Source organism: Cryptomeria japonica, chromosome 11 (genome assembly GCF_030272615.1).
Source record: "Cryptomeria japonica chromosome 11, Sugi_1.0, whole genome shotgun sequence".
Taxonomy (NCBI): Eukaryota; Viridiplantae; Streptophyta; class Pinopsida; order Cupressales; family Cupressaceae; genus Cryptomeria; species Cryptomeria japonica.
This window is the reverse complement of record NC_081415.1, coordinates 450,566,695-450,638,783: the sequence shown is the minus strand read 5'-3', so window position 1 is coordinate 450,638,783 and position 72,089 is coordinate 450,566,695. Positions and strand designations below refer to the sequence as shown.

Sequence of the window (72,089 nt, the reverse complement as noted above, 5' to 3'; positions counted from 1 at the left end):
AGAAGCTTTTAGAAGTTGAAGCTTTCTAACCTGACTTAGAAGAACACCTTTCCACCCAGCAAGCTTTCTTTGAAATTTGTCCACCAGAGAACTCCAAAAGGAATCAGGTGGAGCAATGCCCAAGGGGAGACCAAGATAAGTGGCAGGAAGATCAGCAATTTGACATTCCAGAATTCTGCTAATTCTATGATCTCTTCTCTCAGGAGTGTTGATGAAAAACACTTCACTTTTAACCCAGTTGATAAGAGGTCGGACGCAAAAGCGAACCTACAAAGGGTGTTCTTCACAATTCTGGCTTCGGAAATGCTTGAGTCCCCCATGATAATGGTGTCATCCATAAACTGTTGGTGGGAGCAAATATGATCAGTTGAGGAAGTTTGAAGTCCCTTAAAAGTTCCTCTCATCACCATACTTTCCATAGACCTACCAAAACATTCAGCCATGATAATGAAGAGGGTTGGAGAAATGGGATCCCCTTGTCACAGTCCTCTAGAAGCTTGAAAGAAGGAAGAGGGAGACCCATTGACAAGGACAGCAAATGAGGCAGAGGTGATGAGCTTCTTGAAGAGGTCCACACATTTGATAGAGAAGCCATAAGCAAAAAGGACCTTCATGAGGAAAGACCAATCAACCCGGTCGTAGGCCTTAGAGAGATCAAGCTTAAGGATGAAACCCTGCTTCTTAGCCATAACAAGAGAATGAATATTCTCATGGACTGTTATAATAGAATCAAGAATTTGTCTTCCTGGCACAAAACCATTTTGTTGATGATTAATCAGAGAAGGAAGGACAGTCAGGAGCCTGGAAGTAAGGACCTTTGAGATTATCTTATAAAAAGAATTGCATAAGCTAATTGGCCTGAACTTATCCATGGAGTCAGCAACTTGAATTTTGGGGATAAAAGCCATTAATCTCTTTCATAAGTCTTCTAGCCCCAAAAAATTCTTTAACCCCATCGAAAACATCTTTCCCAACAATATCCCAAAATTCTTGGAAGAGGAACATGGTGAAGTCATCGGGTCTAGGGGCTTTGTTACCATCAAAAGAAAAGACAACATTTCTGATCTCCAAGTTCGAAGGTATAGAAGTAAGGGAGGCATTCTTCTGCTCATCAATGATGCAAGGAATATTCTGAAGGAAAGAACTTTGAGCATTAACATCCAGCCTTTGATCCCTACAAAGAAGATCAGAGAAGAATCTTTTGGCCTCATCTCTTATCTCATCCTCCTTAACCAGCTCCCCGTTGTACACTACCAATTTTTTGATCATGTTTGTCGCTTTATGTTTGATAGTCGACATATGAAATAATCTAATGTTCTTATCTCCTTCCTTTAGCCATATACATCTAGATCTCTGCTTCCAAAAAGTTTCTTCTTTAGAAATGATTTCTTGGTATTTCTTAAGATTCTCATTTTCTTCAACAATAGACACAGTAGAGAAACCATCCTTCTGAATTTGGACCTGTATTTTATTGAGGTCTTCTTGGATTTTACCTTTGGCCTCAAAAATATTCCCGAAGCTGGATTTGTACCAAGACCTTATATTATCTTTGATGCTTTTGAGTTTCTTCACAACTCTATACATGGCAGTGCCCTCAACTTGAATGTTCCACCAATCCTGAATTTTATGGGTGAGATCTGGATGAAGAGTCCACATTTTTTCAAAGCTAAAAGGAAAATGCCTTCTTCCATTTATGGGGTCAACAAAAAAAGTTATATGATAATGGTTAGACCCAACCCGAATGTGAGCAGACAGAGAACAGAAATAATGTATTTACCATTCATCAGAAATTAGATCCCTGTCAAGGCGAACTTGAATAAGGTCATTTCCAGTCCTCCTGTTAGTCCAAGTGTAATTGCATCCCTGTATCTCCACATCATTAAGAGCCAGAGTGTTTATAAAATCCATGAGGGCCAGTGTACTTTCCAACTGAGAGGGGCTTCCACCAAATTTTTCCTCCTCTCTCAAAGGGGTGTTGAAGTCTCCCATGACCAGCCAGCTAAGGTTCTTGAAGATGTCCCTTATTTCCATTAGTTTTTTCCAAAAAATGCTTCTAGCTTTCAAGGTATTAGGAACATATATATTAGTGAGGACCCATGATGTTCCATCTTTTAAGTGCTTAAATTTAATGCAAGAGAAAAAAATTTCTTGAATAAGAACATGACCTTTAACATTATTGAGATTCCAAATAGTTGCAATGCCTCCAGAGGCACCTTCCGAGCTACCACCACTAATACTCCCAAATCTAAAGAATTTCAAAGATTCAACCTTTTTTCTACTCATCTTAGTTTCTTGAATAAGAAAAATATCAGGTTTTCTATCCCTTATCATATTCCTAATAATATCGTGCTTGTGGGGATTATTTAGTCCTCTAATGTTCCAAGAGATAATCTTCATAGTTACTTACCAATTCCTAACTCCTTCAGAGTCTTCTGAGTCCCATCTGCTATGTTCTTGTTGGCCTCCTTGTCTCTGACTTTGTGGTTAGAAGGTCATCCTGGGGATGAGGAGACATACCCAACATCAACTTGAGCAATTCTACTAGACTTCCTTATGGGAAGCCGAGGGAGTGGATCCTTTTTTATTCCTATATTTTGGAATTTTCCAATCAGCTTCTTTCTCAAGAACTGCTTCAAGGTTGCTGAGAATTATAGAAATTTATTCTTCATTACCCCAGTTAGGAGATCTGGAGTCATGTGAAGAACTATTGACTGTTTTAGTGGTTTGGTTTGAATCCGACAGGTTCATACCCAATATGGCACATTTTTGGGCTTCTTGCATTTCAAACCTTATCATAAGTGGGGAAGAGTCATCTTTTTCTTCTTGAGAGCCAACAATCTCCCCTTCCTTAGGTTGTTCAACATCCTTAGTATACTCATCCTTTTGATCCTCTACATTAGGTGTTTCCTTACTGACCAAAGTGTCAGCAATTACCTTCTCGGTGTTTTCTTTTGAATATTCAGACTGTTCTTTTAATTCCTCTATTCGGATCTGCCCTACCAGGGGGTTGTCTACATTCATTTGATCCTTCCTCGGTGCTTCTTGGGTGGGGAGATTAGAGATAGAGGTTGAGGAGACCACTTCCTTATTTTCCCCCAAGGGTCCAAAGCAGTTGGTATCAACAAAGTCAGTTTCCTTATTTTCCGAGTTTTTGACTTGCCATGCCTTTTTCTCTGTAGCCTTTTTACTTTCAACTGAAGGTTTGGCTTGCTTGTACTCCCCTTTAGGCTTGAGAGGACAAAGTTTAGCCCAGTGACCTGCTTTTTTGCAGTGAAAGCAAGCAAAGGGGATGGATTCATATTCAATCTTTTGTTTCCACATTCCCAACTTTGACACTATGTCTATCTGTTCCAGCATATCTACATCATGAGTTATCCCTACACAAAATTTGGCATGAGTGAGCCTTCTTCTTGAAGCTGTGATTGGGTCTATTGAGAGGAGCTCACCAAAATAGCTTTCTATTCCTGAAAAAATGCTTTCTGCCCAATACTCAAGAGGCAGACCTGGTAACTTAACCCAAACTGGGACTTGCTCAAGAAGTGAGTCAGTCATGTTTAGATTCAGGTGCCATTTCCGAAGGACCAGAGCTGTCCTTCCAACCATCCAAGGACTACCATAGAGGATCCTTGTTTTATCTTCTTCATATGAAAAAGCAAAGGTGAGGAGGCCTTTGGGCAGTGCCGAAATTTCAACATTACCTTTCAAATCCCATTTTCGTTTGACATAAGTCCTTACAACTTTGATATTTGGGCGTGGTCCCATAAATTTACCTACCAGGGAGTTCAACATACTTCTTATATTATGTTCCAGAACCAAATCAGGGATAAAAATAGCGAACTGACCACTAGTAGGGTCTGATATATTCTTGACAGGAGGTAAAGAGGATTTTCCAAATGGTCTAGTTCCAAAGAGGGATGACCACTTTCTAGATTCTTTTCCATTCTCCAAGACCTCTTCATGTGGGTTGGACCCCCCCACGGTGTTTCCACAATCCACATTCTTCTCTGGCAGAGTACCATCAGCCTGCAGAATATCATCAGCCTACGAAATATCCGGATGCTTATCCTTCTCCCCCATAGGACCAGCTCCATCGTTCTGACCACTCCCACCATTGGAACCAGAGTTCTCGCCTTGCAGAGAATTTGAAATTTGAATTCTTCCATTGTCGCTAACTCCACCTCCACGCGAGCTTTCCATCTTCGTTTTTCTTTACGAAGGCCTCGTTGCTCCTTCTTTCTCCTCTAATCATGCTTCTGCAATCTCTTGTTATAACATATATATGCTTTGATTTCATTATAATAATCAATAAATATGCCTTCATCACATCTAGGATCAAATTTCCCAATAGTATCATCTCTCCTAATATAACATTTACTACCAAAAATTCTGAAATACTTAACTATAGGTGTATTGCCAAACCATAATTCATAAGGTGTCTTACCGGTTTCCCCTTTGATATGTACTATGTTGAAGGGATAAACCACTGTACTCACTGCTTCTCTCTAGTAGATATGAGGTAGATTAGCTTCCATCATCATTGTTCTAGCAACATCCAAGATAGTTCTATTCATTCTTTCCACAACTCCATTCTGTTGAGGTGTTTGGGGAGCAGAAAATTATCTTCTTATACCATGCTTATCACAAAAGTTATTAAACTCACTGGATGTGAATTCTCTACCATGATCTGATCTCAAACATTTAATCTTCAATCCTGTCTCAGTTTCCACTTTAGCCTTAAAGATTTTAAACTTTTCAAATGCTTCAGATTTTTCTCTCAAAAAAGTAACCCACATCATTCTAGAATAATCATCAATGATTAGCATGAAATATCTATCACCATGAAAACTTTAAACTCTAGCAGGGCCACACAAATCAGTATGAATAATATCAAGAACATCATTTGATTTATCTTGTATACTCCTAAAAGAGGTTCTGACCTGTTTACCCATTTGACATTCTTTACATACTGGATTATAGGGCTTCATAATCTTAGGTATGTCCCTAACAGCCTTAGTTCAACTAATCTTCACAATGCAATCAAAATTCACATGACACAACATTTTATGCCATAGCCAACTCTCATCAATCTATGTAATCAAACATGTCTTCTCACCGGAGTTCAAATGAAATATATTACCTTTTGTCTGTGTACCGGTTGCAATCTGCAAGTCAAATCTGTTAATGATTTTCCTTGAACTGTAATTGAAATCCCTTATCTACCAGTTGTCCTACACTCAAAAGATTATGCTTCAAACCTTCAACATAATAAACATTGTCAGCATTGTTCTTACCATCCAATGATATAGTTCCTTTTCCTTTGATCATACATGCCTTGTCATCTCCAAATCTAACTAGTCCACCATCAAATTCTTGCAAAGACGGAAACTTCCCTTTATCTCCAGTCATATGATGTGAACAACCACTATCAATTACCCATTCATCCTTGTCCTCAATTTTAGCAGCAAGTGCCTTCTCTTCAAGTACATTCTCTTTCAGTGTTGGATCATCTTCCTTGATAGTCAGGAATATTCATTCCTTCCCATTGTCAGATCCACTAGCAGAGTCTTTTTCCGGTTCATCATCTATATCAGTAATGCCTTCCTCATCCGCTATGTAGAATGATTTGTCTCTATTTTTCTTGTATTTGTATTTGTTCTGATATCGAGGGTTAGGCTTAAATGATCTTTTAACTCTTTCTTCAAATCTTGAATTCCTTTCAGGACATCTAGATGCAAAATAACCAATCTTATTACATGCAAAACATTTAAAAGGTGCTTTTCCTTCATACTTACTTCCTACCAGTCCTTTCGGTACTCTTCTAGCAAATAGTGCTTCAAGTTGCTCAGACTCATCATCTTCTCTTTTCATATCTTCTAACTCATTTGCATATAAAGCTTTCCAGTTTTGCTTACCGATTTCAAATGTAGATGCATGAAAAGCAGGTTCAGTCTTCACAGCTCCAGAAGGTCCAAATTCCTCAAGCTCAAAAGCAGATAATTTCCCAACCAAAGTATCTATGTTGACAGATGTATTAGCCATTGTTCTCAACTCATTAATAGTAGTAGCCTTCATTTTTTAAGTTGGTGGTAGGGCTCTCAGGACTTTAGAAACAATTTCATCTTCACTCAGAGTTCCACCACAACATTGAATTCCTATAACAATCTCATTTACCCTTTCCATGAATGCAGTAATCCTTTCATCTTCTTCCATCTTCAGGTTTTCATATCTCACCCGTTAACCATCAAGTTTAGCAATCTTCACTGTAGGGTCACCTTCATTAAGAGTCTCCAACTTATCCCATATAGCCTTTCCAGATGATTTGTCTGTTAATCCCATTATTTGTTGATTAGATAGTGCACACAAGAGGGCTTCTCTTGCTCTACAATCATTTTCAAGCTCCTTGTCCAGGTTAGCCGGAGGAGGATTGTCAGATACCAGATTATAGGGTGTGACACCATTCTGTGTGATCTCCCAAATCTCCTTGCCAAGACATCTCAGATGAGTCTCCATCTGAATCTTCCATACTATGTAATTTGGTCCATCAAGCCTTGGAATATCCCTTAGAAAGATAGCTCCAAAAGAACTGAATGAACTTGAACTTTTAGTCGCCATAGGATCTTCCTCAAGCGGTTAAGCTTTCTACAGAGAGGACCAAAGCTCTGATACCAATTGTTAGACAGTCTAGATAACTGAAAGACAACTAAGAAGGGGGGGGGGGTGTGAATCAGTTGTCATAGATTATAGGAACATTCAGTAATTAAAACTTTAATACCGGAACCCAAAACATTAATACTGAAATGGCAATTAATCAATTAGGCATAAACAATAATCACATAATAAAAGCCATCCACACAACACCAAGATTTGTACGTGGAAAACCCGGTAAAGGGAAAACCCACGGTGGGAAGCCTACCCATAATCAAATAATACTTCTGCAGTAAGTATGTGAATTACAATGAAGGGGGCCTGCACTTGCAGGAAGGCCAACAGCCTAGAGCACACTGCTCATCACAAAAGGAGCCTTAGTGACTACATATAAATCCATACTACAATTCGAAGAAGTGTTGAACTGCAAAAGATAGCATCTCCTATGTCTGAGTACAGTTCTGGTTAAGCTCAATACTGGAGGACTAAATTCTCTTACATAAACCCAATTCGATCTCCAATGATCGACCAACTCCTCTGCCTAAATGATATTACATTATTTGCACATTACATTCCTTGACCATGACCTCTTACATTAACCATGATGATCTACAATGAGATCTTACATCTATTTATACAAACCCTCGACCATAAACAATCAGGTCGGCCACCAGACAATAAACCGATTACATAATTACAAACCATGTCGGCCTTAGACCAAACAAGTAATATCAACACATAAGACATACCAGAAATACATAAATAGGTCCTACCCACACGTTACATTAAAGCCGGTCCATAACCTAGATCAACCGGGACTAAGTATAGGTCCACACGCTTCAGTAATAATCTCCAACCACCAAGTCTCGAACATGAACATGAACAACATCCTGAAACTCCATCAAAAGTTGCACCAACACCACTTATGCAATTCATCAAAGATCTCCATCAAAATCTCTATCAGTGAAACCCTCGTCGAAACTAGAAACCAATCTTCTAAGCAAGTAGGATAACATCCAATCACCATACCAAAACCAACTGATCAAATATGAGTAAGTATCATGAACAAGCCAATTCCATCACCATACTATATCAGAGTCTCATACTGAATACAAGTTAACCAGAAACCACTTAACCTACCGGGACTAGGAGGGTGCCGGTAAAGCATCCAAACAACTAGTGTTGACATCAATGACAAAATATAAATGCAACACATAATCAATTCCACCAAATGGCCAACAGAAAAAGACAATGTGCATCACCTTTATTATGCTTATGATTGTGACTAATTTTAATGAAAGGAAAGACAACATTCTTATCATACTTCAGTCTCCAAAAGATTCTAGTAGCTAGTTTCTCTTGGTCATCAATGGGATTAGGTCTTATCTCTTGTGATGTAGGACATGGTTTGTTAGAAGATGATGAATTGTCACCTATAATTTTAATAGTTTTGTTATCAACTAGTTCTTGCATACTTTTTTGAAAATTTTGGACAATCATTAGCATGATGATCATGTGTTTCATGATATGAACAAAAAGGAGTTTTTGAAGAAGACACACCCTTAAATGAACAATAAGTCTTATGTCTTGCAAGATAATCCTTAAAGTTTTGAATTCTAAGGAGATCATCCATAGGTGAATCATGATAATGTCCTAGAGCTTTGGTACTAGTTTGTGTAGGAGGGTTTATAGGGACTCTAATTCCTTGTTCAAATTTTCGAAGTCCTTGTCCTCTAAAACCTTGTTTTGATATTATGTTATAGCCACTCCTATAAGAGCTTTCAAATTGAGAAGGAGGAACATTATAATAAATCTCTTTAAAAACTTTAGTGTAAGTGTTGTAGACACATAAATCTGTCCACTTAATTAAATGAATATTTAGTATTTATTTGATTAATTAACCATTAATCAATAATTAATTAAATTAATATTTAATTAATTCATCTTAACCCTCTTTTCCTATTAATTAAATAAATTATTCAACTTATTTGATTTAATTCACTTGACCAAATTCAAACCATTAATTAAATAAATAAATCATATTTGTTTAATTAAATCTTCTCTCACATTTAAATAAATTAATATTTATTTAAATCCCCCAAAATCCCATATTTCACATTTAAATAAATTAACATTTATTTAAATCACCTTTATCCTCCACCCACTTGCATTTTCCTACAAATGCAAGTTGCACAACTATTTTAAATAAATAAATTATTTATTTAAAATCCTATTTATCTTCGCCCAATTGAAACCTTTAATGGTTTCCCTTAAAGTCTTCAAACTTAATGGCTTCCTTCTAGAGTCTTCTCAAGCCTTTAATGGTTTCCCTTAAAGTCTTCAAACTCAATGGCTTCCTTCTAGAGTCTTCTTAAGCCTTTAATGGTTTCCCTTAAAGTGTTCAAACTTAAATGCTTCTTTCTAGAGTCTTCTTAAGCCTTTAATGGTTTCCCTCAAACTCTCTAAGAATTTAATGCTTTATCTTCCTTTTTCTCATATAAATAAATTAAGATTTATTTAAATAAAATCCAAAATTCACATTCACATTTAAATAAATTAATATTTATTTAAATATCTATCCAAATGCAAATTATACCATTTAATTGAAATAAATGATTTTACTTCAATTGAAAATCCCAAAATTCCTCCCACTTGCATTCTCCTACAAAATCCACTTGCATGCCTAAATCCCTTCTAGATTCTTCTAACTCCTTCTAATTAGCCTAATCCTATCCTAATCATTGTCACATTCCTAAATAAAAGGAAGTCACTTCTCAAAACCCTCCAAAGTCTTCAATAACCATTAAAGGCTTTATGTCTTCAAATGGTTAACCTCTAAAGTCTTCCAAACCATTAAAGGCTCTTACATAACCATTTATGGTTAACTCACCTTTTACCTTTGGTTAGAGACTTTCCTCTAACATAACCATCTTTTTGACTCATGGATCTCTTCAAAGCATTTATTTATTTGACTAAGGTAACCATTTAACCCTTGCACATTCATTTATCTCTTGGATAAAAGGAATATCCATTAACCTAACCCTAACCCTAACCCAACCCCCTAGGGTAACCATCATGTCCCCTCAAGCATTTAATGCTCCTTATCTCTCCTCTCAAGCCTCCTCAGGGTGACACTTGTCAACATGGGATTGGGTTGAAAGTCTCACATGGATTGAATATCTTTCAATCCTAACCCTTGTTAAGATTGCTCAATCTTAACCCTTCATTTCCCCATTTCTTCTATAAATAGAACCCTTCTCCTCAAGCAAAGTAGAAAGCATTAGAGTATTGTTGTTATACTGGTATTAGCATAGATCTTTTTCATAGCATCACTATCTACACTTACATAGCATTTGTTTATCATATTCAACCATCTTCAATCTCCATATGGCATCCATGGCTAGTGCTAAAAGCTGAGAGCTACACTCATTTGGGAACTTGGAGAGGTTTGGAACAAGGGAGATCTAATAGTTTAGGGAGAATCATGAGTGAAGTCTTAATGTTTATTGGTTTTTATCTCTCATATGCTTCTATTCTTAATCTTTCTTGATAATGCTTTTTAATGGTTTAGTTCTATGTTGATTTGACTAACCCCCGGAAAAACACCAAAAACATTCAGATAAATGTCTTGAAGAAAATACAAAAAAATCAAAATAGTAAAGAAGAAAATCATGCATCCAAACGGTGAACAACCACTCTGGTGGCACCTTGGGTAAGTGCGATGGTGAAAACATGGCAAACGGGCGCCACTCGTAAAGGCTATGTCTCCATTTGTCTTTTAGACTTGTTGTGATCACATTCATTGCATCCACTCATCCATCAGTCAAAACCATGGCTTGTTATTGATCTACAATCAAGGATAGTACTTCATACGTCTTGCATCCCACTTTTTCATAGTCATGTCTAAACTTGGGGCAATGCCCTTAACCTATCTGATGGAAGCGGATTCTGCATTACTTGTGATTCATTGAGTTCTTCATTCAAAATTGTCTCATAAAATACCAAAAACATTCAAAACTGTCTCACAAAATACCAAAAACATTAAAAAACACTCACAAAATCCAAAAAACATCATAAAACATCAAAAATCAATAAAAAACATGGTAACACCTTGTACATACGCATCGAAGAAGATGCCAAACACACATTCTAAAATACTCAAATGATGACCACTTATCACATCGACCAAACAATCAATATCGACACGCAAACTGTCTTAACAGGGATAAATCTTTCCTCACCAAAACAAAGACAAGATAGAATTTTTCTTTGACAAGACAATTATGTTTAAGCTATCAAGTACTTGGTTGGTTTGTTATTTATTTATTCATTTATATCAAGTTCCTATGCTACTTTGGGATATCCACAAGTGATTAGAGTGGTCGGGATGGTTCCTAAGTATTGTCTTGTTTATTTTTTGTGATTTATTCCAATGAAGTTCTGGGGCATGTACTAATGGTGTCTAAGTGGGAAGTTCACTAAGCTACGTGATCATATGCAAAAATATAGTCATGGATCACTATGGCTTGTTGACTACAGCGTATACCTCAACCATATGAACATGAACCATTATGGAAGGTCCATATTCTTTATCTATACTGCTTGCTTACAGGTACAATGCTCCAAACTTGGTTCCTACTGCCTTGTCCAAGATTGATACTACCATGCTCAATGATGAAAATAAAGTACTATGGGTCGTCATTTCACCTCATCTATATATATTGCATTCCATCCATCCATACATTCATAAATAGTTGCATATCATTCATACATAGTAATGACAATGGGTGCATACTCTATTTTCCTCTTCTTCCATAGGAATGAGTCATAGGTCCTCCATTTCTTCTATCTAACATCGAACCCCCACCACCCTCCCCATCTCGATAATCAACATCACATAACCTACATCGTGCCCCATCAAATCAATCAAGCCATGATCCTCACCATCCATCTCTAATAGGAGGGGTTGTGTTTCCTATCCTAAGTCATCCTATATGCCAAGCAAGTTACTCTATCTGCACAAGTACATCGACTCACACACACCTAGACTATCAATAGATACTCTGATCAAGTATCTTCGGGTCTCAACAGGTAATAGATCCTGGTAATCCTATACTACATCAGGCATTTATCATAATGACCTAGTCTCAACGAGGCTTCTATGATTCACCACAACCATCTATCACACGCACACACTATCAATTGATCAACCAATCAAACACAATCCAATGGACAATTACATCAATTGTCTAAGTCTCAACGAGTAATTTGCTTCAAATACCTTGACTTCATCGGGCAATTACATCAATTGTCTAAGTCACCATCAGGTCACTTTGATTCACTGACTCAGACTTTATCTTGTCCAAGCAAACAACTGACATCAACTGTCATGCTTTGACTCGACCGGGGCAATTAAACCGATTGCACCAGATTGTCCAACCAATTTTGATCAATTGTACAGTATCAATCAAAAGCACAACACCACATTTGCATTGTATCTCCTGCATAACCTACGGGTACTCATTGGCTTTCCATTTCTCCGTATTCACTCTATTTTCTTCCATTCTTTCACCGTTATTGCTAATTTCTTTTATTCTACCTCCCCTCCACTTCTCGTTCTTTTTCGAGAGATCGCCCGATTCTTCAAAAAAAATCGGCCCATCTCTCGAGGGGGCATACCACCCACTAAATTAACATTTATGGGGCATATTTCTTCACACCTATTTTTCTTTCTTTGAAACGATGCGATAAAACCTGCAGCATCTCAAAGAGGGGCAAATGTAGACACATAAATCTATCCACTTAATTAAATGAATATTTAGTATTTATTTGATTATTTAACCATTAATCAATAATTAATTCATCTTAACCCTCTTCTCCAATATTTATTTAAATCCCCCAAAATCCCATCTCTCACATATTTAAATCACCTTTATCCTCCACCCACTTGCATTTTCCTACAAATGCAAGTTGCACAACTATTTTAAATAAATAAATTATTTATTTAAAATCCTATTTATCCTCACCCACTTGAAACCTTTAATGGTTTCCCTTAAAGTCTTCAAACTTAATGGCTTCCTTCTAGAGCCTTCTCAAGCCTTTAATGGTTTCCCTTAAAGTCTTCAAACTCAATGGCTTCCTTCTAGAGTCTTCTTAAGCCTTTAATGGTTTCCCTTAAAGTCTTCAAACTTAAATGCTTCTTTCTAGAGTCTTCTTAAGCCTTTAATGGTTTCCCTCAAAGTCTTCAAGCATTTAATGCTTTATCTTCCTTTTTCTCATATAAATAAATTAAGATTTATTTAAATAAATTAATATTTATTTAAATATCTATCCAAATGCAAATTACACCATTTAATTGAAATAAATAATTTTACTTCAATTGAAAATCCCAAAATTCCTCCCACTTGCATTCTCCTACAAAATCCACTTGCATGCCTAAATCCCTTATAGATTCTTCTAACTCCTTCTAATTAGCCTAATCCTATCCTAATCATTGTCACATTCCTAAATAAAAGGAAGTCACTTCTCAAAACCCTCCAAAGTCTTCAATAACCATTAAAGGCTTTATGTCTTCAAATGGTTAACCTCTAAAGTCTTCCAAACCATTAAAGGCTCTTGCATAACCATTTATGGTTAACTCACCTTTTACCTTTGGTTAGAGACTTTCTTCTAACTTAACCATCTTTTTGACTCATGGATCTCTTCAAAGCATTTATTTCTTTGACTAAGGTAACCATTTAACCCTTGCACATTCATTTATCCCTTAGATAAAAGGAATATCCATTAACCTAACCCTAACCCTAACCCAACCCCCTAGGGTAACCATCATGTCCCTTCAAGCATTTAATGCTCCTTATCTCTCCTCTCAAGCCTCCTCATGGTGACACTTGTCAACATGGGATTGGGTTGAAAGTCTCACATGGATTGAATATCTTTCAATCCTAACCCCTGTTAAGATTGCTCAATCTTAACCCTTCATTTCCCCATTTCTTCTATAAATAGAACCCTTCTCCTCAAACAAAGAAGAAAGCATTAGAGTATTGTTGTTATATTGGTAGTAGCATAGATCTTTTTCATAGTATCACTATCTACACTTGCATATCATTTGTTTATCATATTCAACCATCTTCAATCTCCATATGGCATCCATGGCTAGTGCTAAAAGCTGAGAGCTACACTCATTTGAGAACTTGGAGAGGAGAGGAACAAGAGAGAGCTAATGGCGTAGGGAGCATCATGAGTGAAGTCTTAATATGCTTCGATGCTTAATCTTTCTTGATAATGCTTTTTAATGGTTTAGTTCTATGTTGATTTGACTAACCCCCGGACTAACCGTTTTATGGCATTACAAGTGTATTTAGAAGGAGCAAAGGGAAAAGTAGATGAAGAAGGAATATATTGTGTAGGAAGATTCTCCTTTCTATCATCATGCATATCCTCTTTGATAGGTTGGGAAGGAAGATCCTTATCATCTAAGGCCTCATATTTACTTAATGTTATGTAGGGAGATAGATCACGAATGAAATGCATAACATCATCTTCTCTACAAAGGTTTTGATGGTTAAGATAGGCTCTAGGAGAATAAGGGGGATCTAGAGAGATTGAAACACCAATATTTTGATCTTGCCCCCCTTGCACTGGGGTATGTGAAGAAGATGGTTCCATGTTTCTCTTAAATTCTTTCTCTCTAGTAGAGAGATAATTGGTAGGAGTATTAGCTCTTTCTTCATTCACATTAGATACCATAGGAGAGGTACAAGTATTAGGTTTTCATGCTAGCATCTCTAGTATTAGGATCAACAAAAGCTTTGATGTGATCTACATATGTAATGCATTTTCCTAAAAGTGTCACCATAAAGCAACATGCACTATGGATAAAAGCTTTGAGATTTAATTGATTAATAGAAAGCAATTTGGAAATTCTAAAAATCCAATATGCCAAAGTGCTATGAATGAAAAGAAGCAATGTGGAGTGAAAGAAACCATTATCCAACACATGATTATGATAAATATAGGTGAAAAGTAATGTAATATCATATGTGAAATAACAAATAAATCAGATCTATTAAGTGTCATTATGTTGTAAAATCAGATCTGAAAATAGATTTAAAAAATTATGCAACCATAAATCAAATCAACCAAAATAAATTAAGGTTTTTTGTGAATTAACCTCTAAATTTATGTAATTTGATTAAAATAAGATCTATGAATGCAAAATTGAAAATGAAAATGTTCCCAAACAGGATCTAAGACAATTAATCCAAATTAAACAACTCACAAGTTCAATTTAAGAATTATAAATTAGGGTTTGTGTGAATTTAACCTCTAAATTTATGAAATTCAATTGAAAATTAAAAGTTATAAATGTGAATTTGAATTTTAAAATGAATAAACACTTAGATTTGAGAACATGAATTAATAAAGGGTGTAATACGTCGGGTTCACCAAAATGTAATGGTGAAAAATTAGGGTTTCCACCACTAGATGTAGTGGAATCCCTTAATTTTTGCTTGGGGACCATTACATTAAAGATGGGCGAATCCAATAGATCTAGCCCCAAATCAACAAGGATAGGGTCGAGAATTATGATTAGATTTAGTGGTTGGAGTTTGATTCCCTCTTTTTAAGTTGAAATGTAAAAATGTTGAAATCGGGGTAAATGTGTTGAAATTGAAGTAGTTATGCATAAATAGTAAGCTACAATCGTCAAATGGAGCCACGAACCTGGATCTGAGCAATATGTGAATGTTTGGACATGTTCTGAGAAGGTCGACCTGAATTGTCGAGACCAAAATGCTCGTCACTCTGGTCCTTCATACTTTTTGCCATCCAAAGGGGAACCTATTCATCTCTATGAATTATGTTGATTTTGAAAGTTACAGCTTCACACCTATTCCTACACACAGCAGAGAAGGGAAAATGGTTGGGAATAAGGGTTTGCCTAAGTCAATAAATGCACATACTCAAATAAATAATGGAAAGCTATACCTCAGATCTGCAATTGTTGATGATGATGCTTTGTTTCTTGAATGTAATCACATATGTTGTATGAAATGGCATGAAGATGAAAAAACCCTAATCACACACACATGCTTGCATATGAATGATGTATTTTTTCTCCACAATGGTTGAATGAAGGATATGTAGCCTTGAATATCTTTGAAAATGCTTGATGCTGAATGCTTTACAAATGCAAGAGCGTTGGATATGTCAACTTATAATGCTTGGATGAAATTAGGTTGATCAAATGTCTTTATATAGGGGTATCTAGGTCATTGGCCAACTTCTAACAGTCATCCGAAGCCACAAAGTTGAAATCTTACCGAAGAGATAGGACCCATCTCCCATCTCAAAATAGGGCCCAACTAAGAGGGACCAGGGCACTAGCACCCTGGTCCTTCTTAGTTAGGGACCTTAATTTAGCCCCAAGGAGAAGAATACCACTTTGGGAAATCAGCTAGTGGGTGTACATGGCATCAGAACTAGAGATAACACACTAAACAAACCTAAATAGGAGATGAGGAGGGCATGCACTAAATTAGGGGCACAAACATGAGGTGTAAATTGGCTCAATGACAATTTACGACGCTAAACCATTTACTTTGTTTTCCTATAGCACTTATTAGCCAAATCAAATCAGATAGTGTAAGTAGCAGTTAATGGTTATTTTGCTTAAGTAGTAGTTAATAGTACAATTTTATTTCAATTACTCTAGATTAATTTTTCTTCAATACAACATTTTGTTTTCATTGTACCTTCTCTTTTTTGACATTTCTTTATCAGTTATAATTATTTTCAATACTTGTTTTCCTACACTTTCTTTTACTATAGTCTTTGCAACTAACATATGATAGAAACCTAGGACAAGTTCATAATGCACATATATTGCTGATCTATTTCAAGTTATACGACTCCTGGTTTGACAAGTAAATGCAACCTTTGAAACCATGAAGGATTACTCAACATGGATAAATATCCTTGAGTTGTGAAGACTTGTAACTAGTCCTAAATCTTAATTGGAATTATAAGGCTCAACAGTCATCTTCATGTTTTGCATCATTTTCATAATAATCTACTCCCTAAGTTGCACTTAAGGGGGGATGTTGGTGTGAACAAGGTTTTGTACCTAGCTAGTTCCTAGTAGGGGACTTATTCACACGACTTAAGTTTACTTAGGTCCTAGGAGTCATTTTAGAATTCTGAGTTGTTTAGATGAGAACTTATCATATCTTATAGATTTATGACTTTTATTTACTTTTAGTTACCTACACATTTAATGTTTATGTCATGTTAGTTGATTGTACTACAACACACATTGCCTTTATAAGAAATGCATCTCATTGTATATTCCGTATTCAAGCATCCATATCATGCAAACTATTCTTTGCATTCTCTCTTATGGAATCTTTTTTGGTCTTGCAAGGATTTTGGAGGTGTTGAGGAGTCACCATTAACTCCTACATTTAGCATATAATCTATTAGCTTTCAAGTGATAGTTGAGTACTTAAAAATTTGATTTGTGCTACTATAGGAAATACTCTATTTGTAAGTAAGCATTTCACCTCTCTTTATGCCAATATCTATACCACTTGGTAAATATGGGTTCACTCCACTAATCCAACAACAAGCTTACAATATAAGTAACTAATTTACATTGGGGACATACTTTTCTCAAGAGAAACTATCATAAAGGACATAGTTGTTTATCACTTGAATTCACTATGCGCATGCTATCTCTTTCACTCTACAAATTTTTATTTTTTCTTCACACTAATCCCATGGGATTACAGTCTTGAATTAGGAAGTTACTATGATAACCAAACTCCTTTTATATCCAACTTGTTAAACAATTACAAAACCATCCTAGAATTTAGTAGGGAGTTGGGACAACACACTAGATTATGTGATCCAACATGCTATGGTGGAAGTAATTTGTAAAAAAAAAATTAAAACTTGGAAAGAATAGTGATTCATTCAAATATTGAGAACAAGAGATAGGACTCTAATAGTGTTTTAATTATTATTTTTATTTATTTTTATACATGGCAATCTTAAAGAAGAGGTTTATGAATGCCTGCCCACTTCTATTATAAATGTGTTTATGGTGATTCTATTTATGAATGTCTTTATGATGATATAGTGTGTCCCAAAACATTGATTGTATCATAGCACTCTGTCATCCTAAGGATAATTCATAGAGTGTGTTCCAAAACATTGATTGAAAAAACTAACACAATCTAATCAAAAGTAGTTTTTCCAATTTCATGGGTTATGAAAAATTGACATCTTCAAATTTTATTTGTACATATCTTAATGTATAGACTGAGCAACATTAGAAATGACAATCATGGAGTCAAGCTAATTTTGAAGTTAACAATATGATTTTATTAAAGCAAAAATCCATTTCATATTAATTTATCTTGCCACTTCACAATAGAAAAAAAAATGGCATTTTTATAATTTTTAAAATCAATAATTATATATAGATTGCAAAATTATTGCTCAAATTGCAAAATTATTGCTCAAAATTTGTAATTTTGTATTAATATTAGACTAAATTGAATAAAGAAATCCATTAATATTCCTACTGATTTGCCAAAGGGATGTTCAATTTGTTGGGCACAACTAGTGAGAATGATGTTCTCATAGAAAATTGTCATCCACCAAGGTTCAAACCATTGGAAACATGTTTGGGCTAGGCTCAACCCTTACGTAACTTTGACGGAAACTGCTATGGCCCTAGAATGCACTAAATCATCATTATCCTTTATACATTATAATAGATGTTTGGTACATTCTAGGAACTGGATAGCCATTCCCAACTTTGACACACAAACTAATCACTTTATAAAGTTGCTTAACAGAAAAATACTTTATTATAATTTGGACAACTATATAATCTGATTTGTTTCCCTGATGAATAAATAAATAATTCTTACCGATTTCACCATCACAATCAAGTAAATTGAATCAGATCTTATAGCCTCCTTTTGTCACTTCCTTCCACCACAATTCTGTATGATTAATTTTTCACCATCAATCGTCTTGGACGTGGCTAAATCATCTTTATCCTTTATACATTATAATAGATGTTTGATACATTCTAGGAACTGGATAGCCATTCCCAACTTTGACACACAAACTAATCACTTTATAAAGTTGCTTAACGAAAAATACTTTATTATAATTTGGACAACTATATAATCTGATTTGTTTCCCTGATGAATAAATAAATAATTCTTACTGATTTCACCATCACAATCAAATAAATTGAGATATTTATGATTCCATTATATCCACGCATTTTGTTAAAACCCAAGAAGCTATAGTCGCCAATCAGATCTTATAGCCTCCTTTTGTCACTTCCTTCCACCACAATTCTGTATGATTTAATTCTTCACCATCAATCGTCTCAGCTGGACGTGGACGGGAAGCGCAACCGCGTCCCTGCGGCCCACTAAAACATATTACTGCCTTTTACTTCGCCATCACATCGCACAAATACCAGCCCGTTATTAATATTATCAAATTCAACCTGTGTGACTTGTTTCATTCAGATTCCGAGTTCGAATCCTCGCCGGACATTTCCATGGTAAAATCACGCATCTCAAGAGCAAAAGATCCTCTATCTCTCGCGATTCACTTCTCTCGTGGTCACGAGTTCGACTCCTCGGGAGTCGTGAATAAAAATGGGCCAGTAGCAGGTCTTACCAAAAAGTCATATAAAAGGACACGCTAAACAATGCTTGGCTGGGTGAATGTGCCCTCTCCGTTTACAGACCGTCCATTCCACGGCCGCGGACCCCATGCCGGCGACTTCTCCAGCATATTCCGTTTCCAGATCCCAATTCTCTGGCTAATCGCTGAGATTATGTCCAGTAGAATTACGGTCCCCAGTGGCTATGCAGCACGTGTCCCGTTCCGGCACTGTGGCTCCATTTTTTTCCCAATAAATGCCAAGCTTGGTTGTGTGAAATCTTCTATCTTTCAGGCAGGCCAGACCCGCTCTAGGAGCTTCAGCAATAACACTCGCAACTCGAGGTGAGTTAATATCTTTCATTCATTCAATCTGCGACTTTATTTTCCAAAGCTGATTTCTACATTTAAGTGCAAATTTGCTTCGCCCATTCAAACCGAAAAGTTTGAGTCAGTTGTTTTGGGGAATTTAAAGCATTGAAATTTGAACTTGTGAATGGAAAAAGAGGCAAGATCCGAATTTGTAAGTTTTTCGTTGCTGCTGTTTGTTGTTCAGGCTGTTTGCTTGAACCGGGGATATTTGTTGTGATTGGCTCCTAATCAAAAGAGGCGCGGATTTCGTAGCGATCAGGAGGAAGATCATTCGGTAAGGAGGCATCTTAGATCTTAAGATTACTGAGCCAGATTTAAGTTTCTTTAGTTTGTTGGTAAATGGGTCTATTGTATAGTTTGCATTATTTGAAAGAGAGCCACTAGAGCATTTAGGGTCCATCATATTATGAGAACAATCATAAATTGGTAAAGGAGAATTTAATAAAGACTTGTTATACAAACATATAGAATTTCCCCAAGATTGTTAATAGACAGGTGTTGAATGACATCCTTAACATACAAAGGTCCATGATAAGCATTATTAGGAATTTTGTTGTGAATAAAAGTAATGAGTGGCAAGGAAGATGTAATAGCTTGACCATTAATGACTTGGAAATCAATCTCAAATGGGTTGATATGGAGAATGAAAGATGAAATGATAAAAAATTTCATAAATCATTACATGTTAATTTTTTATCATGTTTGAGAGAGACACATTGTGATAATCATGTGCAATGCTTCTTATAGAATAATGCATCATATGAAGTCATATAATGTTTCACAATAATTCATTATTATGAACATCTAAAAATGGTCTAACGTTAGAAAACATAGATAAATTGATACCAATTTTTATGCAGCGGAAACTAGAGGTTGAAAAATTAGAATCGCCATAAAAACAACTCTTATTCATGAAATATAATAATTTATAATAATACATACTAAAAAAATTAAAACAAACAATCCAAATAATTAGAATCTCATACTATCCTAGAATACATAATATAAATTAAAAGACTAAATATAATGCATTTTCATTTAAAAAAATCCATAATATACTTATAAAAAATTTAAAATAATAAAATTAAATCTAAACATACATCAAACAAAATAACATACCTACACCCATGGTCTAGTCGTGTTATTCAAGTAAAACTTTATTTTCTCTTCATAACTTAAATTTTAGGGAAACTTTTTGAGCAATTGAAAATGAAACTATCCACTCTTAAAAGCCGCTTTTCTCTTTGAAAAGTTGAATGCTCCTCTAAAAACAAGGGAATCCACAGAGTAGAAGTACAAAGTAATGCGATATTTTTTTTTTGGGTATGGTGCTTAAAAACTTTTGAGCCTAAAGTTTCCGTACCTTGAAAAAGGAAAACAAGTAGCCACTAGAATCCAAATAGATTACAGGGGAATGATTATTACGGACCATTCACCGTTAATATATAGTCTTTCCCGTTAACGTTTAGTTTGCTCACCTTTGTTACTCCAAATGTAGAGGCATGTCACTAATATGGAGGGAGCATGCCCCATTGCATTTTGATTTCCTATAATTCCGTTATACTATCTGTAAACGGAAGCTAACGACATCATTACACCTCCTACTCTCTCGATGACGCGTGTCCAAGGGGAAGCGATAAATGGCAGACCTGTAATTCTGTAAACCCTGAAGCGAAACTGTGAACAAATTCAGAGCCAAGAAGAAGATAAGAGAGGACAGCGAGCAGCAGGCACACTTGATCAGGTCAGGCAGTGGTTATCTTCGCCATTTCTGTTAGTGTTCCTGAAATATTAAATGCATGCATCTTAAATTATGTTCAGGTGTTAACAGTGGTGGTGATAATGTCTTAAGTAATTTGTGTCGGTTTTGGAAGTGGACTGGGCTAGGCCTGGTCATAGCAGGAAAGGATTAGGATGAAACATGAATATCGTGCAAAATGGCTGGGCTGAAGCTCGATTAAAGGATTGTATAGTATTGAGGAAAATGTTTCTTGAAAATCGAAATATTTCTTTTATTAAGTAGTTTTTAAGTCTACAAGATCATGCCGCTAAAAATTATCAGCGCCGATTGTGTTGAGGAAAACGTTTCTTAAAAATCGAAATATATCTTTTGTCGAGTAGTTTTTAAGTCTACGAGATCAGGCGGCCATGCATTTACTGGTCAAGTAAGTTTGGAAAATTGATGTACTTTTCTCCTCAGAATTCATGTCATCAAGATTTGTGGAGCAAAGACGTAAACAACATGTTGTTTAAGAGGAAGAAGGTATATCCTCGTATCTCGTCTTTAAACGTTTTTATTTTTTATTTACTATTATAGCCATAGGGTTCGAACTGGTGACACTATGACCGCAATTGGCTGCTACTTGTCAGCGTACGGGAGGAAAGTTTTAGATCTCATTTCTGCTCTCTATGCTCTCTATCTATGCTTTCATCCTGATGATGTATTATGATCCGAAACGTTGATGATGAAAAGGTTTCACAAACAGCTTAAATCAGAAGCAAAAATATTTAGCATCAGAGGTTTTTAACCGATTCGGCAGAGTTTCTTAAATAGGTAGCCAGTAGGTTCTTAATAACGTAGACTTTAGCTAAAATCAATTATAGCACTCAGGAAATGAACTATTACACTTGGAAACCTAAGCTTGTCATAGGGCCAGTATTGTAAAGGGTAAATGAAAAATATCGTTACAGATTGCAAGCTTCGTTACTCAATATTTGTGCCCTGTATATAGCGGAGTAAATGTTCACAAATCTCTCACTTTGCAATAAAATTTGAGTTTCTGTCAGGAAGATGGCCGTTAAATTATTTCGAGTTGACTATTTTATGTTTTGCGAGGTTCGAGAAAGTTATCATTTCATAATGCGGAAGAATAACCTTATAGATACTCAAATTGCTTTATGATTGCGTCGTCAATCAAATATTCAAAGATCTAATATTCCGCAACTCTCGAGCTGAGGTATTACTTAAAGTGGCAATGTCAGGAGGTTTAAATTGCAAAGGTCTTACCGTATCGGGGCTCCTTGCTCTAAAGTATGGTTTAATTAGTGAACTGAAAAAGGTTATAGTCTCGTAAAAGTTCAGATGCTTTTGAATGAAATAGTAATTTGCTTTATCATTGTCTCAACTCTAGTTTTAGCTTAACCTATTTCAGTTTTACTTGTGCAAACCTGGATAGGACTGTTGTTGCCATGTGGTTCCGAGCCGTTTTGGTCTCATGGACATAAATAAAATATCGTTTTAGTTATTCTTTTCTGTTTTTTCAAGATGTTAAGGATCTGGAAACATATTGAGAATTAAGGATGGAATGAGATCACTATTCTGAAGCTTGGCTGCTTAGATCAAGATATTATGCTACTAGGAACTGCTATTTAGATTTTACCGTTTTCTATGCCCTGGTGTGATTAAAATAAATGAGGGAGTGGATATTTTTGAGTAGCTATTGCATATTGAGGTTTCTGAAGCCCAGGTGCTTGGGAACTGTTTTGACAGTACAATTCTCTTTGAGTTTCCCCTGCAAAGTTTGATTTGTGAGATGTCTTTGTTGATCCAACTTTTGCAATCTTGGATTCTTCCAACTGAAGTGCTTTTGCAATCCTTGGACTCTACTCAATACAAGTGCCTAGGTAAAGAAGTAACAAGTTAGAAACAAATCTAGATCATGAATCATTTAAGGAGTGTAGTTTTAATAATTGAAGTTTCATGCAGTGGGAGGTTGGTTGCTGAATAAATATCATATGAGGTTTTTCTGACCAAATTCAACCTTTCTGTGTAGTGTTGTGGAAGCTTGAGAACTAAGTATGAAACAAACTAGTTATTAAAGGGCAAAAAATTGATAGCTAAAGCCTAAGTGCTCAGGAATTCAGGAGTAAAATGTCGTTTGACGATTGACAGATTTACTCTTCTAAACACTCAGACATGCATTCAGCAATCCACTAAGCAATTTCCAAAAATCCTCGCTTGGGAATTGAAGTAGTTAGCAGTTAGCAATTCAGATTTCCAGTTCAATTTTCCAGAATGATGTAAAATAAGTTCAAACTTCTAGCTTTAAAGGGTTTATGTATATTAAATTCCTGCACTATGAAATATTATGATTATCTTCTTGAAATATTGATCTCAATCTCCTTTGAGACTTGCATGCACTGAGCAATCCACTAAGCAATTTCCAGAAATCCTCACTTGGGAATGACGTAGTTAGCAATTTAGATTAGCATTTAATCTGTCAATTGCTGAAATGTATAGCATGGAAAGAATTTTAGGATTTAATGTGGTTCACCTGACATTGATTAGATCAGGCTTGTTAACTTTTTTGTATTCGCAGATTTCTAGTTCAATTTTCCAGAATGATGTAAAATTAAGTACAAAATTTTAGCTTTTTAAGGGCTTCTGTATATTGAATTCGCATTAAGAAATATTATGATTGTCTTCTTTTAAAACTTCATTGACTTTCCTTGAAATAATGATACCCTTTCAATCACCTTCAAGACTTTTTCAAGTTAGATAACCCAACATCTTCTGTTGTCATGTAATTGTTTATAAATAATTGACATAAATTTAGTTAAAGTATATACTATATAGAAATACAAATTCATAAAAGATTAATGAGAAAAGCATTGTCCAAAGGATATTTATAATTCGGTTTCTTTCCATTGAGAAAAAACATTTTCATTAAATCTTGGAAGGAGATTTAATTCAATATTATTTTTCTTTTGTATAGCATTGTGATAATTTCCTGGCAAACAGTTTGTCTGCAAAATGGCTTCTGCTACAGCTTCAAACTTTGCAGCATGTCCAGCTCACATTCGTTATACTGCTGAAAGTCAATCTTCTGGAGCTGCATTCTTTTCTAGGAATAGACAAAGTGGCACTAATGTTTCTTTACAAGGTCAAGGTGCATCCTACCAGGGCCTGTGGTCTGCACGGAGCAGAAACTTTGGACAGCTTCAGGGGCATGCAGGAGCAAATTTTAAGAAAGTAGTGAGAAAAGCACTTAGTCATGGTAATTATTTTCATAAAGGTCCAAAGGGAGTTATCATTTGTGGCACTGGAATGAATCTAGTTTTTATATCATCTGAAGTGGCTCCTTGGAGCAAGACTGGAGGTCTTGGTGATGTTCTAGGAGGATTGCCCCCTGCCATGGCGGTAAGCTTCACATTGTAAAAGTCAGAAATTGTTGTTAAAATTGTTATCAAATAGAACTTGCTTCTCTTTATTTTCTCAATCTCGTCCTTAGGATTTATTAGTGTGCTTAGTGATGCAATTAAACTATTTGTTTAATGGATCATTATTTTCTGTTTTTGTACATGTTGGGAGTGTTTTCTTGCACTAATTTGAACAGGCAGTTGGCAAAGCTCTGGAAGGCTAGTATTTAAGATATGCTGAAAAAATGAACCTGATCTTGTTGCAGGCACGTGGCCACCGAGTTATGACAGTGTCTCCACGATATGATCAGTACAAGGACTCATGGGATACTAACGTATCGATTGATGTATGGAATTCACCTTGATCAATGTGTTTGTCATTTATAATTGGCAAAAAGTTAGCATTAATTTCTTTTTAGCCTGCCAGGGAAATATTATAAGATTTACCTTATGATATATTTAGATTCAGTTTGATATAGCTGAGGCTATTTGTCATTGCAGTTGAAAGTAGGTGACAAAATTGAAAGTGTCCGATTCTTCCATAGCTTCAAGAGGGGAGTTGATCGTGTCTTTATAGATCACCCATTGTTCCTTGAAAAGGTCACTGCTTATTTTTATTTAATACTTTTTATATATTTTTTAATGCAGCTGCATTTGTCAACATACATGTGAAGTATTTTTTACTTGTTACTTTATAGAGGACAGGTTACTTGACAGCTTATTAGAACTAGAAGTTCTCACTGAATTGGTTTCTTCAGGTTTGGGGAAAAACTGCTGGCAAGATTTATGGTCCAGAAACAGGAGAGGACTACCAAGACAACCAACTTCGTTTTAGCCTCTTATGTCAGGTTGATTCTTAGCTGCTTTTCTGTCTGGTTGTGGTGTTTTCAGGATTCAAACAAGTATTAATCACTACTAAATTTGTTAAAAAGTTTGAAAGAGCGGAAATGGTCTGCCAATAGCTAGAAAAAAGAAATCTGTACATTTAGAAGAGTAATATTAGACAGTGATGGTGCAAAATGACAATTCTATTGTTGTGAAAGAAAGAAAGAAACAATATTAATGTTCCACAATGACTAAGATAGTTCTATGGGATTTTAAAAGTACAGCTAGCTTACAATAGACAAGAGGTAGCACTCAGACAGGTCTCCCATGAGTAAAATTATCTTCCAATACATGGGAGAATGTACCAAATAGCTAAAATGGGAGGACCTGTTCCTAATAAACATGCACTAGCATCAGAATCACCATTCAAACTATCAATTAAAGTCCCTTATGACAGTCCAAGAATGTCCCAGGGTGGGGGAACCAGTGGCATCATCCTTGGGGTCCACATGTTGCTATCTTAAGATTCTTCTTTATAATGCATGCATTGTACAATTCTAGAGAACGAATTTGCCCATGATTTTAAATGAAATGCAACATGTATTGTGCCGATTCATAAGAGCTAAAGTCTGATGTGATACGCAAACTTGTGCTTTTCAATTGTGCATTGAAAGCTCAAGATGTTGAACCAACTTGAACATACAAATGAATCTTGTTTAAGCCTAACAGCATCACAACCACATCATCAATGCACTAGCATTATAACTAATTTGTTATCTCTTTCCTTAAATGCTCTCTATCATTTCTATTTAACTTGCATGGAGAATTTCAATGTTGACCACATGCAAATTTCTCAACTTCTTGCTGGGCTTATCATGGATTTGAGGTTGATTTTGGCAATTTTGTCTTATACTATCAGTTCAAATTTCTGTTATTCATTGAAAATTTGAGCCTCTGTACTTCACCTACAGAAAAAACATAAAGTTAACGTTAGTTCATGTTGAAGTACGGTCATGACTCAAAATGTTCTTCCTGGGGAGTCAAATTTTCCGTAGTCTGACTCTACTTCCTAAGAAATGCACAGGCTAGCTCGATGCTATGTTATTTTCAATTTTTGTACTGTTCTTGAATTTGATTCAAAAATAATGATGGAAAATTGTAAGTGCTCCAAGACTTTTTCAGTGGTATTTGACCAACTCATTTTGCTAATGCTTCTTATTCTTCACCATGACCTGTAATTCTGGTGCCTCTGTAGCATGGTTAGGAGAGGATTTTTTTTAGCTCTATGGCCTTTTGGCATTCCATAGGAAAATTACTGAAAATTCAAGCTTTTATAGGAAAGGAAGCTTTGATCTAATTGCAACCTGAAGTCCAGCATAACTATTCCTTGAGTTGATGCAATGGGAACTTTGTGTGATTCTGAATCATCGTCGAACTTCTTATTGCTCACTAAATGTGTAGCTTTCATATTTTTCAGTTATTTGAATGCTCTCTTCTCTTTTAACTTTTTGGATTCAAGAAATTCTAAACCTTCCAATTTTGCACTCCATAAAATCATTTTTCGAAGTACTTTTGCTCCTAATCATTGTTTCACTAAAATAAAGAAAGAACAAAATTCAGTTTCGGGACTTGTTAATGATGGGTATTTGCTGCCTTTTAACTTATTATTATTTGCTTCAATGTTTCCTTTTCTGTTTACCATGTTTTGTTTATTCCAGGTTGTACAAGCATTTTAGCTATTGCCCCTTTTTTGTTTATTGTCTGTTACTGTGGCAAAGTTGTCTATATTCTTGCCATTTTTCCAGACCCTTTTTGATGTTTTGGCATATAACAGTTTGAGTTTTGTTAAATATTCCACCTATTTTTTGTTGCTTCTAAACATGATACAAATTGATACTGTTGCTTCTAAACATGATACGAATTGATACTTTTTACCATAAATTTTAAACTAGAAAAATCGTAAAATTTTATTTTCAGTGAATTTTGAAATGACCAGAGTCAGATTATTGACTATGCCTTTGTACTTCAAGTCAATTATGAGAATGAAATACTTAAAATATTTTTCTTCGTGTTCATTTGCAGTTAAATCAAGTAACAATTACTATATTCCTTGTTTGAGAGCTTCTAGTTTCATTGCTGGAATTCTTATGATAACAATATTGTTCCTAGTTCAGCATGTTGGCTTGCCACCTTTCTTCTTTCTTACCAAAGTACATAGTTGTGAAATAATATCTAATATCGTTAACCTTTCATTCTTAAAATTCTAGGTTTCTTGATGAGTGTCAAATATGTGAACATTTTTCACAATGTTCCAGTTGCCATCTCTATGGAGAAAGGGGAAGCAAGTATAATCTCTGTTTATGGATTTGATTTTGCAGGCAGCTATTGAAGCTCCAAGGGTTCTCAATTTATCAAGTAATGAGTATTTCAGTGGACCTTATGGTAAGTTCTTAAATCTTCCAAGGTGTCAACCATAATTTCATTCAATCATTTATATTTTTAACTCCTTGACACTTGCTTGTGATGGTTCTGATGAAACAAGATTTTTAACTGTATAGGGGAGGATGTTGTGTTCATAGCCAATGACTGGCATACAGCTTTGCTTCCTTGCTACTTGAAAAGTATCTACAAACCTGCTGGTTCTTTCAAAAATGCCAAGGTATCCAATATTATAGTTGATGTGTATTTCAACTGTATGAAGAATGTTTTGAGTTGATTAGAACTGAAATTTGATGCCATCGATGAACTCAGGTTGTATTTTGCATACACAACATAGCTTATCAAGGAAGATTTGCTGCTTCAGAGTTCTCACTTCTTAATCTTCCTGAAGAGTTGAAGAGCTCGTTTGATTTCATGGATGGGTAAAGAGCTTCCTCATTTTTTGATGGTTTGGTCAATTGTATGTTTCAAAGGCTAGTTATTTGTATATATCAGATGCCTCACAAGATTCTTGTTTGTACAGATACAATAAGCCAGTAAAAGGAAGAAAAATTAATTGGATGAAAGCAGGAATACTGGAATCTGATAGAGTTCTTACTGTGAGCCCTTATTATGCAAAGGAGCTTATTTCTGGAGAAGATAGGGGAGTAGAGTTGGATAATACCATTCGCAAGGCTGGCATTACAGGAATTGTGAATGGAATGGATATCCAAGAGTGGGATCCTTCAAAAGACAAATATCTTGAAATTAATTATGATGCCACAACTGTAAGTAAACATGAAAATGAGTGAGTCCTGCATATCTAGGTTTATTTTTCTGCACTGAATTGTGATTGATAAAGAGGCAAAGTAATTCAAGTTTGCAATAAGTTTGCAATATATATAAACAAACATGGGCTCCTACAGGTCCTAGATGCAAAACCTCGCCTGAAGGAGGCATTGCAGGCTGAAGTTGGACTTCCTGTAGATCCAGATGTTCCTGTCATAGGTTTTATCGGCAGATTGGAAGAGCAAAAAGGGTCTGATATTCTAACACAGGCTGTTTCTCAATTTGCTGATGAAAATGTGCAGATCATAGTGCTTGTAAGTATGTTATTCAATAATTCCCCATTGCAAAATTATGAGAATTAAAAGGGATGTATATGCAAATCCAGGTCAAGGAATGTTCCGTTTCAATACATGATGACACTTGTAAGAAATGAATTCAACTGTAGAGCAAGTTATTGTCTCAACGTGTCACAAATAATCCTCTTATACTTAATTTTGTGACCACTTTTTTAATTTTCTAATTCAGGGCACAGGGAAAAAGTACCTGGAGAAGCAGCTGGAGAAGATAGAAGAGAAATATCCAGAGAATTTCAGAGGAGTTGCAAAATTTAATGTGCCACTTGCTCATATGATAACAGGTGGAGCAGATTTCATGATTATTCCTAGCAGGTTTGAGCCATGTGGTCTTATCCAACTACATGCAATGCGATATGGAACGGTATGAGAAAAATAACCTTGTCCTATTTGTGTTTACGCATTGTCCTCATTTTCTTTCATGTAGACAGGTATTGAGAACCACCATTTAAAGAGCATAGTTATAGGTTTCTATCTTCTATAAAATAGAACCAAGAAATACATACATATGAAATAAAGTGAAATATATATATTTTCTGTTAGCATCCATGGGAGACCCCTTGGGATCACAGAGTAAATTTACATATACAATTTGAACCATAATGTTTGCAGATTAACCGCTATTAATTTCAGGGTTATCTGAAACCACATTTCTAAAGCTAAAGTCTAGTCATATTAGAAATTAGTACCGAATTCCCTGGGAGACAAGCTTGGAAGTTAGTACCCTCTTGTTCTTATTTGAGTGTTCCAATCTTGATCAATTTTGTATCCACGCATGCACCAACAGAAGTCCTGTCACCTATTGCCCTTGTTCATATGCTTGCATTCTCCTTCCAGCGATGTCTGTTTGTTATCCTTAACGGAATATCCATTGTAGGGTAATCTCTCTGTACCTTGTTCAATAAAAGAGGGGCCTTAGCACATAAGAGACAGAGCACCTATTATGGTAAAGGAACATCAAAGTAGGAAATCTGAGGTTTTTACATAATCCAATTATCGTATTCATTCCAGTTGAAGTTGCTTCTCCTTGCTGCATTGCTAAAGTTTTAACTAGGACTTTCTTGTACTGGCGTTGTCCTGTGTTGTATGTATGTATTGAGCACCAGAGTACTGCAAAACTGTATTCTATATATTCTTTTTCTGCTGTTACGTGCAGGTACCTATAGTTGCCTCAACAGGTGGATTAGTGGATACTGTGAAAGAAGGAATAACAGGCTTTCAAATGGGTGCTTTCAATGTTGAAGTAAGTGCCAAAGAAAATTCCCCATTAATGTAACCTGACATAAAAATGTACAAAGTACAATGGTGCTATATTTTTTTTTTGTGTTTGTGTTTCGTTAAAGAGATGCTGAACTTTGCTGGCTTACAGTGTGAAGAAGTTGACCCTGCGGATGTGGCTGCCATTGCTAAAGCAGTAAAGAGAGCTATTAAGGTGTATGGAACACCTGCCTTTGCAACCATGGTGCAGAACTGCATGGACCAAGATTTTTCATGGAAGGTGAGTTTTCTTCTTTGATGCTAACGATTGCAAGCTACCAAGCAGAAATATGATTCTTAGATTAACTTCATCGAATTCAATCATTTTACTTGATTTGGGTTTGATTTCTTCGCAACAGGGTCCAGCGCGGCAGTGGGAGCATGTTTTGCTGAGTTTGAAAGTTGCAGGTAGTGAAGCTGGTGAAGAGGGCGATGAAATTGCTCCTATGGCATTAACAAATGTAGCCACTCCTTGAGAAGTTCTTCCTAGATGTCTCGCACATAAAATTGTGTTAAGATTTGTAAGATTACCTCATGAGCGACAATAGAAATAAATTTGCGTAACTGCATTTTCTGGTGCCCCGCTGGGTTGAAAATAGTACTGATACTTTTAGAATAATTTACCGTAATACACCAATCTTGGGTGTGGCCATGGCCAGATCTGCTTGGAATTTAAGTGGCAGGACCAAGTAAACTTAGCCAAATAGTTTGTGGCTTTTCATGTTTTGTAGAGTCGAAAAAATGCCTGTCATATATTATGCGTACGCGATAATGAGACTTTATCTTACAGATATACTGAAAATCAATTCTAGAATCTTTAGATTTAACAGATTTCTGAGTTTCATTTTGCATGAATGTCCATTAAAGTCCTATTTGTGTAGGCAATGTTATTTTTCTTGTTATACATACCATGAACTATAATTGAATTGATAGCGAAGGTGTTGTATCTTTTTCTTGGTATACATGGCCATGAGGTGTAATTTAAGTGATAGCAAAGCGGTTGTATCCACTATGGAGAACATTTCTATTTTCTTTTAACCCTATCTAGAGGTGATCTAGTGGTGGAGATAAGAGATCACAAATTAAATCCTACACCTCCTCGTCACCTCCTCGTTTGTAGCATAGTATGGGGTAGTTGCATATTAGTTTGTCACATTTAATTTCCATTTCAATATTTAATACAATATTTAAGTTCAATAAATTACTCTTCACAATAATTCTCATCAATTTTACTACTTTTAGTTATTATTATAATTTTCATTTAAATTAATTATCTTTATAATTATAATAATTAATACTATTTCATTTATGTCACCAGCTGTAACTTTCCTATTCCTTTCAATGCATAGGCGCTTCTAATAGTTTCAATAATTATTTTTATAGTTGTAAAAATTATTATCAATATTATTATGTTGTATTTTTATTACTCTTATGATGGTTACAATTATTAGTTTATTTTATTTTCCTTTCTATTTCTATTATATATTTTTATATTATTAATTTTTTATTTTTTTTAAATTTCTGTACTAAAAATTACAATCATTATTAATAGTCTTTATAATTGTTATATAAATGTTTTGATAATATCAACAATATTTAAGTTTTTTTTTTTTTTGGATAAAGATAAAATATTATAAAAGGGAGCAAGTTCTTTTTTTTTTTTTTAAAGGATCAAAAGTTAAACTTTCGACCTTTGTTACAAAGTGAGTTCCTATGGCAATGACATTACTATTATGATATTATTTAACATCCTTGGATTCAAAGTTTGTCAATTGGTGGACGACACCAATGTTCTATCTCATTCATTAGTATTTTTAAAAGTATTAAATATTAATCTAATTTTTCAGCAAATTTTTTTTTTGGCTGTAAAACACCACCATTGAAAAGGTAGATTAAGAGCATCGAACTAGTAGAAATCACATAAAAATTTGTTGTGATTTGCAGATTTTGTGTTTTGGATCAAGTGTTGTTTTGTATGGAGAATAGACGACCTTCATGAAGTTTGGAGCTACAATCCCCACAACTTTCGGAAAATATGAAAAACTATCAAAAAAAGAACTTTAAAATGTCCACTTAATATTTGAAGTTGTCTATGAAATATTCCAAATGCCTTTCACAAAATCACAATCACAATGAAGAAGATGATAACTGACTTCCTTTTGGGCTAAATAAAGATTACACTTACTACAATGAAGAAAGATGAGGACTAATTTCCTTTTGGGCTAAAAAAGAATGCCCTTAATAGGCCCAAAACCCCTCCTTCAAAATTGAGGACTAATTTCCTTTTGGCCTAAAAAGGAATGCACTTAATAGGCCCAAAACCCCTCCTTCAAAATTGAAATCCAACTAAAAATTATGATATAGCCAATGAAAAGAAGTTTGGGTCAAGCTTTAGAAATTGCACTCCGCAACTTTTGGAGAATATGAAAAACAACCAAATTCAAACTCTTCCAAACTATCATTGAAAGAACTTTAAAATGTCCACTTAAGATTGAAGTTGTTTATGAACCTATTCCAAATGCCTTCTACAAAATCACAATCACAATGAAGAATGAAGAAGATGAGGAACATCTTCCTCTTGGGCTAAATAAAGAGTGTACTTATTAGGCAAAAAAATCCCCTTCAATGTTGAATCCCAATTGAGAATTTGTGAGTGATATGATATAGCCAAAGAAATATGATATACCAAAAAAAAAAAAAGTTTAGGTCAAGCTTTAGAATTTAAACACTAACGCAAACAAAATTGTGAAGGCCCAATACCCCTCTTTGATAGCATAAATACTTGTCCCTTATCATTCCACCCAAATTGATCTTTAGGCTCCAATTTTATCCCTTATCATTCCACCCAAATTGATCTTTACGCTCCAATTTTTTTTACTCTAAATAGGCTCCAAAATTTTTTAGAAGAGTTTTGTGATGAATTATATCGTAGGAACAAAAGGAGGTTGAGAAATAACTTAACATAACTTCACATTCTAGAAAATTTGAAAACTTGTCTCTTTTCCTCCTAATAGTCTACCTTAGTGCCCTGGGAAGTCTTAAGGTAGGCCATTAGAGGGTGGAGAATCAAGTCATCTTTGACAGATATCTCAAAAATCAAATTATCTTTCTAGTAGGTACTAAAAAGATATTTTAATTTGTTATGAGTAGTTATAAAATCATCACAAAACAACTAATAACAAACTTGGAAAACCCAAAGAACTATCATACAAAGTAGAAACATTACAAAAATGTTGCCTTATATTCTAAATTTTAACATATATTGTAATTGTTTTGAATGAAAGTGTCTTTTTCATGAAGCTATAGCATTTGAAACTTTATCTTATCTAAGTGATTGTTGATATTCATCTTTTCTTTGCGAAACCCTACAATTGAGAACATAAGAAAACAATTTGAAAATGACATCAATGCAAAGCTAAAAATAGCTTCATTCCAACGTAATCTATGCTAAAAAATAACTGGAAGTAATTTAAAATTAACATTTCATTCTCTTTGAGCCCATGAATACTCCTAAAAAATGTGTTTCAAACTTCTATTATGTTGATAAAAAAGACATTTAACATGTGCACTGTCATACATCTCAACCTATCACCAAAGGGCAATTTGAAGTAGGAAACTTTCCAAGCCAAAATTTGAGCATTAGCTTCAACTTTTGATCTCCAAATTTGAACATTCAAACTTCTTGAAGTTTTTCCTTTGAGTTTACATTTTCATTTTCAATTTAGCCTTGGAGATAAAGACAATGAGGAAAGGAGACCTATATAGACATTTTTTTAAAGGAAAACAACCAAACTGGCATCTAGATAGCCACTACCAATTTTTTTATGAAATGACATTGCAAGGGAGTGCATTAGCTCTATAAAAAGGTCCATGGACAGCAACAAGCTCACAAAGATTAAAGCCTTCAAATTGTGTTTAAACAAAAAATATTCCTAATGTTTTTTCATGTTGCCCAATCTAAAGAATTAAATCCCACAAATCTTCAAATTGACAATTTGCCAATAAGTAAAATATTGGCAAATTTTTCATTAGTTAGAGATCAATTTTTTTTCTTATTGGTGATTTTTTCATTTTTCATGGAAACATGATATAAATTTGGTTGGTGAATTTCTTGAAATCGAGAAAAATCAGTAGAAAATTTGACGAATATTTATCTTTGTTTTTCAAATATAAAATATTTTTTTGGCGAAACAAACATTTGATATAAACCAAAAAATAACTTTTTATGGACAATTTTTTTGAAAATATAAAACTATAAAGTTTAACTTGGCAAATTATTCCTCGATTAAAACAAATAAAATATTTTTATTGATGAATTGGATGACTATTTTTTTTAATCGGTAATATATAATTTTATTAAATGTGTACATAATAAAATCTTAAAATTTTGTAGACATATATAATTTATTACATTGTAAACGATTGTAGCAAGATATAATTTATTTTAGAATTTTAGATGCTATTGTTTTATAGACATATATAAAATCTTAAAATTTTGTTTATTACATTATATGTCCATTGGTGTGAGGAGTTGGCACAAGCTTCCCAAGAGGATTTGGCAGTATTTCTAATTAATACAGCAACTCCTTGAATGACCACCCGCATGCGGTGATATTACGGGTGCTTTGATGAAACATTAATGAATGTGGAGTGGTTTAAGGAGCCATAACCACTCTCAATTCTGATATCGCCATGTTTGAACTGGGCACAATGGATACACCTATTGTCCTCATAGCCACAAAACCACATATGGCTTTCTTGGGTGAGATGGCTGACAAACGGCTGGGTGGGGTCTTGGCAAACAACCACGAGTATATTCAACATGTTGTGAAGATAGTCCTGGGAAGGGAATTCATGTGGTCTTATCACAGATACCGGGTAAGTTCTAATATCCCCACATTCTTCTTAGCCATGCTTTTGTATATGGATGTTTCAAAGGAATGGTCCAAGAAGCTTACCCAAATGGTGTTCAAACACTCATTTTTGGGTGAGATTGATGTGGCACTGGATAATTTGGATGTGAATTTGTGCATTACCTCCCACATCAATTCTACTTGAGTCAAGCGCATAGATATCCAGTTGTGACCACATTGCAACCAGATGTGTTGCAGGCTCGTTGGAATGAAGTGAACTAGAGCATCAATTTCCTTTTGTTTGTGGCTGGAATCAAAAACCCTGAAGAGGCGGACTGGCACTGGGATTATTTGACCACATAAGGGTTTTTGGATGAAGACGAATTGGCATCTGATGATACAGCTGAGATGGTGGGATTACCGATGCTTGGTCACGAAGAAGAATGGATTCCAAACGACGACTATGATGTGGAGGACATTTCTAGGATTGAGGTCCACGCCAATTGCAGCCAAGATGGTTGGGCAGTGCAATAGGCCAGATGTGGCAAGCATATGAAACTGGATATGGAAAGAGAGGATGCGGCTGGAAGGCGTCCGGGGACTGGTAACTAGTCATGGTCAGGGACACTCAGAGGCTTCATGGTTACCTGGATTGAGGCCAGTTTGATATTTGTTTTTATAGTTACATTGTGTATTGTCGATACTTAGGCATATATGAGCCATGTTTTAAATCTGTAATAGAACTGCGTGTAGATGGTTTATCGAAGAAATATGTGTAGATGGTCTATTTTTGGCTTCATTTTGGTAGTTGGTGAAGCAACATCGTAGGTGATGGGTTTCAATTTGGGTTTTGTAACTAGCCTCTACGTACTACAATGTTAATTTTTTATTTATTTAATATAATGTGTGTCAGCCCTACCGAGTGATTTACTTATCAAAAAATTAAATAAAATTCATTTGGTAAAATTCCTTTTTAATGACATTAACTAATAATAATAATTAATCGTTATTTCACTCACGATACAATAAAAAATGATACTTGTCTCATTTTGGTCATCTTTTATCCAAATTTTGTTTTGTCAGATCTTAGGCCCAGAATTGAACCTTCGTCATTGATATTTGATGATCTGATAGTGGACGTAATTCCTACTTCCTAGTCTACCAAATCTTTATAGTATTAATATAATAGTTTCTGCTTCAACCTTTTGCTAATAAAAGGAAAAAATAAATAATAATGGAAATATGCTCTTGTTTTATAAACATATATAAAATCTTTAATTTTTGTTGATTTTTCTATATAAATAATTTCATTTGGAAAAATAGAATATTTTTTTATACATAAATTCCTTTTTAATGAAATTAATTAACAATAAGTCATCGCTATTGCACTCGTGATATAATAATAAAAAATGACACTCGTCCCAATTCTGGTCATGCTTTGAACAATTTTTTTTGTGAGATCTTAGCTTTAGGCCCAAAATTGAACCTTCGTCGATATTTGATGATCTGACAATGGACGTGATTCGTTCATTAATTCTACAAAATGCAGTTTGAAGACCTAGATTTATTACTCAAGCTTTGGTTTTCTTATAAATGGGCCGCCTTTTGGGCTATTTAAACCTCTCCACTCGACCTCATGTCAAATCGGAGTAAAAATTCATTAATGCGAAATCCATCCTCGATTCTAAATCCACATGCCAAGTGGGCAATATCATCTAAAGAAGTGGACGAAACACGTGGAAGATTACAAAGATCCGGTGGATGATGACATAGGAGGCTTTGTACAGTTTGGCTCTTAATTGCATTAATTAATTGGTGCAACCGAGAATGCAGTGGATGTGATGGGGTTTTATTTATAGGTGGTTGGGCCCAGTTTTGGATGCATATGGAGGTGATGGTTGTTGAGGTGTTACTATTGACAATGATGGAAGCAATGTTTACTCTGTACACCTCCAGGAGTCAAATGGTGTTTGTTGGTGATGGTACCACAAAGAGAATTAAGTGCATTTTCAAGTTCGGGGATGGATCTTTTGTGCAGATTATGGAGACATTGTTGGGCGAATGCTTTCTAAAAACAATGCAAAAGTATAGAATGACCGTGGATGTAGTTTCAATGGTGATGGTCTAGGGTTTGGAGTTGGAGGAGCAGAAGGATGTCTTGGTGCAGGTGTTGCGAAAGTGTTCAAGGATGATTGGCTCTGTGCATTGATGGAGTTACTTGACATGACCATGCCTGGGGCAAGGTTTGATGCAAGTGAGGGTCTTGATATTGATGTAAATGACGAATTGAGGGAATTGGGGCCCATTATTCGGTGGTCATTTGGGATTGATAGAGACGAACGCCGAGCAGAAGCAGTTATCGACTGAGATTCACTCAAGATCTATCTGAAGGAGAAAGAGGTGGAGTCTCATGTCATTGAAGTTGATAGACCTGCAATGAAGGAAGAAAGGGGCAAGGGCAAGAGGAAAACATTTGGTGTGTTAAGGCTAAAGCAAAAAAATTGTCGGTAGTGTGTGTTGGAGTTGTTATGGGAGGAGAAGAGTGGAGCAATGTTGGTGAAGGCTCGAGTGACCAAACTCACAACATGCCCTGGTTCTAGGTGGGAGGGCTTCTCAGACGCTATGTGGTTTTTTTTTTATCTTTTTTGTTTTACAATGTTGATAATTTAACGCCCGACTAATATGTAATGTTGGGAAAATGTCATATGTGTAAATTGTTGATGTCTTTGTAGTGTTTTCTAGTGATGTCTAGGTCTTGGGCAGAAATGATTTATGTAGGTAGGTATGGGGTACATTTTTGGTGAATTGTTGTATATAACCCTTTGACAGAGGATAATATTGGCTATTTTGAAGAAATCCAACAAGCTGGTGGAATGGTTTTGGTGTAATTGTGGGGATAGTAATTGGTAGGGATTCAGGATGGTATCTGCCTGTATGGTTCAAGCATTTTGAAACTTCTGGAAAAATTTTATGTATTTACAATCTTTTTCAATAAAATATACATATTACCGAAAAAAAAAATGCATTTGACAAAATAGAATGTTTTTAATTATTAAATACATAAATTCCTTTTTAATGAAATTAACTAATAATAATTCATCACTATGGCACTCATGATACAATAAAAAAATGACACTATTAACTATTAGCAGACACATAAAAGAGAGTTGAGAAGAAGAAGAAGAAGACTGTAAATTCATTCATAGAAATGATATTTAAAACTTTATATATATATATATATATATATATATATATATATATATATATATATATATATATATATATATATATATATATATATAACAGTGTATTGTTTTATAGAAAATTCATTTCCTAAGAAAATTATATTATTAATATAATAGTTTTTGGTGAAGACTCAAGTGGCCAAACTCACAACATGCCCTAATTCTGGGTGGGACGGCTTCTCGGATGCTATGTGGTTTTTGTTTTACAATGTTGAAAAATTTAATGCTCGACCGATATGTAATGTTGGGAAAATGTCATATGTGCAAATTGTTGATGTTTTGTAGTGTTTTTAGATGTCTTGGTCTTGGGCAGAAATGATTTTTGTAGTATGAGGTAGGTATGGGCTATACTTTTGGTGAGATGTTGTATACAACCCTTCGACTAAGGATAATGTTGGTTATTTTGAAGAAAGCCAATAAGTTGGTGGAATGGTTTTGGTGTAATGGCGGGGATAGTAATTGGTAGGGGTTCAGGGTGGTGTCCGCCTGTATGGTTTAGGAATTTTGAAACTTCTGGAAAAATGTTATGTATTTACAATCTTTTTCAATAAAATATACATATTACCGACCAAAAAAAATTTCATTTGGCAAAATAGAATGTTTTTTATAATTAAACACATAAATTTCTTTTTAATGAAATTAACTAATAATTATTCATTGCTATGGCACTCGCGATACAATAAAAAAATGACACTTAACTATTAACAGATACAGAAAAGAGATCTGAGAAGAAGAAGACTGCAAATTAATTCATTGAATTGATATTGAAACTTAATATATATTACAATAACATTGAAAACTTAATATATATTACAATAACAATGTATTGTTTTATAGAAAATTATACTATTAATATAATAGTTTCTACTTCAGCCTTTTGCTAATAAAAGAAAAAAAAAATGGAAAATATGCTATTGTTTTATAAACATATATAAAATCTTCAAATTTTGTTGATTTTTCTATATACACAATTTCATTTGGCAAATAGGATGTTTTTTATAATTAAATACATATATTCTTTTTTTATTATTGAAATTAACTAATAATAAGTCATCGTTATGGCACTCACGATACAATTAAAAAATGACACTTGCCTCAATTTCAGTCATGCTTTGAACAAATTTGTTTTGTCATATCTTAGGCCCAAAATTGAACCTTCATCATTGATATTTGATGATCTGACGGTGGACATGATTCGTAGTCTACAAAATCTAAATATAGATTCACTACTCACTATCAAAATCCATCATTTCATCACTATCATATCGATTTTTCACACATTTAAAGTCAGTAGTTAATATGTGGCACAAGTGATTAGGACCAACTCACTCCCAAAGCATACAGAGGGACAAATGGAAAGAATCGAACAGAGGTAGTATGGGGTATTAAAATGGTTATTGAAAAGTTAAAAGAAAGGTTGGTGGGATAATAATGGACATTATTACACGTTGCCAAATTGAAACCATTGATAGGATGGTGAGTGCAAGGAAGTTGAGGTGGCCCATGGCAGACTAGTAGTACTCATTCCTTAGCCTGGAAGGAGCACCCAATTTTAGAGTTTCAAAGTATTAGCCTCCAAGTATTAGTGCCAAAAAACTAAGTGAGATACATTAACTTCTATAAAAGGTAGATAGGGGCCAGGGGATTTACACAACATATGTGTTTCTGGAATTGTATAAATTGAGAAGAATAGGAGTCAGAAGTCGGTTGGTATTGAGTCCCCAATGTACCTTATTACCAACAAGAGGTAGATAACATTCTTAAGCAAAATTACGGACGAAAGGCTCTCAAAGGTTTTGAATTATTCTCATTGTTTGATCATCAGGGCAGTAAGAAGGATACTCAAAGAGGAGTTCCTCTTCACAAAGAATAAATACAGAGTAAATATAGAGATGCCAGTAGTTTTTATGGCCATCCTACTGCATGTAGATGTCCCCAAGGACAACAATGTGATGTTGTCTCAAAAATTGTGTAAGGAAGTTTTTTGGGGGGAACTTGAAAAGGTTATGGAAAATTGTAACATCCTAAAATCGCACCCCTTGCAATTTTTGATTGCATTTGGGTCTTCGTCTTAGTGTTTGTGCCCCTCGGCCTCATCAAAGACTTGATTATGCTCATACATATCAAAAACTTCATCTAACTCAGTTATGCACCCTACCTGCACCTTGGTCCTGCCCCAAATTAGGGTAGGACCAAGCGTGGCGCTTTGGTTCCCCTTAGTGGGGACCTATCTTTGACCCCTCTCTCTCTCTCTCCTACCTCAAATTTGAAGCATTAAAATCCCCTCTATTTGGCTCATGTCGGAAAATTAGTCATTTAATCATACTGGCAAGTATATAAGAGGGATTTCCCTTCTCATTTGACATATACAAGAACATGAAATTCAATCAAGTATCTGAGCATTCAAGAGATCAAGCATTCAAGAGAAATAGAGCATTTTCAGTCTTCCTTCAAGCTTTGGAGTAGCAATAGAGTCAAGATTTCAAGCATTGAAGAGGAGATCATCATTCTAATTCATGAAATCATAATTTGATGTGGAGGCAAGAAAAACTTCACAAGGAGGTATAAGCATTTCATTTTCAAGCAATTCAACATCCCCTCAAAGAGGAGGATTTCTAATTTCGGTCATTTCAATTACATTATTTCAACCACTTGGTTAATTCCAAAACCGGGGTTTGACCTAAAGGCAAACTCTTATTCCCAACACATTTCCCTTTCCTTCTATGTGCAGAAAGTAGGTGCATAATTGTTCTTCTGGAGTTAAGTTTTATTTGCAGAGACGGAAAAAACCCTTTTCAAAGCGTGGAAATTTCAGAGGACTGATAGGAGGGTGACCTGGTCTGGACTCACAGTCCCTACAACTTTTGGCAAATTTCGCAGAGCAGCTCTGAATCATCTCAAAATTCTCAGATCCAGGTGCATGACTAAATCCTGAATCTGTAGCTTGTTGTTTTCTTATACTTTATCTTAATTTCCAGCACTTAATCTTAATTCAATTAATAGACTTACAAAAGAAGGTCAAATACATTCCAAACATGACCAATCTGCTCAGTATTCAATCCTTGCATCATTTAGGATTGGATCTAGTAGATTCATCCCCCTCTTTTGAATGTAAAGTCGAGCCCCAACTGAAAATCGAGCTTGGTGAATCCTCCTTTCCCCGTGGTGGATTTGCTAAGCTCCCAATTTTCCGCTTTACATTTTGGTGAACTTGACGTGAACACCCTTAATTCTGATTTTTTATTTTTCAGATTTGAGTGTATGCAATTTATAATTTAAATTTTCAATTACAAGTTTAATTTCCTTGCAATTTTTAAAAATTAAGAGGTTAAATTCACAAAAACCCTAAATTTTAGATTCAAATTTGAGCTTGTGATTTGTCTAAATTAGATTGATTATTTCAGAATTGAGAACTTTTCAAATTTTACAATTCAAGTTTTCATTTACATGTTCAATTTTCAATTTTTTTAAAAATTAAGTGGTTAAATAAAAAAAAACCTAATTTTTAATTTGAAAATTGAACTTGTGGATTATGTAGATCTTGAATTAATTTTCAAATTTGGGTCCTTAATTTGATTTCAAAATTCACTTTCCCTCCTTGCAACATTCAAATTTTCAAATTTTAATTTTTAAAATTAAGCGATTTATGCAACAAACCCTAATGTTTAAAATTAAATTAATCTTGTGCAATTTCAAATTTTCCTTTAAGCATTTAATTGAATCAATTAAATCTAAAGCATCTTGTTGTACTTTTAAACATCATAAAAGTCAACCCTTAAAGTGTGCCCTTTTTTGTTTCATTCTTCAAATTAATCACCTTCTTCAACATCCTAAGTGTGTCCTATTTAGACCTTCAAGGCTCATTTTTGCATATCTAGACATCTCCAATTCCCACATCTTTCTGGAATTTGCATTAAAATCATAATATCTTGCTTCCCTGAAAATTTGGTAAAAAGTTGGTCAGACCAAGTAGGTACCTACTTGGTCCTGACTTTTTCTCCTCAAATTTTGGGAGCCTGTTTTGACTATATTTTGCTAGTCAATTCCAGAGATTTGTGAAATTTTATTGATTTTAGGTCGCCCTAAGGTCGAAAACAAATCTGAATTTAAACATTTCAATTTTCAATTTAAATTTTAAAATTAAGTGGTTAATTACATATACCATAATTTTTAAAATTAAACCGATTTCTCCAATTTTCAACATTCCAAAATTTCAAATTTTAAAAGTAAGAGGTTAGATTTGGACAACCCTAACTTTAAATTTAATCTTCCCTCCTTTCAATTTTTAAAATTAAGAGGACATTTTAACCCTAATTTTAAATTTGAATTTCTATCTTCTAAGGGATAATTTCAAATTTGAACTAAGAGGTTATTTTGGCAAAGTCCTAATTTTAAGTTTCAAATTCCTAGGAGATTGCATTATTCTTTCAATCATTTTGCATTCTAAAATTCAAATTCCCAATTTCCCTCCCTTAGTGTTGTGTGTGCGAAAAAGTGAAATAAGTCTGTAAGCTGCAAGACACAACACTTCAATTAAGTCATTGCATGTATGGTTAGACAGATATAATCATGAATATGAAAACCATAGCAAATCGACTAATTGCCTTCTAAAAGATGCAAGTATAAGATTGCTCTTAGATTTGTATAAGCAATACTAGTGACTAGACTACACCAAGACGAAGGATTTAATCTATATGAGCATAAGACTAAGCTAAATGGATGCAAGATTATGCTAGATGGAGGAATAGTAAGCTATATGAATTCAAGCAATCATGAAATATGCAAAAAGAAATTAAACTAAGATGCAATAATCTCAAAAAAGGAAGCACAGTATCTTCAATGACTCTAGAGCAAAAAACTGTATAATAACAATAAATCTCCAGGGTGTTTTGAATGAGAGGTGAAGGCTGAATTTATAGAGAATCACAAGAGAGATCAAGAAAAAGCACAATTTAGGATAATTGAAATAATTGAGAAATTAGATTCAGTTAACCTTGAGATAGATTCCAATTATAGTTTGAATTGAAATGCATTCAGATTATAAGTTCAAGTTTGCATTAGCGATATAATTCAATTCATTCCATGCACTTGAGATAAAAATAGGTAATTCTTTGATTTATTCAAAAAAGAGTCGGGTCAGTGCAAGAAGATGAGTCCACTTTTTGGCCAAAAAGTGGAAGTGTTTTCCCTGATTTTTAGATTTTGTCTCATTTGAGCTTAAATTTTGAAACACTTAGAGATTGAATCTTGGAAAAAGTCAGTAATATAAAAGATAGCCCTCTGAGTGTACTTTCCAAATATATAATTTATTTTAATACCCACATAATAAAAAATAACTTTTTAAATGGAGTTCTGAAAACTATGTTTTAAAAATCCCTGTTTCAGGACCATACCATGCATGTGTACGACCCACACTTTTTGATACAATTAAAATTATTTTCTCAAACCGTTTTGGGAAATGATTTGTAACACATTGAAGATTGATGAGCATATTTTTCTGTATTTTTTTTTCTATTATTTTTTTTTTAAATAATTTTTTAATGGCCGTAATTATCGTTTTAAAAATTTGACGTGTATGACCCACATAATTTGATGTAAACTTAACATTTTTTTATTTTTTTTTAAAAAAAATACAAAAGAATTTTGTGTAGATTGATGACATATAATTTTTTTTCCAAAATTCTTTAAAATAAAAAAGTTATTAAATTAACAAAATTAGTTAATATTTCAAATTTATGGACCCGATTTAGTATAAATTAAATGAAAAATAGTTAAAATAATCAATTTTTAAATAAATTTACATATTTAGAATCTAGACAGTATAATCTGAAATGGGTTTTAATTTCGTATAAAAATTCTCTGATTAGAGGCACGTAAACTATTTCTAAAGTTCATATTTGTGCTTTCATTCATGGAGGTTTGAATTTGCAGGTCCATGTCTCAGGTGTGGCCATCCCAGGCCTATCCCGGGCCTAATCCCGAGCCAAGTGGCGGGTTGTGGAATCAACTTCCACAAAACGGGCCCCCGTTTTCAAACAAGGGCGGCTTGAGGGAAAAAAAGGAAAAATGCCATTTAGAAACGGGGGCTCACTTTTAAACAAAACGGGGGCCCGTTTTTAGAAACGGGCCCCCGTTTCTAAAGAACAGGCCCCCGTTTTTACAAACGGGCCCCCGTTTCTAAAAAACGGGCCCCCGTTTTTAAAAACGGGCCCCCGTTTCTAAAAAACGGGCCCCCGTTTTGTTTAAAAGCGGGCCCCTGTTTTAGAACAAAACGGGGGCCCGTTTATTTTTGCTTCGGACCCCCATTACCTTTCGGCTCGGGAGCCCGAAGCACAAACGAGCCCCCGTTTTTTGAAAACGGGCCCCCGTTTATAAGAGCGCGTTTTCCAACGCGCAGACTTCCGCGAATTTGTGACTCATTACCTTGCACTTGCCCAGTCTTTTCAATGCAACTGAACTTATTTTCTCAAAAGCTTTGAGTTCCAATTTTAGAGAATGATTAATAATTCATTTTAATTGTTTTTCTGATTTCAAGTTCTCAATTTAGAGGAAATAATATCTCAAGTTTGGTTTTTCTCTCAATTCAATTATTTTATTTTATTTTCAATTTAACTCTTGCTTTGTGATTAATTCCTCTTTTGTAATAAATTAATTCATTTTTTATGATTAAATGACAAATTTATTAATTAATTAAATATGCTTTGATATTTAATAAATTAAATAGGATAATTGATCAAAATGATTTACTTGGAATGATTTAATTAATATAGAATAATTCACTTGCCATGTGACATTTGATGATTGAAGAATTAATTAATTGTGTACTCAAGATTGATTTAATTGCCTTTGGTTAGGACCTTGGTGATGTTGTCGAGATTAGGGGTCCATGGTTTAGGTGACCATTTTTAGGATATTACATTTGCCCCTCTTTGAATTAATGTGCGAGCAACGCATTGGTTCAAAGAATAGTTGATGTATAGGAGATACCAGTTTTGAACTTGATTGATCACGAACCAGATGAAGAGCAAGGTGTTTAGCTTGATTTGAAGTGATGAAACTAAACAAAGTTGATTAAAGCAAAACTGATCCCGAACTTGATTGAACTAGGAACGATGAAGAGAAAAGATACCAAACTTGAACTTGATTGATTAAGAAGCAGATCTTACTGATCTAGAACTTGATTGATCAAGAAGCAGATCTTACTGATCTAGAACTTGATTGAACTAGACACAGTGAGCGAAGATAAAATCGATCTTTAACTTGATGGATCAAGACATGATGAGCGAAGATAAATTGTTCAGCCTGATTTGAAGCAATGAAACTGAACACCTTCTTAGATTGAGTGTGTGATCAAAGATACTCTTTAAAATTTTGATTAAGTTTAAACAAATAATCAATTTGATGAAAAGCGATGAAACTGATTAATGTTAAGAGACTGATTCAGATGAAGACAAATATCAACTTGATTTGAAGCAATGAAATTGATATGCCCCTAGCGATTGATTTGACACAGATGATCGAGAGATCTCAGCTTGATATGAAGCGATGAAGCAGGGTTGCCCCTTAGCAATAAGAATTTGTTTGATTTTCTTTAGTTGAAAAGATTTTTGGTCGACTTTTGATGAAGATTTGAAAAAATTTCTTGACTTTGAAGATGTAGGGTCATGAGGTCACGAGTATGCCCTCTCGAGAGCGAAATCGAAAGATAGTGAGGGTACATAATTTTAGACAATTGTTGACGATGATAACGACTTGAGCACAAAGATTGAATCATAGGAATATGTGAAGATGTAGTGATGATTGATGAGAAATTGAACGCAAATTGAAGAAAAGAATGAAAATGTGATGAAAGCCCTAAGTGGTCCAAATTGTATTGAAATTGACTAGGAGAATGATCTTGGATTTTGATTTCGATCCTGAAAATGGAATCAGAACAGGCAAATTAGCTAAGGGTACAATTTTCATGTCCATCGGAGCAAGTTGAAAAATTAGGGTTTTGGGCTATATAAGGGGTCAAAGTGTCATTTTCAATTCATTTTAACCTCTCCAAGTTTGAAATTTGAAAAAGCCTTCTGCAAAGAAAAATGGTCATTCTAATCTAGGAGCACCGATTTGAGCACCAGAGACATCATAATCGACCGCGAAATTACAAGCCAACGGTGAGTGACTAATTTTTAGCCCTTTCATTTCATCAATTTTAAATTTTTTTGTTGATTTTTTGAATTTTTAGTCTTATTCAAGTCGGTCGTTGTCATTTTGTCATGCGAGATGACATCTTGTGTCGTACAACAAACTGCTTTGTATTGTTTTGTCATTTAAGTCCATTAGATTTGTCGTTTCAAACCTTCCCTTGTATCGTACGATTTTTTTATTAAGAGACCATTTTGTCATGCAAGTGCTTGTTTTGTATCATATCAGAGCCTTTTGTCGTCCTATATCTATTCTTGACTCATACGAGTTTTTGCCTACATTGTGAAATGTCGTATGAAAAACGGTGATCATTTTTAAAAGTGCAAACATGAAATTTTGATTTTACAATTGATGTATTTGGATTTGCGTGATGTTTAAGTTATCTTATAGCACAATGTGAAGGACTTTCTGATGCTCTATTGTTTGATTCTTGCAAATTTGACTACCACATGTTCTTTTCAGATGTGTGTATCCATCGACTATGAGGCTAGTTCGTGAGTTATCCAATATAGACAGAGCACATATTGATTTGTGCAGATTTACTCACCTTTTACAAATGCCAGATATCCATGTGAATCACGGGATGCTCACTGCACTTGTTGAGAGATTCCATTCTGAGCATAACACATTTCATTTTCAGTTGGGGAGATGACTATCACTCCCGAGGATGTATATAGGATTCTCAGGATTCCTTTCGCTGGGGATGAGGTGGATTATGATTCGGTACAACGTCCTGGCCTACTAGCTCTGAGGTAGATTTTTCACGATGAGGACATCCTTACACGGTCTATCAGCTAGGATGATATGATGACCAGGTACAGTGAGCAGTTTCCACTGGCTTGTGTCTTAGCAGGATTCATTGGTTGCTTCATTATGTTGGACAAGGGACAAATGGTTTCTTATGCAGCTGGGCTAGGATGTTGCAGAGGCTTGTAGATCACCCTGAGAGATTAGGATGGGGTTTGTTTATTTTAGCCCACATGTATCGTGAGATGCATGAGATTGTCTATAAAGAGGGGAAGAGCATGGCAGCGGGGGTTTTGATTTTGCAAGTATGGGCTTGGGAGCACATCGCAATGTGCAGACCTATAGTGGATGACGCCAGAGACCTATAGTGGATGACACCAGAGATCTGCAACAACTGATTATTTATAGATATTGTGGATACATTACTCAGCCCCATCTGAGCAAGACAGAGTACTGGAGACGGTAGCTGGATGATTTGATAGTTGTTGTATGGAGACCGTACAGGGGTCTGGAGCCTTGAGATGACTGAAGAGTTGTGCACAGAGATCTATTCATGACTCGTCCTCTCATTGGGAGATTAATGACAGTCATTGAGCACTTTGTTGTTACTCAAGTGGTGAGGCAGTATGGTAGGCCTCAGGGGATCTCACAAGAGTTTACTGCATATGCTCGTTATGCAAATGAGGAGAGGTGAGGATGGGGGCCTAGGTTATCATACACCTTGGGCATGCAGGAGTTGACAGGGTTGTCGCGGCTTAGGTAAGATTACCTGAGTGATATTGAAGATGTAGGGGTATTTCCCTAGTACATGGATTGGTTCCAGCAGCATCCATTCCCTAGATTCATAGATCCAGCTGAGCAGGTGCCTCTGATAGAGGAGGTTGAGGATGATGCCCCCATGCAGGCACACGGACAAGGACAGAGAGCAAAGGCTCCGAGGCGGGAAGGTGGTGATCCTAGTGCTAGCAACAATAGGATACCGGCTAGAGGGAGACATCAACAGAGAGGAGAGGGCGGATCCCTAGGGGCTGTTGATGTCAGATTGAGTGGATCTAGGGTGACGGAGGGTGGAGGAGAGGAGGAGCGAGTAGCTCCTAGACAAGTATGGCAGAGGAGGTATGACCAGGGTGGAGCTGGAGGCAGAGATAGAGGTGGAGAACCTATGAGGGAGCAGGGGGTAGCTAATGTAGCACAATCGATGAAAGCACAATTAGCAGGTCTGCAGTCACAGTTGATAGTGGCTCAGACATAGCTTGTAGAGAGATACCTATAGTTGGCGGACCTTAGAGTAGAGAGATACCATCAGTTAGTGGAGCTCAAAGTTGAGTGTGACCGTCAGCTGGTGGAGCTCAGGGCAGAGCGTGATTGTAAGGTCGCAGAGATGACAGTAGAACGAGACGCTTTTCAGCAGGAGGTTTTGCACCATACCAGTCGAGCAGTTTATTAGGTTGTGTCTTATAGCGTAGTTGTTCCTGTAGCACAACAGGTTGTCCCTTATTCTCAGTACATGGCACGATCTGAGGGAGCTCAGGCACCGAGGCAGGATGTCGGTCAGCAAGCTCCACCTCCTCCACCACCTAGCGATGAGAAAGATGTTAGCATTTCACAAAGGGAGATTGTTGGCATTCCGGTAAGTTTGTTGGTATGAGGATATTGAGAAGGTTGTTGAAGATTGTGGATATAACTGAGAAAGGATGATTACTGTCTTAATAATATTATTTTGTCATTGACGTCAAGCAATTGATTTTCTGATTCAATATGATGTTGCCATATCTTAATGAGTATGTTTTGATAAGTATAAAGATGTCAATAAGTGACACAGAAAGAATGAAATAAAGGGGAGTAATAAGTTGTTCAATGGGCAACTATTACCAAGTTAGACAATGATGAGATTTTGTTGTTTTGATTATTTTGATATCCTATATATATATGAGTATTCTAAAAATGAGAAAAGATTTCATTCACTAGATGAGTTAAGGTTTGATACTGTTCTATGTTACCGAGCAAGATGCTAGTCGAAAAACCCTAAGGTTATCGCTATCAGTTAAAGATGGCAGAATATCTACTGAGTGAGGTCCAGTATTTGCCGAGTAATAATAGAATGCATTGGATGGATAAAAGCATTATTAAATGAAAGATGCCAATGAGCTAGAGATGTATAGATGATTGGTATGTCGTGAAAGAAGTTTGTTGAAGATCTACGACAACAAAAATACAGGAGTTAGATCTACAACACAGATTGAACGGTCATAACCTAGCACATGTTCCAAGGAAGGAATACAAGTTCCAAGGTGAGATAAAACATTTTCAGATTGAAGGATACAATGAACCTAGTCAAGTTTGAAGATCTAATGGCTAAGATTGATCATGGGAAATGTGATCAAGGAGATTAAGCGGTTAGGAATTGTTTATAAATAAGAAATTGTTGGTGAACAATGGGAGTGGGCAATAGAAGAACAGTGATACTACAGTAGTGATCACCGAGCACAGAAGATTGAATATCTGATTAAAGAATAGATTGAGAAGCCCAGCAAGGAGCAAGATAAGTCTTATGACAAGATTATTTTGAGCACATAGACTCTGCTTTAGCATTTCAGATGTGAAGTTGCGGATATATTTTATACTGTTATTTATTTTGTAAGTGACAGGAAATCTCTTAACTAAGTAGACCTAACAATCTTATTTGTAAATCCTCTAGCAAGGTAACATTCTAAATGAGTGTTTGAAATCCTTTGACAAGGTCACTTCTAACAAAGTGCAAGATTCTAACAAGTCTGAGGGAAATCCCTTAACCGGGTCACATCTAGCAATGTGTTTATATAATCTGTAGTCACACAAATCTGTCCAGTTTAATTAAATGAATATTTGCTATTTATTTGATTAAAAATACACTAGCCATCAGTTAATTAAATTAATATTTAATTAATTCATCTCCAAACATTCTCCTATTAATTAAATAAATTATTCAATTTATTTTAATTAATTCATTATACCAAACTCACAATCAATTAAATGATAAATCATATTTATTTCATTTAACCCTTTTCCTCTTTTAAATAAATTAAATAAAATATTTATTTAAATCATTTATCCCCCCACTTGCATTTTCCTACAAATGCAACTTGCACACATTTATTGAAATAAATGAATTTTTATTTTAATAAAAATCCTATTTTCCTTCACCCACCAAATCCACTTGCAAATCTAATCCCCTTCTAGATTCTTCTAACCCCTTCCTAATTAGCCTAATCCATTCCCTAATTATTGTCACATTCCTAAGCAACTTGGAGTCACTTCTCAAAGACTTCAAAGTCTTTGAAAAGCATTTAATGCTTTGTGTGTTCAACAATTTAACCTCCAAAGTCTTCCAAAACCACTAATGGCTCTTACATGACCATTAATGGCTCTTACATTTAACCATTTATGGTTATTTCAACTTGCACTCATGTGTCTCCTCAAGCATTTATTGCTTTGACCATGGTTATCCCTTTTGCCTTTGCACAAGAATTTATCCATCGGATAAAAGCTTTATTCTTTGAGTAAAGAGTTTATTCATTCAACTAACCTTGACCTTAACTCCCAAGGTCATGTCAAACATTTAATGCTTATTCTCTCTCCTCTCAACCTATCTCACATTGACACTTGTCATCCTGGGATTGGATTGAAAGCCCTCACATGGATCTCAAATCATTCAATCCTGACCCTTGTTGAGATTACTCAATCTCAACCATCCATTGCTCCATTTTACCTATAAATAGAGCTCATTTCTTCATAATCCAGATCCTGAAAACTTGTATGCATTTAAGCTATAGGCATTTTGAGAGAGCATTTTAGCATAATCAACTCATATATTATCATTTTGGTTAAAATAAATCATTTTAGTATCAATAGCATAGTATCAGTTTTTTATTCACATTTAAAGCAAATACTTCAATCTCAAACCTCCATAAGTATCCATAGTGAAAAAAGTTGCTGAGAGCTACACTAGTTTGGAACTTGGAGAGGAGAGGAACAAAGGAGAAGGAACCAAGAGTATGGTAGAAGGCATTTGGAGATGTCTTCTTGCATTTACATTCGTAGTTAAATTTTTTACTTTGTTCTTGGTGTCTCTTTTGATATGCTTGCTTAGGTTGATCTTTGGTTGAATAACACTAACCTTAACACTTGTTTCTTGTTGTTTGTGTGTTATACTACCATAGGTTTTTTATCTAACCCTTGCCTTTTTCGCAAAGCATCATTTGGTGAATCCGACGTGAATCCAAACACCTAAAAAACACTTTCTTTTTTTGACAACTAACATGTTTGAATGTCAAATTTGACACACAAGTTGCGCTTTAGAGATTTTGATCATGTTTTAGCGCTATTATTCTTACAATAGCGCTATTGTACCAAGTTTAGCGCTATTGACCTTGTTTCAGCACGTTTGAAATTGTTTTGGTGCTTTTGACCCTTTTTTAGTGCTATTGCTTTCGCTGTCAAAGTTTTACTTTTAGCGCTGTTGTGTCTATATTAGCGCGTTTGTGTTAAATAGCGCTTCTGTTTAAACACATAGTAGTGCTATTGTAACAGAACGTTGTAAAAAAGACCCTGTAACCGAAAAAGTGAAAATTCTTAGGCTTGTAGAAGCCCACCATAGGTTCGGTTTTTACTAATTGTTCGTTTCTTGTGCAGGTCTAAAGCCAACTTCCTTAAAAATCAAAAAAACTTATTTTTGGTGTTTTAAAATTGAACAAAACAAAATTTGCTTTCTTGCAAGCTTAGGGTCAAATTTTGTATTTGGTGCTCTAAAATTGAACAAAACAACTTTGTTTATTGCAAGTTTAGGCTCAACTTTTTATTTGGTGCTTAAAATCAACAAGACAAATTTATTTCTAGCATCAAACTTAAAGCAAAAATTTACAATCCACACTTCAATTTTTGGTGCAAATAAAACTCACAATCAACTTGTTTCAAAAATTTTGCAAAGCGATTTTCCTTCATACACGCTTCAAATTAAGTTGACCAGGATTTTCAAAATTCTAGTTTACTCAAAACTTTGCATTTGAAGTTAAAAAGAACACCATGATTGTTGGAGCAACATCTCCAAATAGTTAAAACACATTGTGATGGAAAGTTAAAAAGATCAAGTACATTTTGTGTTTGGCACGCTTGTGCAAAAAGTTGGTTGAGTGGTCCTACTTCTAACACACACTATCCTCTCCCTTGGCTTTCGTGGTCCTAGGTGCAAGAGAAAAGTTTTAGTAACGCTCAAAATTTTATCTTTTTAAGAGAGGCCTGCCAAGAGACACATCACTCTTGGGAACAACCTCACGCGGTAAATCCTTTGAGCCGCTATAGAAATCAGGTGAGAGCGAAAGTTATAGCCTTGGGTATAGTTGTTCCTACAGTGTAACTTTTCGAAAGGACAAATGGGCCCCACCACAAGTTACAAGGCTCTTAAGTGAGTCACTGCAGAATAAACTTATGTCCAAAAACATCGAACATTACTAAACACCTTTAAGTAGTAGCCCACCCATTCTATTGATTGAGAATATTTGAGATATAATTCAGTGCAAGAGCATAGATGGTTTTTCTCCCAAGATACTCACCATACATATTTCCTTGAGTAGAAACATAGCTTTTTGAAAAGTCACTTGTGGCTTGATAAAAGTGGTGACTCCCCCATCATAGGGATCATCTATTTGTTATACTCATGCAAGACTTAGTATATCACATCCTTACCTGCCACGACGAGATTCATAAGGTATGTAGTACCAAAGTCGAAGAAATGTCAAGATGTAGACTGAATTTATCACAACTGGCCATTTGACCTTAGGGATACAAAGTGTTTGAGGTGTCTTTGTTTTAGTCAAGACCAAGTACAAATTGGGCCAACTTCAGGCTTTGGAAAGAAAAGCACCTAAAATACACTTAAAGGAAAGGGTCATAAAAAGTCCAAGGATTGGGTTGATCTAGACCCATACTCATTTGTGCCTTTGAGGCAACATGCTTGTGTTTGTGTGCTTGCTTTGTTTTCTTGTCAAAGAAATATCATAAAATCCAATTTTCAGAACAAGTACTCATCCAACCAAACATCTTTCAAAAACAACCAAAAGATCAAAAACAAAGAGAAAAGTATCAAACTTTATGACCATTCTTCACATCTTGCGAAAGAAGAATCTTCATCAAAACATCAACTTGAAAAGAAGACCATTGAGTTCAAAGGCTTTGATCAAAAGGAGGAAATTCTTCTATCTTAATAGACAAATCTTTGTTTCTCATAGAGTTTTTCTACGTCACATGTGTCTCTACCTTCAAGACAAATCATACGAATTTGATTCAGAATCATTAAACCATAGAGCTTTTATGCAATATAGAGCTTTGAGTTATCACAAAAACCAAGGAGGCAAGATTAATCCCAACTTCTTCCCAAACATTTGTATCACATACAACATAACTCGAAAAACGCCACTAACACCCGAAAGGGAAGAGGTAGAATTTGTTCCATTTATGACACAAAGCTTTTATTGAAGTTAAAACATTTCATCCATTATCTCATTCATACATCATCCCTTCATCATCAATCTGTTCCAACTCTCAAAACATTAAGAGGTTCTTGTCCTAAGTTCTCTTTTGGATATTGCTTGAATCAAACACATCCCATCACTTTTTAGATTGTTTCTACATCTAGGATAAGCTCATCCTAAGAGACATATCTATGTAGGTTAAAACTAGTTCATGAGTGAATCCTCTCATTACTAGGTAGTTAAGTTTGTAACACATCTCAGATTTCTCTAAACCTTATCACAACAAACCTTATCAAAAGCAAACAAGCAATTCAAAGAAAGAATTTCGGTCACATCTACCTTTAAGTTCTAGAGATCCACATGCAACACAATTCATCAACCATCAATCTTTCATTTCATCAACAACTCATCATCATTTTCACCCAACTTCAACAAAGACTCATAAGCAAAATGGCTCAAACCCGATTACAGTCAAGGCAACGAGAAATGGAAATTGAAGAGGAAGAGGAGGAGAATATCAATGAATTTCAAGAAGCACTTGGAGGAAATGCGAATGACAAAAACCCAAGTACTCCTACTCCTACAACAATAGAAAGGGCCCAGCATAACCCTCTCTTTAATAGACTTTTTGATGAAATACTCAGGAGCAATGTGGATGCTCACATTTTAAAGCTCGCTCGAGAAGGAGCCAAGCTCCCCTCTGACTTTGATCTTACCCAATTAAGACAAGCATCAGAATGACAAAGTCGCCATGAAGAAGAAAGAGATAGAGATCCCATCAGATATAACATTCCTTGAGGTAACCCACCACCTCCTCCTCCAAATGAAATAGAGACGTTGCGGCAACAAGTTGAAAATCTCGCCTAACAACTTCATAGTGGTGTGAAAACTAATCAATTCTCACTCAATGACATATGTCCCTATCCCTTTGATAGGAATCTTTATATGCCACCTTTTCCATGAGGATTTGAAACACCCAAATTCGAAAAATATAGAGGAAAGGGAGATCCTTGCGATCATGTCAGAGAATTTCATTCAGCTTGCCTTGAAGTGGCATATGAGGACACATACCTAATGTGACTTTTTCCCCAAAGCTTGGGAGGAACAACCACATCATGGTTTTCCCGACTACCAGGTGGCATTAGGACCTTTGAAGAGCTAATTCAGAAGTTCTTGGCACATTACTCTCATAACATTGAACGTGATATCACCATGGCTAATCTGCGTAACACTAAACAAAAACCAGGTGAACTATTCTCAGTATTCCTGCAACGATGGTGTCAAATTTCTAGCAGACGTTCTCTTCAGTTACCTAAACAAGAACTAGTGGAAATATTTATTTCCAACTTAAATGAAGAAATGGAATTTCACCTGGATGTCAAAGACACAGACTCTTTCAATGACATGATCACAAAAGGTTTAAAATGTGAGCGGGCTCTCATCAAGAAATGACTTATCAAAATCTATAATGAACCAAAGGATGGTCCTCGCCCACACTTCAATAGTGACAAACCAAGCTTCTGGAACAAAAACAAAAATATCGTCAACGATGGGGTTGTGGATACCAGAACTATCAAAAGTGCACAACCTGTGGTTCGATTTGCAGGACAGAATCCCCCACCTCAGACTAAGATAGTTGTTCCTTCAAATCAAGGTCACATCACATCTCACGATGAACCCAGACCTCGTCAACAAAAACAAAAACGAAAATACACTCCCTTAGGGGAACCCATTGAAACAGTGTTGCGACAACTGGTTTCTCAAAATTTGGTAACTCAACCTAAAACATCAAACTATGAACCTCAAGTCAAACCTGCATGGTGGAGGGATACTGAACATTGTGATTTCCATCAAGGGAGAGGACACAAGACAAGTAATTGTCACAGATTGAAAGATCTTATTCAGGATCTTATTGATCGAGGTTAAATCGAAATCAAAGGGCATGACCCAAAAACAACAAACAATGATCATCTGATGTTCAAAAATCCACTTCCATCACAAGATCAAAGGGGTCCTTCCACTTCCAGGAGAGGTAATGATACCACTGATTATACGCAAGCTGCGTATAATTACACTGTAAATCACTTATATGATGCCAGTGAACAAATTGCAACTATAACCATCAAAAATCCCAGCTCCAATTGCAATGTTGTTACACATCGCAACAAGATTACCATAAAGGCAGCTCCACAAGGCACCACCTCCATACCAAAGCAGTACAATCTTGTGGAATAATTAGACAAAACACCTACGCTTATATCCATTTTAGAGCTATTGCGTTTATCTCCATCTCATAAAACAATCTTGGATCAAGCTCTCCAAGAGGCATCAGTCCTTGCAAACCTAAATACAGACCAATTTCAAGCCATGGTTGGAAGTCTAAAGTCGTCACCGTGTCTCACTTTTTCCGAAAGTGACAACTCTTCCTTCCAGCAACCTCATAACACTTCACTACACATTGAAGGCTTTATCAACCAACATAGGATCAAGCGAGTCTTGATCGACAATGGAGCAGGCTTAAATATTTGTACATTGCAGTTGGTCACCTCTTTGGGATATGCAATAGAATTAGTGGATCCTTGTAAGAAGATCACAATCAAAGCCTATGACGATGCAGAGCATTCATCCAAAGGAGTTGTGGTACTACCAATCTAAGTGGGCCCTATGGTGAAGCATGTCATCTGTTAGGTTCTGGACCTTCTTCTCCATACAATATATTGTTAGGAAGACCTTGGATACATGCCATGCAAACCATTCCATCTACCTACCATCAATGTATCAAGTTCCCACATAATGGTGTAGAGATCACAATCTTGGGCGATGCAAATCCCATTGCATATTGTCATAATATCAGTCATCAACCAGAGATTACCATTCCTAACAATAGAGAAGCCATTTCCTCCACATTATATATAAGTCCAGCCTCTCTTGCCAGTTCAAACACCCGTATACCCAAGCAAGAAAAGCTCAAGATGAAAATAGCAGAGGAAGGTCCCGGGGAATACAACTTAAGTCAACTCTTTTGTGTGGGACAAATGCCCACTTCTCCTAGAACACATGGCAAACCGCAGCAGTTACTTCAGCAACCACTGATCACACCAACATGTGCTTTGACACCTTTCATCCTTGGGAAGAGTCAAGAAGAAGAAACCAAAGATGAGAACTTAGAGGAATGGATCTATAAAGATCCCATCACCACTAATATGCTGCAAGCTACACTTCCCACAGATCAGTATGGCAAAGGCCTCCTCATTATGCAAAGAATGGGTTAAGATGGTTAGAGTGCTTTAGGACCTTACAAACAAGGAAGACATGAACCACTGCTACCAAAATTAAAGCCCAAAGATAATACAGGCCTAGGCTTTCAAAAGGAGATCTTTCCTAAGCTCAGATTCAAAGGAAAACCCAGCAAACCACTATATCAACCTATTGCAAAGAGGACACCTTTTATCATAAAAGCAGCATCAAACACCATCGCAACTGCCCCACCAAGGCTCAAAATCCTAGCACAACTGCCTATAAGACCAATCATCCCACCAATCAAATCAGTAATCCCATCAGCAACAACAATAACATCAATAGAACCATTAGCAGCAGCAACTGTATCAAAGCTTGCAGCAGCATCTACAACACCAGCAGCTCCAACAGAAGCAACTGAGTCAACACTACCGATACTCCACGTATCAGATTCTTTGATCCCCATCATCCTTCCTGCAGCACCGATCATTTCATCCACAAAGGTACATCAACCGATCACACCTGCAGTATTTAACACAAAGGACATCCCAGTATGGTATAGTAATCGGATGCTAGAAAGTGATTCAGAGACCGACTCACATGAATGGGAATTTGATTCCATTTAGCTTAATACTTTAGATGAGGAAGACACATCAATACCTCCACCTCGCAAAGACATCCTTGTTTACAGAGAAGCACAGATAAAGACCTCTTGGGTTCCTGAGCTGGAAACTTCTTCCATAGACCCTACGTCACATCCTACACCTGATTCTGACAGGGAGAGTACCATCAATGACCTTCACCATAATGTCTTAACCCTCACTGACATATCTAACAAACTTAACCTAATCAATGAAGTAATGCCCATTATCCATCTTGAACTCATCGAATGGAACCAACCTAATCCCCCATGTCTTGACCATTTCCAAAATGATGAGGCAGTCATTGACTTTTTGGAACTACGGGATAACATACCAAGCGGGGATCACAAAGCTGGATTCACCATAGAACTTAATAGCGCAACATATTTCAGGGCGGATGCCAAACCTTTCAACTGCAAAAATATAACAATAAACATGGATCTTCCAGTGAAAACCACACCGTGGCACTGTTTGATTCAACAAAAGTAAAAAGAAAGAGCGTATCCAACGGTGAAAACCTCTCTGAGGCACCTGAGGATGAAAGGTTTGACATCCTTCCTTGTAGTGCACAGCGGGAACGATCAACGATTCTCATTGAAGAAACCAAAGAATACAATGTGGGGACTCCTGAAACTCCTCGCCTCATACATCTAGCATCTCTTTTAACTCCAGAGGAACAGCCTAAATTCATAGAGTTCTTTCAAAAGCGTCAAATCAACTTTGCATGGTCATATGCAGACATGCCTGGACTTGATCCTGATTTAGTCATGCATCACCTCACCGTAGCAGAAGGAGCCAAACCTGTCAAGTAGAAGCTTCGCAAGATGCATCCTCAGATTGCAGTACTAGTCAAAACAAAACTCAAGAAACTCCTAGATGTTGGTTTCATTAGACCAATTGATTATGCAGATTGGATCTCCAACATTGTTCCTATCGGCAAACCAAAAGGGGGCATCAGCATTTGTACTGACTTCAAAGATCTGAACAAGGCATGTCCTAAGGATGACTTCCCCCTACCAAACATCGACATCATAGTGGACCTAACAGCAAGACATGCCATGCTTTCACTCATGGATGGCTTTTCAGGATAGAATCAGATAAAGATCGCACCAGAGGATCAACATAAGACAGCCTTCACCTGTCCATGGGGCACATACTGCTGGAATGTAATGCCTTTCAATCTAAAGAATGCAGGAGCAACCTATCAATGAGCAATGACCACCATCTTCCATGACATGATGCATACTATGATGGAAGATTATGTTGATGACTTACTAGCAAAATCACTCACCAGAGAAGGGCATCTCAACATATTAGATAAAATCTTTGATAGACTAGAACAATACCATGTTCGACTCAACCCAAAGAAATGTGTCTTTGGAGTAACCTCCAGGAAGCTTCTAGGATACATTGTCTCAAGCAAAGGTATTGAGGTCGACCCAACAAAGGTAAAAGCAATCATGGACATGCCACCTCCAAAGAAAATTAGTCAGCTAAGGACATTACAAGGATGACTACAATCCATCCAAAGATTCATTGCACAATTAGCAGATATGTGTCATTCTTTTACACACCTGTTACACAAGAACATCCGCTTTCAATAGGCTACAAGATGCCAACAAGCATTCCAAATGCTTAAAGATTATCTCATGAATACACCATTGTTGATCCCACCAGATCCAAGTAGACCTCTATTACTCTATATATCAGCAACAAGTACAGCATTGGGTGTACTATTGGCACAACATAATGCAGAAGGGAAAGAGTGCGCTATTTACTACATCTCTCGTACACTGGTTGGCTATGAACTCAATTACACACCTATTGAGAAAGCTTGCCTGGCAGTAATCTTGGCAGCCACTAAACTAAGGCACTATCTGTTAACACACAAGGTACAACTCATTGCAAAGATTGATCCACTCAAGTATTTACTCAGCAAAGCAGCATTGATAGGCCGCTTGGCCAAATGGGTAATGATTCTAAGTGAATTTGACATCGAGTATGTGGATCGTAAAGCTATCAAAGGACAAGTTATTGCAGATCAGTTGGTCGATGCACCACTCATAGGCGATCATCCTCTCATTTCCAATTTTCTCGATGAAGAGATATTCATGCTCACAACAACACAACCATGGAAACTATACTTTGATGGTTCATACACTAGGCATGGCTCGAGGGCAGGCATTTGGTTTATCACACCTCAAGGTGACAGCATCCCAAAGTCTTACAGGCTCACATTTCCATGCACCAACAACATAGCAGAGTATGAGGCCTTGATCACGGGACTCAGGCTAGCCGTACAATGGAAATTACAAGAACTACAAGTCTATGGCGACTCCCAACTGGTCATTTGACAAGCGATAGATGAATATCAAACCAAGGATGATAAATTCATGCCATACAAGTAGATGGTGGACAAATTAAAGACATCATTTACTACTATCACCTTTGAGCTGATACCAAGAGATCAAAATCGAGCTGCTGACACTATGGCTACTATTGCATCTCTCCTAGTTCTTCCACAGAATTCAACACGCTACGAGTTCTTGGTAGAACAGCTTTGGATCCCTGCTTATGATATCCCCGAATCCAAGATGATATGTCGCCTTGTCGGTTGCGAATCCCCATGGTACGGTGAGTTCTACACCTATCTTCGTGATCACACCCTTCCTCCTAACCAATTGAATAACCAATGTAAAACCTTCATTCACCAAACTGCTCGATATACCATTATTGCTGAAACCCTATACCGACACAGTCTTGATGGTACTCTCCTTCGGTGTTTGGAACAAGATGAGATAACAAAGGCCTTGGAAGAGGTATATGAAGGAATTTGTGGAACTCATGCAAGCGGTCTGTCACTAGCCAAGAAACTCCTGTGTAATGGATACTATTGGCCATCCATGGAAAAAGACTCCTACTACTTTGTTAGAAAGTGCAAGAAATGCCAAGTCCACGGAGACCTGATACATACACCGACACAATAATTGCAACCAATCACGACACCATGGCCTTTTTGTCAATGGGGGCTTGACCTTGTGGGTAAAATCTATCCATCTTCATCCAACGGCCATAAATTCATTATTACCGCCACCGAATATTTCATAAAGTGGATCGAAGTTGTTCCACTTACCCAAGTTATCGACAAACAGATTGCCTCATTCATCCTCAATTACATCATCTTCCGGTATGGTGTACCCATGTCCATCATCACAGATAACGAGCTTCCTTTCAAGAATCAAGATGTCCATGAACTCTGTGAGAAATTTCACATCCAGCACCGCTTTTCCACTCCCTATTACCCACAAGGCAATGGTCAGGCCGAAGCATCAAACAAGAACATATTAAGAATCCTAAAGAAGACAGTCAATGATGTTGGTCATGATTGGCGTGTTCAATTGAATCCAACACTATGGGCATATCGAACTAGCATTCAAACCCCTACAGGCGCAACTCCCTACTCATTGGTCTATGGTGCCAAAGCTATTTTACCTATTGAAGTTGAGATACCATCACTACGGGTTTCCTTGCACAATCTCATCGATGATGAAGCATACAGAGTATCCCATCTTTAGGACTTAGAGCTACTTGATGAGAAGTGACAAGCTGCATACAATCACCTCAAAGCCTATCAATAGTGCATGAGTAGAAGCTATAATCATTGAGTTAGACCTCATACATTCGAGGTAGGTGATCTTGTTCTTCAAGAAAATCCTCGTAACCAACCCAACCAAGAACATCAAGGAAAGTTTGAATCAAATTGGCTAGGTCCATATGTTGTCACTGTTGTATTTGGGTCTAGGGCATATCAGTTGGCTACGTTAGAAGGAGAATCACTAGCAGATCCGATCAACAACATGCACCTCAAACGGTTTTATACCTAAAAGTTGTATAGAGCATTAGGCTCTCATATATACTGGCAAAAATACCAAAAAACATCCAAATAAATGACCTGAAGAAAATACAAAAACACCAAGAAGAGTAAAGAAAAATCATGCATCCAAACGGTGAAGAACCACTCCAGTGGCACCTTGGGTAAATGCGATGGTGAAAACTTGGCAAACAGGTGCCACTTGTAAAGGCTATGGCTCCATTGTCTTTCAAGCTTGTTGCGATCACATTCCTTTCATACATACATCCATCCATCCAAAACCATGACTTGTTATGCATTTGCCATCAAGAAAGTACTGCACGCGTCTTGCATCCCGCTTTTTCATAGTCATGTCTAAACTGGGGGCAATTCCCTTAACCTATTGATAGAAGTGGATTCTACATTGTCTTGTGATTCATGACATTCTTCATTCAAAACTATCTCACAAAATTCAAAAACATTCAAAACAATCATCACAAAATCCAAAAACATTCAAAACAATCATCACAAACTCCAAAAACATCAGAAAACATCAAAAATCAAACAAAAAAACATGGCAACACATTGAGCATGCTCATCTGAGCATATACCAAGCAAACATTGAAAAATACTCGCATGATGATCACTTCTCAAATTGACCAAACAATCAACATCAACAATCAAACTGTCTTCAACAAGGATGCATCCTTCCTTACCAAAACAAAGACAAAATGACGTTTTCTTTGACAAGAAAATTGTGTTAAGCTATCAAATACTTGGTTGATTTGTGAGTAATTCATTTGTTTATCTGTATCAAGATCCTACAACATTGTTTGTGTATTGTCTGTGCATTATTCTAATGAAGTTTTGGGGCATGTCCTAATGGTGTCTACGTGGGAAGTTCACTAAGCTACATGATCTTATGCAAAAAGCAATCATAGATCACTACGGCTTGCTGACTACAGTGTATACCTCTACCATATGAGCATGAACCATTACCAAGGATCCATATTACTTATTCTTTATGTACATACTGTTTGCTTACCGAACAATGCTCCTTCTTTGGTTCCTCCTCATCCAATTTGGATAAAGGTTTTTGTCTCTTATTAATGTGTGAACTTGTCTCAGGATATGATCAATTCAAGATCAAGGAGGACGATCCAAGTCATGCATAAACAGAGATGATCCTTGTCTGTTCTGCAAGCAATACTCTGGTCGACTTGACCCATTATATCAAGTTGTTTGTATTAACTTGCTATATCAAATCCATGTAAGAACTACTCTGGTCATCTTGAATCATTATGTCAAGATGCTTGTATTTTCTTACAACATTTTAAAGCTCGATGATGAAAATAGAGCACTATGGATCGTCATTTCATCTCATCTATTTATATATTGCATTCAGTTGCATATCACCCATCCATTCACTCATTCATATGTATGATTTGTATGCAAATATAAACAAGGTTAATATAGACAGTTATGAAAGAATTGAGCTGGTCTTGGATACAATCACGACCGAGTACTCTGATACATCATCAGTGCATCATGCAAAGTCTCAAAAACCTTGCATTCATCATGGTCATATCATCATTACATTTAGTTGCATTTTGCATTAAGTGCATTCATGTCATTTTAAAAAAAAAAAAATTGCATCTAGTTCATTTAATTTATCGACATTAGTCTTCTTATATCATTTGCATCATTGCATAATCATGATGATTAGATTCATTCATATGATCAAATTGTCCTTAATTGTATTAACCATTTACTATGCATTCATTTAGTGTCAGTTATCAATTATCATTTTATCATCCTTTATCATTTATCATTGCATACATTCATTTATCTATTCATTAGTTAAAAGGTGCATTCATTCATCCATTATTAAGTTTCTTATTATGCTCATTTTAGGATTCATTTACATTGCATTCATTTTTTTAATTGCATTAAGGTGCAGTTATTAAACCATAAGTTGCATTATCATCACATTATCATTTTTACTTAATCATATTTAGGCATTTTAAAATCATCAAACCATTTGTCTCCAAACATTGGTTCATACCATTTTATAGATATATCCATTATACATATGCATTCATTTAGACATCATCATATAAACACTTGTACTTTACATTTGTTTATCCATATTTCATTCATCTAAAAACGTCTAGATGCACATCCATACATAAAGCATTCATTCTTTGCATTAACATCATTGCATATCATTATATAACCATTCATTCTTTGCATTAACATCATTGCATATCATTATCTAATCATTATATATAAAATAAAGCACATAACATCCTGTTCATTAATCATCATACGCATACATCATCATCATGGCATTACATACATAAAGCACTACATCAAACAAAAACATGCACACATGTATAAACCTGCATTCATATGTCAATATCCAACATCATAAATCATCATAAAAACATGCATATAAGAATCATCTCATAAATGCATACATATACATGTATCCATCTCAGCAATAAACTCATAAAATACCATCTTGCATAGCATCCATACATCACAATATGCATATAATCAAAATATGGGATCTCCTCACATATATCATCTCATGTATCAGAGTACAATGAAGTCTACAAAATCGGCTACCAAGAGCCATCCAAGATACAGTCCAATATAACAATACAAATACATGCATACCAAAATGCTCTTTCAGATGCCACTCTGGCCAGATGCTGCACCACCATCTCCACCTGCTCCCCCACTAGTCCCCGCACCATCCGATCTATCTCTCTGTGGAGGCCCCATCAAACCCCCACTAACTCCTGCACCTCCTAACCTATCTCTCCGTAAAGGACCCATCACACTCCCACTGCTCCGCATCCTCTGGGAATGCTCTGATCTGGCATGTTGCATCTATGAATAACTCAGTGCTCGCTAACTGGACGGTACCACCTGCTCTCGGTAGCTCCCTCGCCAATGCCTCCACAGATGGCCCATGTCCCTGTACTCCCTCCAAAACCCTCACTCTCTCCTGCAACTGGACCACCCTATCAATAGCCTGATCTCTCTCCCATAGCACCACAGTCAGCTTCGACTCTCGTGCAAATAGCTGCACATCTCTCACTACAACCTTTGCCTCCAGATCCTCCACCCATGTCTCAGCTGTTGTCAATCGAGTATGCAAATGAGCTAGCATATGCTCCCGAGGATCACCACCCCCTGTCGCTTCCTCTCATGTCTCCATAGGTGCCTCTCCAGTAGCTCCCTCCCCTCTGTCCATCAGGATCTCCCTCTCCATACCATGGCCACCTAATCTGACTCCTCCCAACACCAACGACCCTTGTGATATCCGCAATGGCAATCCGCCTCTCCCTCTCCACTGGACCCGACCACCTAAGCCACCTAAACCACCACCTCCACCCTCTCCTCCTCCTCCTCCCCCACCTCCACCATCTCCTCTCCCTCCTCCACCTGCTATCGGTCCTCGACCTCCTCCCCTCCTTTGTCTCCATCCCCTCTCATCCTCAAATGCAGGCACCAGCTCTGGTGGATCGGATATCCGCAGAATCAGATGAGCTGCCATATATTGTGTATACTCATCTGCCACCCCAGCATCCACCACCCTCTGTTGTATATCCCATGGCCTCACCTAAAGCATCTAGAACTCCGCCAATGCCTAATCATATGGAAGTACTGGCCCCCATGCAAACCTCTCTCGGACCACTCTGGCATACTCTCCTGATCCTCTTGGCAATCCCTGCTGCCATCCAAAATTCCTCAAAACCCTACCCGACACCTGTCTCTCTGCGTGATAAGATGTCCTCCCAATGAGGAATCGAGTCATGAAAACATACGGTAGCGCCTCTGCATCATCCTCCCATGGGTCACACTCTAGATACAGTCTCCAGATCATGGCATCCAGATCATCTAATGTCTTTCACCACTACTCTAACTTCCCCAGGTGGGGCTAACTCATCATACCACTCTACATAAACATATAGGGCTGGTCGACTGCCCGAAATCTCAAACTCACTGGTCGGGTCACTGGTAAGTTCTCCCATGCCCAAATGTGTAGCAGCGTCACTCCCACTGCTAATGAACCCCTCCCGCGGTATACCACCTCATGCAACTCCTGATATAAGTGCGCCAGCACGCACAGTCCCCAGGTAAATCGAGTCCCCTCCATCATCATCTGCTCTATAACCTGTCCCCATCCGACAGCCAGACCATGTGAGCGCCTATCAGGACACAGTAGTCCTCCCACAATGTCTGCCAAAACTATTGGTAGAGGCTCGTATAATGCAATGATATCCTCTTAGGCGATCGAGCCATCATCAATGTACACATCCTCATCAAAAACTCGTTGAACTATTACAATCCCCCATGCTCTATCATAGGTGACTAGCTCACTCCGAATAGGAATATGAAGGATACACCACACATCCTCCAAAGTCACTGTCATCTCCCCCTCTGCAAGGTGAAATGTGCATGTCTCACTATGCCAGCGCTCTGCTAAAGCTATAATCAATCTGTGATTCATTCGAATCACAGGCATATGCATCACATCGTATAACCCAGTCGTTGCAATGCAATCGATCTCGGCCTCTGTCAGTCGATCTCGCAACCCCTGTTTCGCTGGATGTCTCTCGCGTAACTGTAACACGCGTAGATCCTCCTACACACGGGCATCAATTAATCATCATCAATTGTTTTATTTTTAAACTTTCTTAAGTTTAAACCTAGACTATCAACAGATACTTTGATCAAGTATCTTCGGATCTCAACAGGTAAGCAATCATGGCACACCTAGAATTCAACAGGCATTTATCCTAAATGACCTAAGTCTCATCAGACTACTATGGTTCAAAACAACTCCCACTTCACATCCCTATTCATCCATCATTGGCATCGGGAGATTTTTTTCACACACACTGGGGCATCTATTATCTTGCACACAAAAGCGTTAATTTGCAAACAAAAGCGCTACTTCTCTACCATAGCGCTAAACCCCTAACAAAAGCGCTTAATCAGCTATGCAAAAGTGCTAAAACTACAAAGGCGCAACAACAGCTATGCAATAGCGTTGATCAAAGACAAAAGCGCTCAATTGACCAAACAATAGCGCTCATCAAACAAAAGCGCCTAAACAAGCCTACAATAGCGCTACAATTTTAAAAAGCGTTCAAACAGCACCACAATAGCGCCATTGCGGCACAATAGCGCTAGTTAATTGGGTAATAGCGTCAAAACATAGTTTCAGCGCTATTGTCCCGACTCAACTTGGACTCAGCAAAAAACATATAAAAAATGCATGAAATCCAAAATTTTAAATTTACGGATCGCTGGTCCATAGTCGTCTGGCTGCTGGAATCGACGAACTCACTCGAAACGGTGCTCTACAATAAGTACCGGCATCCTGACTGCTACTCGCTCCTCTCAAAAGTCACTATTAGAGCTCTGGTTTCACATTGGTCGCGGTAACAAATGATCATGTTTTTACCCTTCTCCCCATTTAAACCCTTCACAGTCACCGTAACTTTCCCCCGCTCACCACCGTGGTCCCCGTAAACTTCCCGAGCCTCCCATTTCTCCATTTTACCCCCAATTTCTTCTATTTTTCACCCACGTTGCTAACTTCTTCTCTTCTACCACCTTGCCAATTTTCATTCTTTTTCGAGAGATCACTTGATTTTTCAAAAAAATTCGGCCCATCTCTCGAGGGGGCATACCACCCATTAAATTTACATTTTATGGGGCATTTCTTCACACCTATTTTTCTTTCTCTGAAACGACACGATAAACTGCACTGTCTCAAAGAGGGGCAAATGTAGTCACACAAATCTGTCCAGTTTAATTAAATGAATATTTGTTATTTATTTGATTAAAAATCCACTAGCCATCAGTTAATTAAATTAATATTTAATTAATTCATCTCCAAACATTCTCCTATTAATTAAATAAATAATTCAATTTATTTTAATTAATTCATTATACCAAACTCACAATCAATTAAATGATAAATCATATTTATTTCATTTAACCCTTTTCCTCTTTTAAATAAATTAAATAAAACATTTATTTAAATCATTTATCCCCCGCCACTTGCATTTTCCTACAAATGCAACTTGCACACATTTATTGAAATAAATAAATTTTTATTTTAATAAAAATCCTATTTTCCCTCACCCACCAAATCCACTTGCAAATCTAATCCCCTTCTAGATTCTTCTAACCCCTTCCTAATTAGCCTAATCCATTCCTTAATTATTGTCACATTCCTAAACAACTTGGAGTCACTTCTCTAATACTTCAAAGTCTTTGAAAAGCATTTAATGCTTTGTGTGTTCAACAATTTAACCTCCAAAGTCTTCCAAAACCACTAATGGCTCTTACATGACCATTAATGGCTCTTACATAACCATTTATGGTTATTTCAACTTGCACTCATGTGTCTCTTCAAGCATTTATTGCTTTGACCATGGTTATCCCTTTTGCCTTTGCACAAGAATTTATCCATCGGATAAAAGCTTTATTCTTTGAATAAAGAGTTTATTCATTCAACTAACCTTGACCTTAACTCCCAAGGTCATGTCAAACATTTAATGTTTATTCTCTCTCCTCTCAACCTATCTCACATTGACACTTGTCATCCTAGGATTAGATTGAAAGCCCTCACATGGATCTCAAATCATTCAATCCTGACCCTTGTTGAGATTACTCAATCTCAACCATCCATTGCTCCATTTTACCTATAAATAGAGCTCATTTCTTCATAATCCAGATCCTGAAAACTTGCATGCATTTAAGCTATAGGCATTTTGAGAGAGCATTTTAGCATAATCAACTCATATATTGTCATTTTGGTTAAAATAAATCATTTTAGTATCAATAGCATAGTATTAGCTTTTTATTCACATTTAGAGCAAATACTTCAATCTCAAACCTCCATAAGCATCAATAGTGCAAAAAGCTGCTGAGAGCTACACTAGTTTGGAACTTGGAGAGGAGAGGAACAAAGGAGAAGGAACCAAGAGTATGGTAGAAGGAATTTGGAGATGTCTTCTTGCATTTACATTCGTAGTTAAACGTTTTACTTTGTTCTTGGTGTCTCTTTTGATATGCTTGCTTAGGTTGACCTTTGGTTGAATAACACTAACCTTAACACTTGTTTCTTGTTGTTTGTGTGTTATACTACCACAGGTTTTTTATCTAACCCTTGCCCTTTTTGCAAAGCATCATAATCTGTAATAGGATTGGTTTTTAACCGACCATACTCTAGAAGGGTATATTTTTTAGTGGGTCCAAAATCCCGCAGTGGTTTTTCCCTATTTGGGTTTCCATGTTAAATCTAGTGTTAAATGTGTTATGATGTTTTAAGTGTATCTGATTATGAGTTTGAATGATTTACAGTCATAGTTGCATATCAGCAAAGGCTACCGAGGTTGAATATGATGAATACATTGATTATTGAGTTTTTATGATTCACCCCCCCCTCTCATCTTACTAACAATTCCTATTAGAGCTTTGGACTCTGGAAGAAAAGTTTAAAGGTACTTGAGGCAAGATCAAAAGATGTATAAAAGGGATGCACCAAAGCTGAACAAGTCTAGTTTCTCCACATGGCAAAAAAGGATGAAGCTGCACTTATCAAGAATTGGAGAATATGCAATATATTATCTGGAGAATGATTACAGTGCACCTAGCACCTACCTGATGACAATGGAAGAGATAAAGGCAAAGCAAGAGCATATTCAAGCAATGATTGAGATAACATCAGCATTAACCGACTCAAAGTTTAATGATCTAGAAGGCTGCACTGATGCCAAAGCAATGTGGAACAAGATTATATGTGTATGGTGGTGATGAACATGTTCAGAGAGAAAAAGTAGACAGTCTAAGAGGTCAAATTGAATCCATGAGAATGAATGAAGGTGAGAACATAACCCAATACAGTACAAGGTTAAAAGAAATTTTCAATCAAATCAAAGGAGCAGGAGGAACTATTGAAGAAAAGGATGTAACAAGTAATTTGCTCAGAACACTTCTACCTGCTTATGCCATTCGAGTCTCTACGATCAATGAATTAAGATATGTACCAAACATGTTAGTCTCTTTGGATGCTACTATTGGTAAGCTACATGCATTTGAGTTAAGTAATTTTGATAATAATGGGTCTTCGGTAAATAAAGTTGAATCTGCATTCAGTTCTTTTCATCTTGGTGAATCTGATGATTACAATGATAGAATTTATAAGTATACTGAAGGAAATCATAGTGGAGCAAGTGAGAGATTTCGCAAAAACATGGAAGAGGTACACAAACTATATGAGGAGATCAGAAGGCAAGAAGAGTTTGAAGCATTATTAGCCAGAAGGTTACCAAGAGGCAAAGGTAAGTATAAAGGAAAGTTACCCTTAAAATGTTTTAACTGTGATAGAATAGGACATATGGCTTCTAACTATCCTGACAAAGAATCTAGTGAAAATAGAGAATACTGAGATAACAGACAGAAAGACAACCAATACAGAGGACACCGAGACTTCAGAAGGAGAGATAGAAAGACATGCCTAGTAGCTGATGAGGAATCCAACGATGACAAATCTGATGAGACTGAGACAGAGGAAGTTGTATATGTGGCTATCAAAGATGGATTAGATGAAGAAAGGTATGAGGAAAAAGCCTTGATATCTCACATAAATAAAAATGATTATTGGATCACAGATAGTGGATGCTCACATCACATGATAGGTGATAAACACAAGCTTGTTAAACTAGAAGACTATGATGGAGGTTATGTAAGATTTAGTAATGATGCACCATGTCTGGTGAAAGGTAAAGGTTCTATCACACTTCTTGACAATGCTAAATGTGATGATGTATATTGGGTTGAAGGTTTGAAATACAATTTGTTGAGTGTAGCACAGCTAAACAATACAAGATACCGGATAGAATTTCATAAAGGAAGTGTCAAAGTTCATGACAAACATGGAAAGATGGTTGCTACCAGGACACAAACAAAAGGTAATACATTTCATAGAACAATTGTTTGTATGCTAAAATAGAAGATACCTGGTTATGGCATAAAAGGTTTTGTCATGTAAATTTTGATAACCTGATCAAAATAAGTAAGAAGTACCGAGTAAGAGGTCTACCGAGAATGCAATATGTCAAGGATGCCAGATGGGAAAGATGACAAAGTCAAGCTTTCCAAGTAAGTCCTACACTTCTAAAGGAATTTTAGATCTTGTGCACACTGATCTCTATGGTCCTATGAAAGTTCAAAGTTATTATGGTGATAAATACTTTATATTATTTGTAGATCATTACTCAAGGATGATGTCAATTATGTTTTTAAAAGAGAAATCAGAAGTCTTTCAAATGTTCAAATGGTACAAGGCTAGAGTGGAAAAAGAAATAGGAAGACAGTTGAAATGTCTAAGATCTGTCAGAGGAGGAGAATTCATTTCTGATGAATTTAACCTATTTTGCAATGATCATGGTATAAAGAGACAAGTATCTGCACCGAGAACACCTCAGCAAAATTGGATAGCTGAAAGAAGAAATAGATCAATTGTAGATTGTGCTAGAACCCTAATGATAGAAAAGAGGGTACCTCAAACATTTTGGAGAGAAGCAATCAACACTGCAGTTTACACCCTGAACCGAGTACAACTGAAGAAAGGAACTTTGAAGACACCGTATGAAATCTAGTATGACAAGAAACCTAATGTAAGTTACTTTAAAATATTTGGAAGTAGATGTTATGTTCACAAAGATGACATAAATGGAAAGTTTGATCAAAAAAGTGAGGAAGGAACATTTCTTGGTTATTCTTCTAGAAGTAAAACATTTAAATGTCTGATCAAATCATCTAACAAAATAGTGGAAAGTACAAATGTGAAAATTGATGAATTTGCAGAAAGAAATGATGAAGGAAATTCCAAAGAACCAGAAGATTATGAAGAGTTTGTATGTGTTCAACCGAGAAGTCCTACCGAGAAAGTTGATGAAGAAAATGAAGAAAATACCCAGTTACCGAGTGATGAAGAAGATCATATAGAGCCTACCGAGCCTATATTAGCCAAGTATGTCAAAAGAAATCATGCATCAAGTCAAATTATAGGAGATAAGGATGATCCAGTGATGACAAGGAACAAACTGAGACAAAACACATGTTTGATATCTGAATTTGAACCGAGAATAGTAAAAGAGGCATTTAGTAATGAAGATTGGGTAAATGCTATGACAAAAGAGATTGAACAAATCAAGAAGAATGAAACATGGACACTGGTCCCAAGACCAAAAGAGAAAAATGTGATCAGTACAAAGTGGATTTTTAGAA

At 36.1% G+C, this 72,089-nt stretch overlaps 1 protein-coding gene across 6 annotated transcripts; it reads left to right on the top strand.

Annotated features, from left to right (window-relative positions):
- Positions 1-19,536: 19,536 nt before the first annotated feature.
- On the top strand, positions 19,537-31,325 carry LOC131041400 (granule-bound starch synthase 1, chloroplastic/amyloplastic). Of its 6 annotated transcripts, none has more exons than XM_057974467.2 (15): positions 19,537-19,686; positions 19,898-19,987; positions 24,455-24,853; positions 25,119-25,199; positions 25,354-25,452; positions 25,611-25,700; positions 28,056-28,119; positions 28,236-28,336; positions 28,429-28,538; positions 28,640-28,883; positions 29,022-29,198; positions 29,410-29,601; positions 30,394-30,480; positions 30,607-30,735; positions 30,854-31,325. In XM_057974467.2, exons 3-15 carry the CDS (start codon positions 24,467-24,469, stop codon positions 30,968-30,970), a joined length of 1,878 nt encoding a protein of 625 aa, XP_057830450.1. In that variant the 5' UTR covers positions 19,537-19,686; positions 19,898-19,987; positions 24,455-24,466; the 3' UTR covers positions 30,971-31,325. The 6 variants fall into 6 exon arrangements, with proteins under 6 accessions (XP_057830450.1, XP_057830446.1, XP_057830451.1 ...); XM_057974463.2 differs by having other exon boundaries at positions 24,429-24,853; XM_057974468.2 differs by having other exon boundaries at positions 19,558-19,686; positions 19,850-19,987.
- Positions 31,326-72,089: the final 40,764 nt, after the last annotated feature.

What these genes read in the sequence shown, in the direction of transcription:
- LOC131041400 (XM_057974467.2), top strand. Translation starts at nt 24,467, where the DNA reads ATGGCTTCTGCTACAGCTTCAAACTTTGCAGCATGTCCAGCTCACATT. An exon ending in ATGCAATGCGATATGGAACG is followed by an intron (nt 29,602 to 30,393) that starts GTATGAGAAAAA and finishes TGTTACGTGCAG; the next exon opens with GTACCTATAGTTGCCTCAAC. An exon ending in ACCAAGATTTTTCATGGAAG is followed by an intron (nt 30,736 to 30,853) that starts GTGAGTTTTCTT and finishes TCTTCGCAACAG; the next exon opens with GGTCCAGCGCGGCAGTGGGA.